General features: G+C 38.1%; 3 protein-coding genes and 1 pseudogene across 3 annotated transcripts; all 4 read left to right on the plus strand.

The window, feature by feature from the left end:
- The first annotated feature begins 7,662 nt into the window (after positions 1-7,662).
- Positions 7,663-14,858, plus strand: LOC137708804 (7-deoxyloganetin glucosyltransferase-like). The gene is made up of 2 exons (XM_068447957.1): positions 7,663-8,265; positions 13,877-14,858. The coding sequence occupies exons 1-2, from the start codon at positions 7,743-7,745 to the stop codon at positions 14,812-14,814; spliced, it is 1,461 nt and encodes a 486-aa protein (XP_068304058.1). The 5' UTR covers positions 7,663-7,742; the 3' UTR covers positions 14,815-14,858.
- Positions 14,859-18,874: 4,016 nt separating this feature from the next.
- LOC137708296 (uncharacterized) lies at positions 18,875-20,532 on the plus strand. Its single transcript, XM_068447342.1, has 3 exons — positions 18,875-19,498; positions 19,614-19,835; positions 20,009-20,532. Exons 1-3 carry the CDS (start codon positions 18,959-18,961, stop codon positions 20,306-20,308), a joined length of 1,062 nt encoding a protein of 353 aa, XP_068303443.1. The 5' UTR covers positions 18,875-18,958; the 3' UTR covers positions 20,309-20,532.
- A 665-nt stretch (positions 20,533-21,197) lies between these two features.
- LOC137708295 (7-deoxyloganetin glucosyltransferase-like) lies at positions 21,198-22,791 on the plus strand. Its single transcript, XM_068447341.1, has 2 exons — positions 21,198-21,726; positions 21,809-22,791. The coding sequence occupies exons 1-2, from the start codon at positions 21,198-21,200 to the stop codon at positions 22,738-22,740; spliced, it is 1,461 nt and encodes a 486-aa protein (XP_068303442.1). The 3' UTR covers positions 22,741-22,791.
- Positions 22,792-28,521: 5,730 nt separating this feature from the next.
- Positions 28,522-30,250, plus strand: LOC137709443 (7-deoxyloganetin glucosyltransferase-like; annotated as a pseudogene).
- Positions 30,251-72,089: the final 41,839 nt, after the last annotated feature.

The following is a 72,089-nucleotide window of genomic DNA, read 5'->3' on the forward strand; positions in this document are numbered from 1 at the left end:
ATCCTTGAGTAAAACCAAGAAAAAACCTATTGAATGGATCTTGGTTATAAGTTATGTGAATTGAAATGTTTGAGTAAAGGATACACTGTAGTCCCAAATATCTTCAGAACATGAATCTCAAGATTTTGTCAAAACATGAATTGATATAGGGATTTCATGTCTAGAAGTATACATTGCATTGTATTTATTAAGAATGCAGCATGTGAATAAGAATGATACCAAAATGACATAGAAACTTGTGCTTCATTCATCAAAGTTAGTGATGTCTCAACCAAGTGAATGTGCTTCCTCTCATCAATGCCATTTTGTTGAGGGGTATGAGGGCATGTCACTTGATGTACGATCCCTTTACTGTCTAAAAACCTTTTAACTAATTTACTCACATATTCACCACTACCATCAGATTACAAACACTTAATAACCACATTGAACTTATTGAGAACAAAAGCGTAGAACTTGACAACGATTGAAAAACATCTGATTTATTGATCATGAAAATAATCCATATAAACCTAGAATACTGATCTATAAAGTTGATATAATATCTACAACCCTCTATACACTTCTAAGGCGAAAGACCCAAACATCTGAATGTATCTTGTCAAAGACAAATTTTGGCCTTTCTTGTTTTACATGAAAATGCAATTTAATTACTCATCTTGCCTTTAATACAAGTAGAACATAGAGAAGAGCAATAGTTATACTAACTCGTAGTTGTGCACACCGTAACATTAAATTCAACGCTTAAGTAATAATCTCATCATCAACTTCCATATCATTTAGTTTACTAAATTTTGTCTCCCTAGCCTTACCCAATAAAAAAAAAAGTTCAACATCAAAATGCTTTATAGCATTAGTACAACCTACTTGAAAAAGTTAAGTTTACCACACTAAAATTCAAGTTAAAACAAAGTCATACGTCAAAATACCTTATAACCTGAAAGAATAAATTGTTCATGCAATCCAATATAAAAGTTTTGGTGTTTCAAGTCACTACTTTGAATCGTTGAACCCTTTCCATTTTCCATTTTTTTGGACACTTACTCTTCAAAGGTTTAGGAGCCCTTGAGTTTGTCAATGGGCTTGAGAAGGCGATAATTGGGAAAACCTTGAACCTTGTGAAAGTGAAATCGAGAATGAGAAGCCATTGAACCATGTGAACTAAAAGTTTGAGATTGCCTTGGAGCTTGTTGTTGTGGTCGAGTCCATTACACTCCAACCAATAACCAATTACACCCCAACACTTAATTGGCTATTAAACAGTTTAATTTTTATTTTTATTTTTTTGGTATTTTGTATTTTGTATTTTGCGGTGTGTTTCGGTTCCAGATATTAGGAACCAAAACCAAACTATTTTTACTCATTTCAAACTGAAACTATTTCAAAACTGCAAAAAATCGAACCATTCGGTGTGATTCAGTTTGGTTCGTGTTTCGGTTCCAAGTGCCCACCCCTATGATAGGTTGTCGTCTTTGAATTTTATTGTAAATAAAAGATCAATTTGAAGTTTATTCTAAATAAAAGATCAAAGCGCACCGTATTACTCCTTGCGACGCAAAATCACGTCGGATTGTGTCTTGATCTGGGCTAAAATCTAAAATATATTCCATGTTTTTGAAAAACTCGTATGGACTATAGCCCAGTAGCCCAAAACGTAGGTCAGTCCCAATATGGAACCTAAAGTTCCTTGAGACTTCCAAAAACCCATGTTCAAACATAATGTATAGGTGGTTAATTGATCCTTTTTTTCCCTTGATTGAGCTCGTATTCCATATCCTGCCTTTCATTCAAGAATTAAGCATCTAGATGCATAGTCCGGTCTTTCTTACCGTTTTGTTTTGAAAATGTGCAGAAGTTGATCAGTTCAATACATTCCAATATATGAACAGAGAGCTAAATATTTATGTTTGACTAAAGGTATGCATAGTCCGGTCTTTCTTAAACACTGCTCTAACATCAAGTTTGGATATCCAAGATGAGGTTGAGGAGGAATAATAGCAGGTGTCAAAAATGCATTGGATGAATTCTAAGATTGCCAGAATCAATTAAAAAGTTGGTTAGGTTTACCAGTGTAGGTTAATTAGAGCTTAAGTAATTATGTTTTAGTTATTCTTGATCCACATCAGTATAATTCTGTGTTCAATTCATTCAAGAGCAATCAAATTATTGTTAGTGTAAGAAGAAATTGAGCTATGTGAGATGTGACTCACAGATTTTAATAGAGAATGGAAGAATTAACAGTACAAAAATGGAGAAGATGATGCAATAGAGAAAGTGTGAGTAGAAAAAATGACTCTGCAAAATTCTTCACACACTTTCATTCATCACCAAGTGAGAGAGGAATATCTCTCTCCTCTTAACCGTTTACATTTCTGTTTTGGCAGTATTCAAAATTACATCCAAACAATCCTAGCCATCCATCTTACACCCTATGAGATGAAGACACATGTACATTTACTTATTTAAGACCTATGAGACTTAGATAAGAAAACAAACACACAATTTAGCTAATCATCCTAGCAATATGAGCTAGAAATACAACTGCCACATCAGATCACAATTTACTCACTAACAGCTCCCTTTAAATTATGAACCGATTTAACTCCAATAAGTTCCCTAAGATAGGTGAATTGCTCCCTTGCCAATGCTTTTGTAAAAATATCAGCAACTTGCTCCTTTGTAGAACAATCAACCAGGTCAATCACTCCTTGCTGCAATGCTTCCTTTATGAAATGATATCTTCTATTTATAGGCTTGGTTTTCTGATGAAAAATAAGATTCTTAGTGATAGCTATGGCTGAAGTATTGTCACAATTCATTGGTGTTGTGACTGTTTGCATTTCACCAAAGTCTTCCAAGACAAATCTTAACCAAGTAGCCTGTGCTGTTGCTTCAGATGCATTGATATACTTTGCTTTAGCTGTGGATAATGCAACACATTGTTGCTTGACTGAAGAAAAAGAGAAAACCCCACTGCCAAAGGTAAAAGCATACCCGGATGTGCTTTTCATATCATCCTCTGAACCACTCCAGTCACTGTCACTTAATCCCACTGGGATTGCTCCTTCACCTTTCTTGTATTCCAAGCCAAAATCAAGAGTTCCTTGAACATATCTTAGTACTCTTTTTGTTGTCCCATAATGCTTGTTAGTAGGGCAATGCATAAACCGTGATAATAGACATGCATCATACATTATGTCAGGTCTAGTTGTTGTAAGATACAGCAAACTGCCTACAATTTGTCTATACTGAGCTTTATCTGCAGCTCCACTTCCATCTTATTTTCTCAGTTTATCACCTAGAACCAATGAAGTACTCACAGATTTACAATCCTGGAGTCCAAATTTCTTCAGTAGAGATGAAGCATACTTTCTCTGGTGAATGAAAATACACTCCTCAGTTTGCATTACTCTCATACCGAGAAAATGATGTAAGAGTCCCAGATCAATCATCTCATATTTGTGCATTATATCAGATTTAAAATCATTCATAAACTTTTAACAACTTCCAGTATATATTATATCATCAACATAAATTGATACTATAATTATTTCTGAGTCTCCCTTACACTTGGTATACAGAGTTACCTCACTGATGTTTTTCTTAAACCTACATAGTGTAAGATATGAGTCTATCTCACCATACCAGGCCCTAGGTGCCTGTTTTGGACCATACAATGCTTTATGCAATTTGTAAACCTTATCTTCCTCTCTTTGCACAATAAACCCTTCTGGCTGATCAACATACACTTCCTCTTCTAACACACCATTCAGGAATGCTGATTTCACATCCAATTGAAATAGTTTCCATTTGTTCTTTGCAGCCAGTGCAATCAGTGTTCTAATTGTGTCTAACCTTGCAACAGGTGCAAAGGTTTCATTATAGTCTATTCCGGGCTTTTGTGCATAGCCTTTTGCAATAAGTCTAGCCTTGTTCTTTTGAGCTGACCCATCCAAGTTCAATTTAGTTTTGTACACCCATTTCACTCCAATCACAGGTTTATCAGATGGTCTTTTCATTAGTTCCCAAGTTTGATTTTTCTCAATCATGCCAATTTTATCTTCCATTGCTTTCTTCCATGCTTTATCCTGTGCAGCTTCATTATAGCACTCTGGTTCAATGATACACACATGACATCTTTCATAAATTTCACTCAGATTTCTATATCTCAAAGGAGTATTATCAAACTGAGGTGTAGAAATTGAGCTGCTTGATTCACCATAGTCAGTAGGTGGACAGTCTGCAATTTGAATCTAAGAACCTCCAAAAATAGTTGGTTCCATGGAATCTGAACGTTCATCAACTTTATTCATTTCCAGAGATTCATTTGCAGAAAATGGAATGCACACTTCCTTGACCTTATGTTTTTCCCAATCCCATTTGCCATTTTCATCAAAAATCACATCCTTTGAGAGTATCACCTTCTGTGTTTCAGGATTCAACAATCTGTATCCTTTCTCACAAGTGCTATATCCGATAAAGATACCAATAACACTAGTTTCTTCAAGCTTATGTCTCATATTTCCTGGAATAAGAGAATAACCCATTGAATTAAACACTCTCAGATTCACAGAACTTTTCGAACTCATTTGAGGCGAATTCGTCTCCTCTATCTATTCTCAATTTCTTCATAGAATAGCCACTTTGAAGTTCCAGCCTTGAATTTCTTAAATACATGGAAAACATCTGATTTGTGTCTCAAAAGATATATCCAGCACATCCTCGAGTAGTCATCAATGAATGTAACAAAGTATCTATTTCCATTTATTATTGGTGTTTGCATAAGACTACACACATCTGAATGTATGAGCTCCAATGGCAGACTTGCTCTCCAAACTGATTCCCTTGGAAAAGATTCTCTGTGATTCTATCCAAATGCACATCCCTGACACACATCTTCACTGTCATGCATTTTAGGTAATCCAAGAACCATGTCATGCTCCTGCAATTGTTTCAGACTCCTATAATTCAGATAACCAAACCTTTTATGCCACATTGTACTAAATTGATGCATATTAGTTTTCAGTGCTAATTGATCATTTGATTTGAACACAAGTGGAAAGCATCTGTTCCCCTTTTGCTTCATACTAACCACTAAATTTGTCAGAGTTCTGTCATAAAAAATATCCACCTTATAATCACCAAACACTAAGAAATACCCATGTTTAGTCATCTGTCGAACACTAAGAAGGTTCTCTGCTAGTCCAGGTACTAACATAACTTTTCTTTTGTACCTCTTTCCCTTGTCAGTATCAATAACCAAGGTTCGTTTGCCTTTCACATCAGCCAGATCCTTTGTGCCAACTTGCACTTTTGCCTGAACACTTCTATCAATGTCCACAAGTAACTCTTCTCTCAAGGTCATATGGTTATTGCACGCACTGTCTATATACCAGGCATCACTAGCAGCTTTCACTTCATTTGATTGCTTCACCATGAAAAGATTTCCAGGTTCTCCCACCTTGTTTGCAAAGTTTCTTTGCTCTCCCACTTTGTTTGCAAAATTCCCTTGCTGAACATTCTTGTTAAGATTGCAAACTCTGGCAATATGACCAAGTTTTCCACACTTGTGACATTAATCTTCCCTTTCAACCAACATTCTCCATAGTGAAGTTTATCAAAGTATTTACAAGCACCTCCGTGTTATTAGCTTCATTCCTTACATCTAGAGTAAACCTGTTAGTCCACTGTTTACCTTTGAACTTGAAGTTCTTCTGAGATTTTGATCCACCAGTATTGGTATGTTGATTATCAAATTTACTGCTCTTAGATGAAATATCTAAGCTAGCAAATGCACGTTCAGTGCTACTCTCTTCATGTATGGTTAATCTTAGTTCATACCCTTTCAATGTAGCAACCACATCTTGTGCATCAATTTCATCAATATTTTAGTGTTTGCTGTAACAGAAGCAATACTGTTATATGTTCTGGGTAAACTAATCAACAACTTTTTCACAATTCTTTGATTACTAAGGCCTTCTCCATAATTTCGCATCTGTTTTATCAAATCAAACAACCTAGCTAAATATGCAGCTAGAGATTCACTTTCACTCATACGGGTATACTCAAAATCATGACACAGACCTTGTAATTTCATAGATGGTACCTGTTTGTCCCCTACATACTCTTGCTTTAGAATATCCCAAGCTGCTTTCGCAGTTTCCAAAGTTGCAATGCGTGGAAAAATTTGATCCGATTCCACTCCCTGAATAATTCCAAGAGCCCTTGCATCCTTGACTAGATTTTCACTATGCAACTTCTTCTCCGCCTCAGTGAGCTCTCCTTCCTCCTTTGCTGAAGTAGGAAACCCTCGCTCAACAATGTTCCATAACTCGTGAGATCAGAAAATTGTTTTCATTCGAATCTGCTAGAAATCGAAACTTTCTCCATTGAATACCGGAGCTCGAAGCTCCCTTCCACCAGATCCAGCCATGTTAGACTTAGATCACACCTCTCTCTACTATTTCTTTGCAATGATGTGTTGCAAACACTCGCTCACTATCTCTCACAAAATCAACGCCCAGAGATTTTAGACCCAACCTGGCTCTAAGGCCATGTTAGTGTAAGAAGAAATTGAGCTTTGTGAGATGTGACTCACAGATTCTAACAGAGAATGGAAGAATTAACAGTACAAAAATGGAGAAGATGATGCAATAGAGAGAGACTGAGTAGAAAAAATGACTTTGCAAAATTCTTCACACACTTTCATTCATCACCAAGTGAGAGAGGAATATCTCTCTCTTCTTAATTGTTTACATTTCTGTTTTGGCAGTATTCAAAATTACATCCAAGCAATCCTAGCCATCCATCTTACACCCTATGAGATGAAGACACATGTACATTTACTTATTTAAGACCTATGAGACTTAGATAAGAAAACATACACACAATTTAGCTAATCATCCTAGCAATATGAGCTAGAAATACAACAGCCACATCATATCACAATTTACTCACTAACAATTATTATGAGCTTTATTTCTTCTTCTCTCTCTACAGTTTCTCTCTCTAAGTTGATTCTTCTTCATGCTTCAATTCCGCTGAGTTAATAAGGCCCATGGCCACAGATGAAAGTAAAACCTGCCAGCTTATCAACAAACTCAAATTGATTCATGACCATTGATCCAATATCACATTTTGAGATAAGCTAAATACACCATGCATGCTGCTGTCAAGTTCCACTATATTAAGAATAATGCTATTCATACCATGTTTTTGTACCACATTTCTATACCACTTTAGGTGATGAAGGAGAAAGACTCCTCATATACCATAATCATCATTTAATTAACTAGTTTTTCTTAATTATTAGTTTATTAAATAATGAACTAAATTTAAAAATCTGATTAATTCAAATGATGTGGCTGTCCACATCAAATGCTATCTAAGCTAGTATGAAAATGTGGTACAAAAATATGGTATGAATAGCATTACTCATAATTAATATGCGGACCCATGACTTAGTTATGAAGAACCAGGACCCCACTGACCCAATCACCAATTATGATTTCCAACAAATTCAAACAATTTAAGATTCTACAGAAAAGTAGGTCGACCTACATGTGGAGAAAATTTTATGTGTACCCACAATGTCATTTTTAAGGACGGGACTCTTCTGGAAAAGAAGATAAGCACGGTGATAGTAGCTAGCACACTGATCGTCCCATTCCTATAAAGTAATCTCCATTTGTGTAAAACTACAACACATTTGTGACTTTGGAGTAATCAGAAAATACAGAAGTATGTGTTCCACTGTAGAATCTGCCAATAAGCCTCATGCGGTTTGTATTCCGGCTCCTGCGCAGAGCCATATAAAGGCAATGCTAAAACTAGCCAAGCTCCTTCACACTAGAGGCTTTCACATAACCTTTGTCAACACAGAGTTCAATCACAAGCGCTTTCTTAAGTCTCAAGGCCCCAAGTCTCTTGATGGCTTGCCGGATTTTCGGTTTGAAGCGATCCCAGATGGCCTTCCGGATTTGGATGAGGATGCTACCCAAGATTTCACTTTGCTTGCTGAGGCCGTCATGAAAGATAGATTCTTGGCTCCGTTCCGCGACCTCCTTGTAAGACTCAATGAAAAGGCAAGCTGTGTTCCTCCAGTGACTTGTATTGTTTCAGATGGATTCATGTCCCCATTCGCCATCACAGCTGCTGAAGAATTTGGACTCCCTATTGCCTTGTTCTTCACTATTGCTGCATGCAGCTTCATGGGGTTTAAACACTACCGCGCTTTGATCGAAAAGGGACTTGTACCACTCAAAGGTGAGACTGATATCAATTAATTAATGACTCTTAATTAGAAAATTAGCGTAGTCTTACGTTTATTCCTCAATTCCAGTCAAGATAGCACACACATATAAATAGTTTGTTATTTTTCGTGTCTAGGGTTAAGTTAGTGAGCAGGCAATTGTAAATCAAATATAGGAATACTACAAGATGCTTTCCTCCTTAATTTGTTTTTCCTTTTATGTGTAATGTCCAACTTGTTTTCCTTGAAGCTTTCAAATTAGGTGCATTATTCTGTCCTTTTAATTAGTTGCATGAATTTGAATAGATATAAGTAGGTACATTGGTTACTACAGCTATTACTTTTTATAATTTTGTAGGACACAATAATACATACATACATACATACATACATACATACATACATATATGTATGTATATATTCCTTGGCAAAAGTAATACACCTCATCAAAAATGTTATTCTTATCTTTAATAAAAAACACACTTAATGAAATTTTAGTAATAAGAAATACAAAAATGTTATTCTTACCATCAATTTGTACAATCCCTTTAATAGAGATGAAATCTACATTTGTTGGTGAGCCTACCTCTATTAAAGAGATGGTATAAATAAATGTTAATTGTCACACTACTCTAAGAAACATTGTTTCTTAAAAACAATTAATTTCTAGAAACAGTGGTAACTATTTCAAAAACATGTGACACTGTTTCTAGAAAATATACTTTTTATAAATTAAAAAAAAAATTGAGTGTTTTCCATGAATAAAATTTCATGAAAATAATTTAAGATATATATATATATATATATATATATATATATATATATATATATATAAGAGAGAGAGGGGGGCAAGGTGAAAGTGGAGAGAGGAAGAGAACCGGGAGAGAGAAGAGGGGAAGAGAGAAGACGGAGAAAGATAGGTAACAAAAAAAGAGACATAAGTCTGGTGGGAAAGAGAAAAAAAGCCACGTGAAAGATGAGAGCTAGAGAAAGAAAGTGTGCATGGTAGTGTGTCGAGTTTGCACGTCAGCATGCGTAAAGTTATTAATATTTTTGGTTGAAATTTAAAATTTTGAAGCTCTTTTTATCTATTTATCTGTCAAAATAATCTACTAATTAGAGCTTATCTTTGGGCTTAATTTTCTGATATTATTCTTCTTACTAAGGAGGAAAATATATATTGTATAAGATTGATTTACAAGGAAGGAAACACCAAATAATATCTATCCTAATTACATCCTGATTACAAGGACCCAAAAAGGTAACTAAGCTAATTACAAAGGTCAACTCTCCAACACTTCCCCTCAAGTTGGTTAAAATGTCCGCAATTGATCATCTGACTTTACGAACGGGAATTGAATAATATTCCCATCCAACTTCTCCTTAATGAAGTGTCTGTCAACTTCCACATGTTTCGTGCAATCATGCTGGATTGGATTGGGTGAGATATCAATGGCTGCTTTATTATCACAAAACAAATTCGAAGCCGACATTGAAGGACACTTGAGTTCTGCGAGTAACCTTCGAAGCCATAATAATTCACATACTCCTTTTGCCATACCCCTGTATTCCGCCTCTGCACTTGATAAAGCAAACACTTTCTGTTTCTTACTTCGCCAAGTCACTAAATTTCCCCCCACTAATGTAAAGTATCCAGATGTGGACTGTCCATCAGTAATATTCTCTGCCCAATCTGCATCGGTATAACCTTCTATCCGGCAATGACCATTCTTGGAAAACATGATGCCTTTACCCGGGGAGGACTTTAGGTACCATAGAATGCGTTCAACCGCACCCATATGAGTGTCACTCGAGAAATGCATAAATTGACTAACAACACTTACTGCATATGCAATATCAGGATTGGTATGAGATAAATAAATTAACCTCCCAACTAACCTTTGATAACGATGTCGGTTAGTGCGAACTTGATCAGGGTGTACGGCAAGATGGTGATTTTGGATTATAGGGGTGTCAACCGATTTACAATCAAGCATTCCGGTTTCGGCTAACAAGTCAAGAACATATTTTTTTTGAGATAGAAATATACCCTGTTTAGATTGAGCTACTTCTACACCCAAGAAATATTTCAATCCACCAAGATCTTTCATCTCGAACTCACTTGCTAAATAATCTTTCAGCTTTGAGATTTCCTCTTTATCATCACCCGTAACAATCATATCATCCACATAAATAATAAGTGCTGTCAATTTACCCATTTGACGTTTCAAGAAAAGTGTATGATCGGAATTGCTCTGCGTGAACCCATACTTCCTTATAGTCGTCCGGAACCTACCAAACCATGCCCAAGGTGATTGTTTCAATCCATTCAATGCCTTATTTAACTTACACTCCATTCCGGGTTGTGAAACCGATGCATAATCAGGTGGAATATCCATATACACTTCTTCTTTAAGATTACCATGTAATAAAGCATTTTCACATCAAATTGTTGTAATAACCAATCCAAGTTAGCCGCCAACGAAAGTAACACTCTTACCTTATTAATCTTTGCTACCGGAGCAAATGTTTCTATATAATCAACACCATACGTCTGAGTGTATCCCTTGGCCACTAATCGTGCTTTGTATCGTTCAATCGACCCATCAACTTTGTACTTGATGGTGTACACCCATCGACATCCCACTCTTTTCTTTCCTCGAGGTAGCAGAACTAAATCCCATGTTTGATTTTTCTGAAGTGCATCCACTTCTTCCTCCATTGCCTTGGTCCATTGATCATCAGATAGTGCCTCCTTCAATGAACTTGGTGTGCTATCATTGGATATTTGTTGTACAAAAGCTTTGCTGGGTTCTGATAATTTATGTGATGAAATATAGTTGGCAATGAAATATTTAGAGGCTTTCGTTGTTTCCGGTGAATATCAATTGGGTGGCTTTCTCTGGTTGTGCCTGAAAGGTAATTGATAATTCGGAACATCGGATACATCAATAGGGATAGTAGATCTTACCTCAGGAATATTCTCAGGAGTATGATCATCTGGTGGTACTATATTTTGAGATGATGGGGAGTAGTATCAGTAGAAGTTTCAAGATCGGCAAGTGGTAGCATTGGTACCATGGGTGAGGACGGCACTGCCGTGCCCGCTGGTTCTGTGGGCAGTGATGTTGCCTCTATTGGCTGGGTTGGCAGTGTAGCCACTACAGGCTTGGCTAATTGTGGCAGCGGAAGATCAGTGCTAGCAACCAGGGTCCAAACCTGCTCGCCATGTAGTGTTTCCCCTTGAAGAGAAGGGTTGGAAGAAGCCGAAGAGTAATACATCTCAGACTCAGAAAAAGTAACATCCATGGTAGTATACATCTGACATGAAGGATGGTGGTAGCAACGATACCCTTTCTGATGTAGTCCATAACCTATAAAAACGCAACGGATACCACATGGGTCAAGTTTTGTCCGTTAATTTTTATGTAGATGAACAAAGGAAACACATCTAAAAACTCACGGTGAGAGCACTAAAACGGACGGTAAAGGCACGAATGTAGCAAGAACTTGCAAAGGTATAAGAAAGTTAAATACTTTAGATGACATGCGGTTGATAAGGTAAGTGGCAGTCTGAAGAGCAACATCCCAAGAGGAGCGGGGACCATTCACCCCAATCAATAGCGATTGAGCCGTTTCTAATAGATGGCGATTTTTGCGCTCAGCCACCCCATTCTGTTAAGGAGTCTAAGGACAAGTAGTCTCGTGGAGGATTCCGTGATTAGTTAAATAATGTGTAAAATCATAATTAACATTTTCACCGCCATTATTAGAACGCAAAATCTAGATTGTAGTTGAATACTGTGTTTGAACCATGGTGTGAAATGTCTTAAATGCCAGAAACACATCACTTTAATGCTTAAGGAAGTATAACCATGCCATCCGTGTGCAATCATCTATGAAAGTTACAAACCACCTAATACCAGATGAAGTAGTAATCGGAGATGGTCCCCAAACATCCGAATGAACAAGACCAAAAGGAATAACACTTTTATTAGAATTCAATGGATAAGAAATATGGTGACTTTTGGCAAGTATGCAAGCGTCACATTTAAAGTCTGAAATCGAACAACCAACAAATAGATCCGGAAACATATGCTGTAAATAACTAAAAGACGGATGTCCCTAACGGTAATACCATAACCATATCTGATGTCGCTTGTGATCAACGACTCCTTGGGTGAGATTGTCCCGTCCTGTATTGACATCATCCACAAAATAAAGATCCCTCCTCTTAGTACCATGACCAATTATCTCCTTCATGAGAATATCCTGAATAAGACAAAACTTTGAATACAATAGTACACAATAGTTCAATTGCTCAGTAGCTTGGCCAGAAGACATTAATTTATGCTTTAGTGAAGGTACAAGTAGTGTATGCAGCAAAGAGAGGGTAATTGTGAGGCGTACAGTGCCAGCGCCAGTTACCGGTGAGGTGACACCATTAGCATTAGTAATATTTCGTCGAAGTGAAACAGTATCACAAGCTAAATTAGTGGGGTCATAGGTCATATGGTCTGTGGCACCGGAGTCAATGATCCAACTAGATTGAGTATCACCATTATTCATATTAAAAGCATAACCACAGTTACCTAAGGACCCCAGAGGCATGTCGGAAGAACTCAAACAGGAAGAGGATTCATGGTAGGGTCGATTAGGGTAGTAGTGTTTAGGGTTCTAATGTTTAGTAGGATTGGTTAGGATAAGGTTGTTTTCATTGTTGAGTGGTGGTAGGTTCTCCATGGGAAGGCCGAGTTTGCTTGAGGGAATGGGTAGAGCAGAAATCCTAGGATCTCTGCTCTAATACCATGCTAATTAGAGCTTATCTTTGGGGCTTAATTTTCTAATATCATTTTTTTCACTAAGGAGGAAAATATATATTGTACAAGATTGATTTAAAAGGAAAGAAACACTAAATAATATCTATCCTAATTACATTCTGATTACAAGGACCCAAATAGGTAACTAAGCTAATTACAAAGGTCAACTCTCCAACATAATCTACATTATGCCTATGAATATAAATATGATTATTTATCCCTGTAAATATAATTAGATATTTGATTAAGTAAATTATTTTGGTATACCTATAATTTTCTAGCTATGTTATATTCAAACTAATGTACCTAATCAAATTATTAAAGTCTTCTTTTCCAACCTATTGCGTCTCATGTTCAAACCCATCATACTTCCTTTACAGTAAATTAGTGTAGAATATTGTTGTATTAAAAAAAAAACTAATATTACTAATCAGATGACTAAAATCAAGATTTTTCTAACACTTGGTTCTAATGAAAATCTGAATAATTAATGGCACTCTGTTTAGACATGATAAAAAAGGTGCAGGAAGAAAATTTGACGTTCTGCCATTCCCAATTTTTCTTTTGCTACTTTATAACATTGCCAAGTTTTACGACTTTGTTTAGGGAGATGTTATTTTATGGAGATGTTATTGATACTCTAAAAACGTTATTTTGCACTATTTTGCTACTTATGAAATGTTTGGAGTGCAAAATGATTTTTTTAGCTTGCCAATAACAACACCATTTGCTAATTAACTGCTTGTTTATAAACATACATGCAAATGTAATTCTTGTTAAATTAATTAATTGGTTTTTAATGTAGATAAGAGCTATTTGAGAAATGGATTTTTGGACAAGGTCATCAATTGGATTCCAGGAATGAAGGACATTCGTTTGAGGGATCTCCCAACTTTATTCCAAACCACAAATCTCGATGACACCATGCTTAACTTGTGCATGAACGTAACTGATGAAGTTCACAAAGCTTCAGCAGTTATTCTTCTTACTTTTAATGCGTTGGAGCAAGATGTTTTGCGTGCTCTTTCATCTATGCGTAATATTCCACCTGTTTATACCATCGGCCCGATCGAATTACTTCTCAATCAGATACCGAAAGACCCTTCGAAGTTTGGTGGGTACAGTCTATGGAAAGAAGAAACTGAGTGCCTCCCATGGCTCGATTCCAAGGCACCAAACTCAGTTGTTTATGTGAATTTCGGCAGTATAACGGTCATGACACCGGAACAACTTGTGGAGTTTGGTTGGGGACTTGCAAATAGCAAGCTTCCATTCTTTTGGGTAATTAGGCCTGATTTGGTTATCGGTGAATCAGGGATTTTATCACCTGATTTTTTTGCCGAAACAAAAGAAAAAGGCCTAATAGCAAGTTGGTGCCCACAAGAGCAAGTTCTAAACCATCCATCAGTTGGAGCGTTTTTAACACACAGTGGTTGGAATTCAACCATGGAGAGTTTGACTGCTGGCGTGCCTATGCTTTGTTGGCCATTTTTTGCTGACCAGCAAACTAACTGTTACTATACTTGCAATAAATGGGGGATTGGCATGGAGATTGATAACGATGTCAAGAGAGATGGAGTACGGAAGCTTATTAAAGAGTTGATGGAGGGAGAGAAGGGTAAGAAAATGAAAAATAAGGCCATGGAGTGGAAGAAACTAGCAGAAGAGGCTACTGGTCCACTTGGTTCTTCATCCACAAACTTTGACAACCTAGTGAATAATGTTCTATTAAGGAACACTTAGATGTTATACATCAGAATAATTATCTAATTTTTCTGTGATTTAGTTTGTTGCTATGGTGTAAAAAAAAATGTTGCTTTGGTTGGTCTTAAGGCTGTTTGGTATTGCTATGCTTTCTAAAAAAACTAATTCTGTTGTACTGTGAGAATAAACAGTTGTAAAATAAAGTTGTTGAGTGTTTGGTAAACTTTTTTTTATTTGAAAAAGTACTTTTAACAACAACAAAAATGTGTCTAATTGTGTTGTGAGAACAAACGCTAATCTTTTCGAAAGCTCAACTAAAACACCTGAAGCCCCAAGAGAGCAATTTCCTTAGAAATATCACTTTTAAATCTTGTCTGCATAGAATGGAGATTGATTGGAGGAATAGAGAGAACAACTTGTAGTTGCTCATGATGGAATTCATGTACCACATATGCAGATTCATCATTATTTGTTAAGCCTGTTGGCAATTTTGTAGTAATTCTACTATACTATATGTTGATGCCATTATCATCACAAGGTGTGCATCACAAGCTATCAATGAGGTTATTCACTCTCTCACTCAAGAATTTGATATTAAAGATTTGGGACCACTTCATTATTTTCTGGGAATACAAACCTTGCATAAAAAGGATGGTTTGTTTTTGTCTCAGGATAAGTATGTCATATATTTACTTAACAAATCTGAGATGTTGATGTCTAAAACCTGCGCTACTCCATTTTTACCATACAATAGACTATTGAAGGATGACAGAAAGCCCTACAATAATCCTGCATTGTATAGAAGCTTGGTTGGTGCACTACGATACCCGACATTCACTAGACTAGACATTGCTTTTGCAGTGCATCAGGTCTGTTAATTTATACAGTGCCCTATGGAATCTCACTTTATGGCAGTAAAGAGAATTTTAAGATACTTAAAGGCTACTCAGGGTTGTGGCATTCATTATGTCAAAGGATCATTGGATGTCATTGTATACAGTGATGCAGATTGGGCAGGTGACCTTAATGACAGGAGGTCAATTACTGGCTTGGTTGTTTTCCTTGGTTCCAATCCAATTTCTTGGTCCTCAAAGAAACCAAACACTATCTCTTGCTCATCTACTGAAGTTGAATATAGAGCTCTGTCAACTACAGCTGCTGAAATCGACTAGATTAAACAACTATTGGTTTTCCTGCAAGTTCCTTTTTTTGGTAAACCTCTTCTATTTTATGACAACTTATCAACTATAGCTCTCACTTGCAATCCAATTCAGCATCAAAGAGAAAAACATATTGAGATCAATGTGCATTTTGTTTGAGAGGGAGTTGCCAAACAGCAACTGTAGGTCCATTTTTTCTCTTCAAATAAGCAGTTTGTTGATATACTCATTAAAAGATTGTCTTCACCATTGTTTCAAACACACTATGCCAATCTCAAGCTCAGTTTCTCTACCCCTGAACTTGAGGAAGGATGTTAAGAGCATTAAGATACAATGGTTATAGATTTGATAAGTGTCAAGAGATTAAGAAAGTAGTTCAGTTTGTTAGAAGTGTAGCTTAGAGTGTAAACCATTATAGCTATGATATATATAGCTTGTAACGTACTATTGTAATTCATTAAGAAGATATCAATACATGCAGAAGATTTCTTCCTTTCTAAGCTTTCTCAATCCTTTCTTTCTCTTTATCTTTGCTCTTACTGTAAGTTCTTCAATGGTTAATATCATGAAGAAAGTTGAGTTTTCACCATAAAACCAATTGACAATAAGGGGAATAGCCAACTTACTTGTAAGCACATGTAAGGTCCCTCCTCTCATCAATGTAGGATTCATTCTCAACACGCCCCCTCACGTGTGGTAAATTTTCAAGCCTAACGCGTGGACAACACAACAGGGTGAGACATGGAGCGCGTGTGACTCTTTGGCTTCACACGTGGGATAACCTGACTCTGATACCATGAAGATAGTTGAGGTTCCACCATATTAACATCAATTGGCAATATGGGAAGTAGCCCATCTTACTTATAAGCCCATGCAAAGTCTCTCATCTCATCAATATGTGATTCATTCTCAATGCCACCAAATTTGTTGTTTTTCTTGCAATTCTTTTTTCTTTTTTTCTTTTCTTTCTTTTCTTTGTTTTCTTCCTCAAACTCATAACTAAACTAAATTAAGAAGAAAAATCAAATAAAGCATATAAGGCTCCATGATAAAAGTTACACCACAAACATTTTCAATTCCACTCGAACTGAAGGACGAAGTATATAGACAGATAAAAGTTCACCACATGATCAACAATTTCAACAAGAGAAGATAGCACGATATCACCATCTAAAAGAGTAGTAATTTTGGAAGAAAATGCCTACCACGAGCATAAACATTGAAAAAAGCAGCAAACCATTTAATATGAGCACGATTGCGCCAGAAAGCTTCTTACATACGAAGAGCATTAAATATAGCCGTCTTGCCTCAATTTCTTCATTAAACCTCTCTTGAGAGTTCTCAGTAGAATAATTAATATTTTGAATATTATGTGGTTTTTCCTTAACCATGGTGACGTTTTTATGGACATCACCACAAACACTATAATTCCAATCTCGAAGACAGCACTGAAGGGCCGTAAGCTTTAACAAAATAGCAAACAAATATAAGACACGCATAAGGACTCGTTGATTGTCAGCACTTAGTTACCACATCAATAAAACTAGAATATAATGTCCACACATGGACTAAAACCGAAAAGGTCGAGGTCCCGAAAGCAGAGTAGCGGAAGCCGAAACAAGAAGACAGTTGTGATCAGATACAACTCTCGGCAAAGCAGAACAACTTTTGTGTTCAGTAAAATTAAAAAAGCACGAATACATATTTATGTTCGATGAAACTGAACAGGGCACACATCAATTGTGTTGTTAGACCACTACTGTTGCAGTGAGCATTGTCTCAGATGGTTTCATGAGCTTCTCAATCACAGCGGCTGAAGAGCTTGAACTTCCTATTGTGTTGTTCTTTCCTGCAGCTGCTTGTGGCTTCAAGAGATTCAAGCATTATCAGGCTTTCCCCGGAAAAGGATTTACAACACTAAAAGGTGGAGGGGAAGTGCAAGAAAATGAATAACTCATTAGTGTATCTGATTTTTTATTTTTTAATTTAACTATACTCACTGTTTTTAATGCTGCAGATGAGAGTTATCTGTCAAATGGCTACTTAGACACTGTCATAGATTGAATACCAGGAAGGCGGGAATGAAAGATATCCGTCTAAGGGACCTTCCAGCCTTTCTACGAACAACAAATCTGAATGACAGTGCGTTTTTCTTAACATGTGAAGCAACTAAGAGAGCACATAAAGCTTCTGCGGTTGTAATTCATATTATCGAAGCCTTGCAACTAGATATTTTGGATGCTATCTCATCCATGATTTCACATCTTTACCCCATTGGCCCTCTCCAGTTGCTTATCAATCAAATAGAAGAAGACCTTTTGAAGTCTGTGGGATACAGCCTATGGAAAAAGGAAGCCTGATTGACTTCCATGGCTCGACATCAAGGTGCCAATTTCCTAAAAATGGGTGGTATGGCATGTATTTGACAGTTGTTTTGGCACCTTCACATGGCAAAAGGGGTTGGTGAAAGTGCTCTAAAAAGATTTAAACTCAAGTATTATTTCTTGAGCTGATCAAAATTAATATCGGCAACATTTCGATTAAATTTTCATTACACAATGAAAGATTAGCAACATATTAAAAACTATTTATATCAGTAACCATGACTGAAAATATATCATTTTAAGCAAGAACACTTTGTTGTGCACATTTGAGTTTAGCCAAGTTAACTAGAGTACCGTATCTAGCCTCTACACTTAAATTTCAATTCCCTCTAACTTAGTGTAATTACCCTGTCGTTTGCTTTAAAACAAATCACTTTTGTGTAAAGTTTGTTAATTATTCTTTTATCACTTAGTAGGGTCTTAAATTAAAATCCCTATTTTGAATTGGAAAATTTTGTAAATATCACTTAAATACGGGACTTGGTCAAGAAAAAAAAAGCCGGGAAAATTAGCGAGAGAGGGAAAAGGAGAGCCAAAATCAAAATTTAACGAAAACCAAATACGAAATCGAAGTGCCTCCTCGATTCCCAATACTACCTCACTGCTGCTGTGAGCGGAGTAATTCAGAGAGAGAGAGAGATGAAGACTGAAGCAAAACGCTTCGCCATCGAGATCGAAGACGACGACGAGTTCCTTTCTCAGGTAGCGGCGGCCGAGGCCGAAGCGCTCGCCTACAAGCGCCGTCGCATCAGCACCGTGCCCGCACAAAACGCCGCCGTTTCCTTCAGTTCCCACGCGAATAAAAAATTAGGCGCGGACCACGACGACGGCGGCCTCTACACCGCTGCTCTCAAGGGAAGTAATCGAGCACTCCCTGACACTCCCCGCGGCGGATTATCCAGAGGGAGGGTCAATGTCGGGGCGGCCGGGAACGACGGCGTCTCCGCTGGTGGTGATACGTGCTTCAAGTGCGGGAAGCCGGGGCATTGGGCCCGCGATTGTGATGCCCCCAGCGGAGGAGGAGGCGGTGGTGGGTATTATGATAATTTTGGCGGCGGCGACTCTTCGATTTCTGTTCCGGAGAAAAATTGCCCTTGTGGGTATGGAGCCTGCCTGGTCCTCACTGCAAATACTGAGAAGAATCCGGGTCGAAGGTTTTACAAATGCCCTCTGAGACAGGTTCAAAAACCCATATCCATTTCTTCTTTTATTTTTAATATTTTTTTTCTTGGATTTAAGAGAACAATGGAGGATATGGTTACTGATTTTGTATAATGTTACAAAATTTTGACAGGAAAATGGAGGCTGTAGTTTCTTTGAGTGGTGTGACAATGCTGCTTCCGGGCCAAATGCCACGGCTACTACTGGTAGCGCTACTAGAAGCCATAGCTATGCTGCATCTGATTCTTCGTTTCCAGCTCTAGAATGTCCCTGCGGTGGCGGTGTCTGCTTAATCTTAACTGCCAAAACTGGGAAAAATATTGGCAGCCAATTCTACCGTTGTCCTGCGAAGGAGGTACCTTTTAATTTGTTGAGCCTAATTCATTGATATGGGTACAGTTAGATAAAATTATGTTGCAAATTTGCAATCTGTATCGTGTATGGTATGTCTTTGAGTTAATGTCGAAAGCAGAGTTTGTTTGAATTGAAATGAAGTAGGTTAATGGCTTCATTGTTTTCCTGGTTTAGGGAAGCTCTTGTGGGTTCTTCAAGTGGTGCAATGAGCATACTGCGGCAGCTGCTGGTGTTCCAGGTCGTGGTGTAAAGGTGCAATATGGTTTGAGCGAGGCAAACAACAAGGGGTATGTTGTAACTACTGGTTCTTCCTGCTTTAAGTGTGGAAAGGAAGGGCATTGGGCAAGAGATTGCCCAACAGTTCCTTCGTATAATGCTGCTCCAGCCGAAATGGGAGGACGGTCTGCTTCAGGGGGCTCTTGCTATAAGTGCGGCAAGCCAGGGCACTGGGCGCGGGACTGCCCTTCGGGTTAAGGTGCAATGTACTTCTGAAACACCACCATTTGCTGGAGTTTACTGTTTGTGTTGAAAGTTTGCAGGACTGGTTGTTTCTTGATGTGATAATTTAAGAAAGGATTAATCCAATCATGGTAAGCCTGTGTATAGTTTTGAGAAGTTTGTGGACGAGTGTTTAGAACTTGAGGACATATGTTGTTTGCCCATCGTTTCGTTTCGCAATTGAAATTACTTAGTTTTGATTTCCCGCATTGAAGAGTTTATAGTTTATGCCAGTAATGTGATGTGATGAATGCTGGCAATTGAATGGTAGTTGAGGTCCTATTTTTTAATTTGACTGGGAAACTTGTGGAACATGTGAATAGAAGTTGAGGATATACTGTTCGGCCATCGTTTCATTTCTCAATATAAATTACACATTTCAATTCAGAGTTGGGTGGAAAAAGCTCTGTTCTTGGCTCTCCTGTAGCTAGATCCTCAGAAACCACGAGAATCCTTTGTTAGAATGGGATTCCATATAAGTGAATCCTCCAGTGAGCTGAAAATTTTCTGGTTTTTAGTCCATTGAGCTGAAGATCCTTGGTAAGACTGATTGGTTTGATATGTTCAACGACAGTAAATTCACACCCATGCCTTTAGTTAGAGATGTAGTTTTGGAGTAATTGTCTCTCCACATTTTCTTTACTCTTTCCGCGTGTTTCTTCCACAAGCGCCGCCTTAGTAATGAAAATGTTTTCAGCCTGTGCATGTAATCTCTAACCCCAGTATGGCCTTTCAAATAAAAGTACAGAAGAAAGATCAACCTCGCCGTCCATTATTTATTGGACTCGCTGACATTTAACGCCGCAAAATGGTCGATTGCCTATAAAGCTCGGACTGCTTGCATTTGTGAGAATGCAAATCGAAGATGAGTTCCATAGCAGTAGGTGATAAGCCTCACGCCGTATGTATTCCGGTTCCATTTCAAAGCCATATCAAGGCAATGCTGAAATTAGCAAAACTCCTCCACCATAGAGGCTTTCACATAACCTTTGTCAACACAGAGTTCAATCACAAGCGCTTTCTTAAATCTCTCGGACCCAACTCTCTTGATGGCTTGCCTGATTTTCGGTTTGAAACAATTCCTGATAGCCTTCCAGATTCAGAGGAAGACTCCGCCCAAGACCCCTATTTGCTTTGTGATTCTATCAGAACAAATTTTTTGGCTCCATTTCGTAGCCTTATAATAAAACTCAATGACATGGTAGCTTCCAACAATGTTAGTCCTCCAGTGTCTTGCATTGTTTCAGACGGCCTCATGGCGTTTACTATCACGGCTGCTGAAGAATTTAGACTCCCTATCACGCTGTTTTTTACTTTAGCTGCATCTGCATGCAGCTTAATGGGATCTGAACACTATTCTGCTTTGGTAGAAAGAGGATTTGCACCACTAAAAGGTGAAAATATTTAAGAATTTATTTTATTTTAATGATTTATTGCTTGTTTCTTAAATATGACATGATTGATTGGGTGTTGTAGATGAAAGCCGTTTGACAGATGACATTCTGGACAAGGTAATAGACTGGATTCCGGGAATGAATGGTGTACGCTTAAGGGCTCTCCCCTACTGGGATAGTGACATCTTCCTTAACTTCACCGTTGAAGCAGTGGACAGAGCTCATAAAGCTTCAGCTGTTGTTTTTCACACTTTTGATGCGTTGGAGCAAGATGTTATGGATGCTCTCTCATCTATGCTTCCGCTTGTTTACGCCATTGGCCCTCTCCAACTGCTTCTCAATCAGATACCAGAAAACCCTTTGAAGCCTGTGGGATACAGTCTATGGAAAGAAGAAACCGAGTGTCTCCAATGGTTAAACGCCAAGGCACCAAACTCTGTCATTTATGTGAATTTCGGCAGTCTAGCAGTGATGACACCTGAACATGTTATCGAGTTTGGTTGGGGACTTGCAAATAGCAAGCATCCCTTCCTGTGGATAATTAGGCCTGATCTTGTTGCCGGGGAAACAGCAATTTTGCCACCCGACTTTGTGGCCGACACCAAGGAAAGAGGTATGATAGTAAGTTGGTGCCCGCAAGAGAAAGTCCTTAACCACCCATCAGTTGGAGGGTTTTTAACACACAGCGGCTGGAACTCAACCATTGAGAGCTTGTCTGCCGGAGTGCCTATGCTCTGTTGGCCACTCTTCGGCGACCAGCAGACAAACTGTTACTTCACTTGCAACGAATGGGGCAGTGGCATGGAAATCGATAGTAAAGTGAAGAGAGATGAAGTGGAGAAGCTTGTTAGAGAATTAATGGAGGGGGAGAAGGGCAAGAAAATGAAAAATAAGGCCATAGAGTGGAAGAAGCTTGCGGAGGAAGCCACCGGTCCGCATGGTTCTTCATCCAAAAACTTAGACAACTTGGTGAAGCAAGTGCTATTAAACAATAGCTATGTACTGCGCGACTAGATGCGCTTCGCTGAGACTCCTGTACTCGGTTAGCAGCATCCTTATGAATAAACTGAAACATTATGCTTTTTTCTGTTTGTTCCCCGCTTAATTTGTCGGTGAAAGTACTTGGATTTCCTGTGTTGGAGTTAATTGTTTAGAAGCTAGCACAAATTGGAGAAAATATACAGCGATACAGTACCACCAGCTGGCTTTGCTGAGTGGTAGTACCTGTCCACTAAAATTTTGCCATGTGTACAACAAATACACATAAGCTTAAGCTGTTTAAACCCACGTTATATAAAACCAAGATGCCATTTACTCCGACGTTAAAAACCGAAACGGAGGTTACACTGATCCTCTGCCATGGCAACGCCACCCAAAAGCTTGCTGGACCGGCGACGGCGAGTCTACTGACCATATACTTTATTTTTTGATCTGCCATCTTTGTGCAGTTATATCTTCTAACATTGGATGACATGTCCCAATCCCAATATACTAGGATGGGCACGTGATGGCTGACACCTTAGGGTGACGAAGCCATACTAACCAGTATGGAAGTGCTATCGGTATAGAACATTCATAGTCACATCAATGATGTACTCAATTAGGGGTATTATAGTCGCTCGAAGGCATAACCATCACCTGAAGGTGAAGCTGTACGACATTGGGTTACAACAGTGAAGAAACATGGTAGGCCCCATCACTCAAAGGTGAAGCTGTACGACTTTGGGTTACACCAGAGAAGAAATATATACATAACATAACATACCGACACTAGCCATGGCTAGTGAAGCTGTCCGACATTGGTTTCGCCAGTGAAGCTAGGAGTATGTCATAAATATCCTTAAATGTGTCATATAGCCATAAACATATACATACTCAGGTTGTGTGTGTGTGATGTATGAATACCCACTAATTAAGCACAAAAAACATAAATCACATTTCTCGTATCAAATCATCAGGGCTCAAAAGGTCAAAGCATCATCTCATAAACCATAATAAATCAATCATGTGAAATCATAAATTCATATTCGTGAATCCATCATATATTGTAAAGCGTAAAAAGCCATGCTTCGTAAATCTTTCGTAACCATATATTCAATAAATCATAAATAAATCATAAATAATGCATAAAACGTAATATCATGAAAACATGCTTTTCGTGAATGCAAGCCTAGCATTTAATAAAATAATGCAATTTAAGAAGGTGTCCACTCATAGGTACTCTGTCGCCGAGGAGTTGTTCGAACTAGGGAGGACGGGATTGCCACAACAACCCACCTAAGCACATAAAGGGACCAATTAGTAAAACCTTACTAAAATGATTGAATTTGAGAAAACAGATGTCGGATTCGGATTCGGAACGTCGAAAATCTAAGGAGGGACCTCGGGTTCCCCCGCGCGTCACCATGAGCCAATTTGGGTCGCTAGAAAATTGGCCAGAAAAGTCACCAGTGCCGCCATGGACGGCGGTAGAGCACAATACCTTCGGTGGAGGCACGTGTGCTCTATGCACCAGGTACTACAACACCATGCGTAACCCATGTGCCCGCGAGTATGTTGTACTCGAGAGGCCTTAAACTGGCCGAATTCTAGGCTATTTTTCTAGAGTTCCGTTCGAGCTCATTTCTCCATCAAAAACAATGTTCTATATGTGGAAATGAAGCTGGGAATGAGGAGAATAGATTCGTACCAAACAGAGATCGAGTGGTGGCTGAAGTTGGCCTGAAAATGCCTGCAAAAGTAGGTTCATTCATTGAAAAATTGGGGAAGGTTCCCCCAAGCTATTTTTGCTTCCAACATGAGAGTATAACTTAAAAACTACCCTAATCTAACCTTAAAACACAATCTAAAGGGTTCTAGGCACTTAGTCAGGGATGGTGAGAACTTGTTGTGGGTTCGTCAAGGAAGACAATGAACAATAATCTCTGCCACTATCGGAGATCTGGGACCTTGGCCTGGGGTTGAGACGGCGAGATTTAGATGGTGGTGATGGTGGTTCACCGATGTGAATTGTGGTGGAGTTATTGCTGTCATTGTTTGTTTGTGTGCGTGCATCTGTGCCTCGAAGAGGAGAGAAGAATGTAGAGATGAGAGGGAGAAAGACCAGGAGATGGAGAGTTCACTAGGGAGAGAAATGAGAGGAAAGAGAGGGAAAAAGAGAGAAAAACAAGGAGAGAACCAGGGGACCAAAAATCAAGGCACTACTATGAAACCATTTATTAGTATCACTATAATAACCGACAAGAAATGTATATTACTGTCGGATTTTAAGCAAAATTCGACATAAAATGGATGTAGTGGCGGATATAATAAGCAACAGAATTGCCAGCATCAGGAAATGAATTTTTAGACAGAAAATACTCTAAAACCGACAGAAATTGTGTCAGATATAACCGACAGAGAATTTATTAATAATGAATAAATAAAAGTATTATCTGTCGGATAAAACCAACAAAAAAAATATTAATAATAAAAAAATATAAACCACTTTATGAATCATTTCTTTCCCTTTCAAGTTGGCCTCCCCTGCATTCATTGCATTTTCCAGCGAACGGATCTCGAGTATTCCTGCAACAAGACAACCAACGAACAGATCCGTGAGCACCCTACAAAACTACCCCCAAACTTTATCATTCTTGCAAATCAACAGATTTTTGACATGCAAAACCAACACAGTCAACTGAGGGCATGAATCTTTAATTTGGATTTTGATCCGTGTTTTGTCTCTCTTGCGTAATGTCATATCCAAGCTTTGGAGTCTGCTCTTGTGCATACATTAGAACATGGATGGGTGTAAAAATCACAGCACAAAAAAACTTTGAAAATAACATCAAAACCGAAGTTTGGGCGTGATTACGTTTTTACCTAAAGATAGGGGAGTCTTGGACAATTCGCCGTGGATCTGGAACTTTTGGGTGTTGGTGCGCCTCTCTTATTGTAGATCCTTGTACTTTCGCAAAAAAAAAAAAAAATGTTGTATGGATGTGTTAGTTCTTTGATTTTTCCATGACAATAAACTCAATGGAACTCCATGGCAGCAAAATGAGATTTTTACCTTTGATTTAGGGGTTTCGCTACTAAGATCCAGTGCAGATGATGGCTTCCATGAACGGGACCAAGATCCATGGCGGCATGGATTACAGTTTCAGATCGAGAGAAATGAAGGCGAAGGGTTTGTGTTGAACAACAATGAAGACTAGATTTTGTGTAGGTCGAGAGCCATGAAGACATTTCTCATGGTTGATAGAGAAGCGGCTATGGCTTCTACCTAGGGTTTGTGTTGATTTGAGAAAGGGCTGAGAGAAATGAGAATACCTCTTTTGGTTTCTAGAGAGAGAAGGACCTAGGGTTTCTAATTATACTCAGAAATGAAAGCAATGAGAGACACCTATGGCTTTTCGTTTGGAATCCTAGGGAGATCCTTTTCCTGAAGCACGACATGTGTGCGCATCCTAAGCTTCTGGGCTTACCGAGGACACTGTGGACATTCGCGGAATGAGAGTGCCGTGTGGGCTCTGGGCTCGAGATCATCAAAAGCTGAAATGAGAATGGGTGTAGTTGTTAGGGTTTTGCTTTGTTCGTGCCGGTTATATTCGACAGGGCCATGAGTGAAAAAAAAAAATTTAAACCATGTGTTTATTTATTTATTTTTAATCAATATAACATTTTAAAATAATAAAATAATCAATTTATGTCGGTTATAACCGTTACCATTAACTTAAAAACCGCTGGAATATGTTAAAAATATTTAAAAAAAAAAGAATTCAAAAATACCGGCGGTTATAATAATTTTATAGCAGTTGCATCTAACACTAAATATCCGTCAGGAATTTATGTCGGATATAACTGATAGGATTTCATTGTTATCCGACACTAATGATGTGTCAGTTATCTTTTATCTGATATAATGGCTTATCAAACCGTCACCATCATCCGACACCTAAAGCTAATATTGTAGTTGTGGGGGTAGGCCTCACAGGCTCACCAATCAAGGGGAAAAAATCAAACACAAAAATATTTCGCGGATGCAAAATTACTAAAATACCCCTAACACATCAGATTCCGTAAAATTCACGTTCTAGCTCCAAATTCAATTTCGAGCACTACAAGGATACACCAAGGAAAAGTGCCCTACGCGACACGATAATATGGTCAACAAAAATCAACACTTTTCACCTCAGAAGACATTTTCGTAAATTCATGTTTAAAATTATAAAAACCATAAAATTTAGGATGGGTCGTTACATTGGATAATTGGGATTTGGGAAAGACCTGTAGGCTTCAAGAAGATGGGAGAAAATCCCAAATTAATTTTCTTGGAAACGATGGCGAAGGTTGTTGGAAGCCAAGCCACCGCCCATGGATTTTCTGAATCTGATTTCTCATTCAATCAAACAGCCTTTGATTGTGCCTCCATCGTTCTTGTTTCCTCTTCCTCACTTTTACATAAAATTCCTCTTCAAATTTTATTCGAGAAATTCTTAATCTTGAGCGGTGAATCAATGATTCTATCAACCATTTGGAATTTCATTTTTATCCACCGGTATACCACCGCAGGCGGTGGTCAAATCCAGTGACGTTTCTTGTGTCAAGTTGTTGCTGACATGTATTAAATTCTACAGATGGCAAAATTCTAGTGGAACGTTTTACCTAGGTCAGCAATGCCAGCTGGTGGTACTGTACTACCGTGTAATTCTCCCACAAGTTGATGTTGCAAAGATTTGAAAAATCCTTGTGGATTATAATCTGATTAGGTCATAGAAAAGACACATGGATGAGCAAGAGGACAAACTTTTATCACATGTGTTGAGAAAGTCAACAATCATACAAGATATTTGCCAAGGTTAGCATCCAATCAACGTTGATTTGAGATGTTGGACTGATTACCTTCCTACTTAGTGTTGATTGTATTAATTAGCTTTGTATAAATTGTAATAGGGATCGGTCATATGATTCTTCCTATATTATTTATATATTGTAACCTTGGAAATTATGGATCAAGGAAATATTCAGAAGTACTCAAACTATCAAGGGCCGGTCACCCTATTTTGTGATAACCAAGCAGCTCTCCATAGTGCTGCCAATCCCGCGTTTCACGAACGAAAAAGACACATTGAGTTTTTTTTTTTTTTTTTTTTTAACAAACAATATTATCTACACTAAGGTCGTGGGAGAGTGTCCTCACAAGGGCTAGCAATAATGTGGCTCCAATTCGCCTTTGGTAAGAGTTGAAACTGAAACCTCTCACAAGTGAAGAGGAATACCACTAGACCGTAGTACTAAGTGACAATAAGACACACTGAGTTTGATTGCCATTTTGTTCGAGATAAGATTATGGAAGGAAAGATCGTCACCGGCTTTGTTCCATCCACATCACAGTTTGATGACATTTTTACCAAGGCCTTAGGCAAGGAATACTTTTGTTCTTTATTAGGAAAATTGGCGTTCATGATATTCGCTCTAGAACTTGAGGAGGAGTGTTGAGAAAGTCAACAATCATCCAACATATTTACCTTGGTTAGCATCCAATCAACGTTGATTTAGGAAAATATGCTGGAATGAATACCTCCTTACTTAGTATGCTGGAATGAATACCAAGCAGCCCTCCACTCCATAGGACGAAGAGAAACTGTCACCACGTGCCACATAGGTCAAAAATGAAAAGAGCAAACTCAAACGTCCATTGTTTATCTGGACCACCATCATACAAATTTGAAGTATATACAAAATGTATATGACATATATACATACAATACAGATATATAGTAGTCCGGTCTTAGACTAGAGATATATGAGATGACTAGTTCCATAGAAGTAGTAGGCAATAAGCCTCATGCTGTATGTACACCGCTTCCACTTCCAAGCCATGTAACGGCAATGCTAAAACTTGCAAAGCTCCTCCACCACAAAGGCTTTCACATAACTTTTGTTAACACAGAGTACAACCACAAGCGCTTTCTTAAATATCTTGGCCCCAGCTTCCTCGATGGCTTGCCTGACTTCCGGTATGAAACAATCCCAGATGGCCTTTCAGATACCAATCCCCGCCAATAGTTCCCTTTGCTTCAAGAGTCCGTCAGAAAGAACTTCTTGGCTCCGTTGTGTAACCTCCTCAAGAAACTGAATGGCAGTAATCCTTCAGTGACTTGTATGGTTTCAGATGGTCTTATGACATCGACCATCACAGCTGCTAAAGAGCTTGGAATTCCTATCGTAGTCTTCTTTCCTTTTGCCGCAGCCGGCTTCATGGGCTCTAAACAATATCCTATTTTAGTGGAAGAAGGACTTGCACCTTTGAAAGGTGAGAAGCTGAAGCACTTCTTCTTGTAAGATTTTTTGCTTAAGTGCTTTTATTATAAATTTGTACTAAATTTATCAGAAATCCAAGTGGTTTTATTCATGAATCCAAAACACCCTTCTACAGAATCATAAGCACTTTTTAAGTTTTTCTTCGAAATATAGTCGGAAGTGCTTTTGGTTGTTAGAAAGTGCATTTAGCTTTGTCAAAAGCATTACCATAGAGGCCCTAAATACTCCTTTTGCCAATTTATCATTAAACAAACTATTGATGAGATTAATTTTCCTTTACTTGGATGTTGTGTTGTAGATGAGAGCTGCTTGACAAATGGATTTTTGGAGATGGTAATAGATTGGGTTCCAGGAATGAAGGGTATCCGTTTGAGGGATCTCCCGACTTGCTTTCGAGTTACAGATCTGAATGACCTTGTGTTTAAATTCTCCTTGGAAGCAGTTGAAAGAGTTCATGAAGCTTCAGCAGTTGTTGTTCATACTTTTGATGCATTGGAGCCAGATGTTTTGAGTGCTCTGTCATCTCTACCTCCGCCTGTGTATTCCATTGGCCCTCTCAAATTGCTTCTCAATCAATTTCCAAAAGACCTTTTGAAGCCTATGGGATATAGTATGTGGAAAGAAGAAACTGAGTGCCTCGAATGGTTTAACGCCAAGGCGCGAAATTCAGTTGTTTATGTGAATTTTGGCAGCCTAATATCCCTGACAACACAACAGCTTTTGGAGTTTGGTTGGGGACTAGCAAATAGTAAGCTTCCCTTCTTGTGGGCAATTAGGCCTGATTTGGTTATTGGTAAATCAGCGATTTTTCCACCAGAGTTTGAGTTTGAACCAAAGAAAGAGTTGATGCCCCCAAGAGCAAGTCCTGAACCATCCATCAGTTAGCTGGTTTTTGACGCACAGCGGTTGGAATTCAACCATTGAGAGCTTGTCTGCAGGAGCGCCTATGCTCTGTTGGCCCTTCTTTGCCGACCAGACGACCAACTGTTACTATACTTGCAATGAATGGGGGATCGGCGTGGAGATTGATAATGACGTGAAGAGAGATGAAGTGGAGAAGCTTGTTAGAGAATTAATGGAAGGGGAGAAGGGCAAGAAAATGAAAAACAAGGTCATGGACTGGAAGAAGCTTGCGGAAGAAGCTACCGGTCCACAAGGTTCTTCGACTAGAAATTTAGACAATTTGGTGAATCAAGTGCTATTAGGAAAAAGGTAGACCATGTATCCATAAAATTCTCTACTGTTACAACGGGAAGAACAATGCTTTGAAATTACATAGCATGCGTGATTAAAATAAGGTCTTTTGTACGTGCAGGAGTGTGCGAATGTAGAGGCTAGTGTTATTAATGTTGTGGTCATCCACAAATTTGGCAACAGGCATGTAGTGTGTAGGCTAGCTATCTATAGGCTAGGCTCTGCCGTATTGAAATCTCAATACAGCTAAGCCTAGCCTATAGAATACAATAACAAACTTGAACAAAACAGATGATAATGAACTTAGCAAGTCGACTCTCTCGAATTCAACACAACCACAAACTGAGAACATGGAGTATCACAACATATAAAATCTCATTGTCAAATGGTGTTGAAATCAAAATACGACCACAAGGGCTTTTCTTAAAACCCACATTGATAATGAAATTTATATTTTGGTTATTAATGTCCTTTTTCAGACCGTCGATGTTTTAAAACATCATTTATATATCATATTTGCAAAAAATAGACAAATCCAAATCATTAAGACATTCATTTATAGTGAAGAAAATACATGAATACGGTTCTACAAAAAAAAAAACCGTAAATCCTTAATCCAACGGTCATATGGGTTAAGATTTAAGTGATTTTTGGTAGACATGATTTCTTATGGAATACATAAAAATAGATAATTCGGATAGTTGGAATATATTATGAAGTGGGCCTTAAAAAAGCGCTATAAATTTGACAAGACAAAAGGACGCAACGAGTTTACAAATTTGGCGTCTGAGCTCCGTTTTATCACTAATGTGCACAACACATTGTTATTTTCCTTCCGCTTTTTCTCTTATGTTAGTTCACTCTGTACACTTTTTGTTTGAATTTTAGTGTTTAGTAGGGAAATTAAATTTTAGAGGGAAAGTGACCAATTGCAAAAGTTTAGCAGGTAATCAATTGAAATAAAAGTCCACGTAAAAATTAGCAGCTCTGTATAAGTTCGGAGAAAAATGGCCAATACCTCTTTTTCCTTTTAGTGTATTGGATATAAAAATGAGGGATGCTATCATCGTTGGTCTACAAGAGCTTGCTTGGGTTTCATAATGTGTAAATAGCTCATAGAAATGTACAATGATTTCACAGTTGCTTATGAAATAAAAAAAACTCATGATTTAGAACACGAAGAACAATAAGAAAACGTCCGAAAACCTGAAACAATCGAAACCCAGAACATTCGAAATTTCGAAAAAAAAAAAAAAAAAAAACGAAAGATCGAAAGAAACCCACAAACCTTGAAGACAAATCAAGGGACTCGATCAAAGTAAGGCAAATAACAAAGCTTTGAATCTTCAAAATCTCTCTCTCTCTCTCTGTCTCTACTCTGTGCGTCTGTGTTTCTTGTTGGGTTTAAAAGGGTTTTTATTTATTAATCAGATTCAAATTGGGAGAGAAGGGCATGTGCTCATCTCGTTTTGAATATAACGGCTACTAATTCCTGACCGTCGGATCTTCATACTACCGAAAAGTCTCGATGGTCTGCCTCTAACGGCTATCGCCCTTTTGTGCTCCGTGCCCTATTTATTATTTCAAATGTTTTTTTTATGGTTTTTTATTTTATTAGTTGGGCCTGGGCCTTGACCTTTTTGTATCCATTGGTTTCCAACTTTATCCATAAAAATCCAACAAAGAAAAGTATGTTGTAATTCACAGGTCATTCATTGTGGATAGCCACATATCCCACTACCAATTCACTGTTTTATCTCACCACAACTTTGTCTAAAACCTTGTCTATAAAATGGATGAGAAGAAGGACAACAAATATACATAGATAGACAAACGGCAGGTAGAGGAAGAAAGAAGAGAGGAAGAAGAAAGGAGATAATAGAAAGATTTATCTTTGTAATCTTGTTATTCCAGATTATAATGAAAGCATCACTGCTGCCCCGATGACGTACTCTAGTCACACTAACTGTAGAGGAACCTCATAAAATGACTTCGAACTGTGAAATACTAATAAAAGTAGAAGGGTTGAAATAAAAGAAAATAGTAGACCAAGAAAAAGCAAAAAGATAAGGACTTAATTATTGCATTTTCTGTTTTGGCATATTTATGTGCATTGTGTTGGTTTAAAGCCCTATCACAAGTTCTATTTATTTAAAGCAATTTATTTACCATGGTTAGAATTACCGCCTATTGCTTTAATTTATTTATTGTACTTCTATTTTTTTTTTTACGATGAGTACATACTGGACCCGAAGTTCCTTGATTAGATAAGAACCTAAAGTTTCTTGATCCTCATCACATAAAATGATTAGACCCGAAGTTCCATCATGAAAAAAGATCAGGAATAAAGTCCCCAGATCCCCAAGATCGAACATGAAGTTTCTTGATAAGTACCTTAAGTTTGAAGAGCCGAAGTGTCACAACTTAATTGTAATAAATGCCATGAGAGTCCCAATTCATAGGCTATTAAATAAGGACCAAAAGTTCCTTGATGTATGATACATTTTGCTAGAGAGTTTACATCTCGAAGTTTTGATGATTATTGCATGTCATTGGGCATTGATGTTGAACACCATGTTCCTCATGTTCATACTAAAAAATGATTTAGCAGAAGCATTTATTAAGCGGATGAAATTGTTTACCCATGCTCTGCTCATGAAAACGAGATTGCAAGTTTTTCTACATGTGGACATACCATTATACATAATTCACTATTAACTTTGGTTGAGACCAGTTACCAACCATCAATATTTCTCAATACAACTCGTGTTTAGGCACCAGCCAAACATTACACATTTACGAGTTTTTTGATTATGCTATGTATGTGCCTATTGCACTACCACAATGTACTAAAAATGAGCCATGAAGGCAAACTGGAAATTTATGTTGAATTTGATTCACCGTCTATCATTCAACATTTGAAACCCTTGACTGGGGATATGTTTACCGCATGGCTTGCAGACTAGGATTTTGATAAGACAGTTTTCCCTCCGTTAGGGGGGAAAATAACATCGTTCCAGAAGAATGATGAGAAAAGACTGTTCTAGAAGAACGAAGAGAATTTGTCTTATTTTGATTCATGAAGCTATCAATATAAAAACGAAGTGAGAATAATTGAATGATGCAACGATATGCAAATCAAATGCCAGATGCATTTAATGATACAACAAAAGTAATAAAATCACATATACTTATTGCAAATGTGCCTACATGAATTGATGTTCCTGTTGGACAAAATAATGTGTTAACAAATCTATTACACGCCTGAAGCATGGCAGACCCTTAGATTTAAAACGTTCAGTACTTCAAAAGAAGAAGAATATGACACTATTGAACTATTGCATTCCCAAAGCATAACTATTGCATGAATAAGCATGACAGTTGCCGCATAGATACATGTCCCAAAAAGGACAATTCGCGGACATGGGAATGTTGATGTCTCACGCATGAAGCATGATAGACATATAGGTTTCAATGACTCAACTCCTGGAAGTGGAGATTAAAATCTCAGCTCTATAACGCTCTAGAGGAGGTTATGATCCGTATTCTCTAAATTATGACTATCCTGGAAGAAATAGTGTAATGCCCTTGAAGCAGCAATGGGTATACAAAGAAATGAAAAGCTTTTATGCATGTGCATGCACATGAGAATATTGGATCAATGATTGATGAATTGATGAATTGATGACAACCAAAGGTAATTTTGGTTTTTACAAGTAGCTACTAAATTCATCAATGAGCTGTATTGATATTGAGTCACGTTCTTTCGTTTGTCGACGAAAGGAAATATTATTTGCCAAAAATGGAGAAAGGTAATTCCATTACAATCTTGTAAGAACGTAGAAAAATGGACCTATATATATGTGTGTGTGTGTGTGTGTAATACATATAGCCAAAAGATGTTGAACCAAATGAGGTTACATATGGGCATTTGTAATACAGTGAATTACACTCACATGATATGACACAAGGTTACTAATTGAAACTTGAAATTTTGCTCTTATAAACAAGTTCATATGAATGGAGAATTATATACGAAGGGTTATGAGTCGTCCACATCATATCTCCATAAGTAAATCTCTCAAACATACATGGAAGCAAGTTGCTCTGTATAAATTCCAAAGGAAAATGTGTCATGAAGTGTAGAAAATCCCTAAAGAATTTAGATTGCTTGAAGAAAACCTTGGGAGGGTAAAGCATAAAATATGTACTTAAATACCAATGGATGGTATAAATTACCTTAGTGAGTACTATCATTATGATATTGTTGTAACATACTAAAATCTCTTACAAGAGTTGATAATATTAGATTTAGACTCCTGAAGAGTCTAGAATGTTTATAAAGTGTTGAGAGAGATATTGTCTCGAACTGCAGAATCGAACAATATGCTAACACGAATCTTATCCATGATGTTTATAAATAATCATATGGATTGAAGATTATGAGTTGAATACTCAAATTATTTATACACTAAGAATGATCATTTATCTTCGTGAAGGTAAGGATAAATTGATATTTGGTCCAGAAGTACCACATCTTAGTGAAGTTTATGCTTTATTGTATTTGGCACAATACATTGAGTGAAATAAAGCTTATCTATTAATATCTCCGAGAAATTACATACACATGAGTTAAAACAAACAAACAGGAGGGAAACTTTCACAGAGGTTGCTCATGTGAAGCTTCAGTACTAGGAAGTATCCCAGAAAGGGAAGGCACCAAAGGTTGATTATTTGGAGCCTCAGTGCTTGGTGAAACTCTAGACGGCTGAGACAATGGGTGTCTTTGGAATAAAGACTCGAACCCTTGATTGTCATTTTGAGTCCGAACTTCGGATTCCAGTAGTTGGTCAAGCTTTCTTTTCATGCTCGTCGAGTAATTATTTGCAAGCATGTGTAACACTCTATTCTCATGCTTGAGCCCTCTAATCTCTTGTGTAAGACTTGCCACCTTAGCCATCAATGATTCAACTTGGTGAGTTCGAGCAAGTAGGCATTGGCCTATATTAGAAACAAAGCCCGCACACTGAATACTGAAAGCCAATGAGTCTTGAACGACTAACTCATCAGACATGTTTGAAAGGATTCTGTTATCCTTGGGAGTGAGAAGATTCCTAGCTACCACTGTAGCAGTTAGGTCATTCTTCATCACAAAGTTCCCAATTGTAAGAGGACCATTAGAAGATAAGAAGGATGAGTGCCATATATTATCCTGACGCGGCTCATCTGTACCACTCTTAAGACTCAAATCTAAGCAAATGTTAGATGGGCAAACCATTTTTCAGAAATGATGAAGGAAAAAGGAGGTCAAATAAAATCTCAAAAGTGCAAGAAAGGCAACATTCTACATGTAGTAGTTTTTTCAAGCATACATTTTGAGCACAATTAATGCTTCTATAAAAGAAGAAGCAACAGGGCCACTTGTTCAAAAATCGAAGAGACACCACTCTTCGAATTTCAAAAGCCAGATTTTCAGGATAAAATTTGTCAACATTTCTCATACACAATCTCAGCTTTTGAATATCATGTGCAACTTTGTCAAAGATCTCTAATAAAGTTGAAAACGCGTGAATCTTAGTGTTCTAATTACACCATAGTTGCTGACAAGAGTAAAGGCACAACACCATTACATGTTATTGTGAAGTCCCTATATATGTCAACCTCTATCTTCCATAATAAGGCAGACCTACAAAAATATCTAGCTCTTCTTCCTCTTCAAGAATGCATCTTCAACAAAGTATCTCGAAATACTCAGTTTTCTTCCTCTCCGAGACTACCTCTTCAAATAAGTCACACCAGAGCAAGAATATCTCATATCATCAGGGACAAGAGCAAAAATATCTCATATCATGCAATCTCCCTGTCATTTTCTTTGTCCTTATTCTCACCTAGAGGACTAAGGAGAAAGAAAGTAATCAGTTGGAACTTGAAATCAAATTTCCAGTCAGGAACTGACTGCTTGGAAACTTTCCTGATTGCTTACCTAGTATCGCTATCGAGTACTCATTTTCAAACTACTGATATGATGATTGGAGCTACTAAGCATGATGAGTCGCTGAGAAGTGATATGAGCATATTTAGGCGATTTACTTAGCTTGTTTTCGTGCATTTATATTGTTTATTCATAGTTGTTTTAGTAGTTTAAGCCATTTTCGTGTGTTTTTAGGTTCATATGGCTAAGGAAGCAAAAAGGTGCATTTTGGAGCATTTTGGAGCAAAATTGGGCTTGGAATGGATAGCTTATGCTTGGAGCCAAAGTGTTGGACGAAATTGAAGCCTTGTATGCACTCTAGGACATAAAACAAAGGGCCTAGCCCAATCAAACAAAGCCTTAGAACCAGCAAAACCATTTGCATCCCATTTGCATTTCCCAATCAAACAAAGCCTTGCCGTGCATCCCATTTGTATTTCCAGCTTCCCACTTCATCATTGCACCACATTCTCTTCCATATTCCCTCTTTAATCCACATGCATTCATCATCATTCACCCTAGCTTTAATTCACATGCAAACACATTCATTTCCAGCACCAAAAACAACCTTGCCGTGCATCCCATTCCATTTTCCAGCTTTTATCCTTCATTGCAGCCACACTTCCACATGCATTCCCTCTTTAATCATTCTTCCTAGCTGTTTTTCCATCATTATTTCAGCCACACATTCACCCACATGCACTCTCATTCTTTAATCCATTCAGCCACATGCACATTCAATCAAACACAAACCCTTGCCGTGAGTTCCCATCCCATTTCCAGCTTTCCACAACTTTTCCTAGCTGTTTTGCACATGCATTCACTTAACCTAGCTGTCCTTCACATGCTCTCCCATCCTTTCTCTCCCTATAAAACCATGCAATGCATTCACTCTTAAGAGGATTCCATTCACCACAGAAATTCATACACAACACACGAACACAAAACTGCCCATTCTTTGCCGTGCATCCCCTTCCAGTTTTCCAGCATTCTCTCCTCCATTGCAGCCACTCCAATCATTCCCCACTCCATTCCACATACACCTAAAGCCCTAAACACTTCCTTAGACCTTGTGCCGCAACGAAGAGGAAGAGAAGAGGGCCTAAACATTCATACAATTTAAGTTTGAGTTGTTGGAATGTTTAGGTGTTTCTTTGATTTCAATATTTAATTTCAATTCTCTTTGTCTTGTACGTATGAGGAACTAAACCCCCTTTAGCTAGGGGGTGATTCGAAACTATGTTTATGCTTGCAATATGAATTGATTATCTTTGGTTGGAATTTCATAAGTTGTGGATTCAATTTGTTTAACCGTTTGATTGATAACTTATTTATGTATGTTTATTGAGAGCGCACGCTTAATTTTCATGCATGAATACGACGCTAGAATATAAGTGAGTTTCACCTAATAGTTATGAACTTATATTCACAAGTAGTGGAGGTTGCTTATAAACAATCGCGTTAAATGAATTCTTGGCACTAGTTTCATGCTCATCATAGTAACGAATGCCTCTTCAACACTTATAGTTTTCATAATGCTTAATGATCTTTGATTGTATCTTTATTGTGCTTTTCACGTAAAGGACTTTTGGAGAATGTGGTGAATTGCGTTGCGCTAACCCATCCAATTCATTAACTTAAGGAGAACTTGACGGTTAATTTAAGCGGACCTAATTAACCCGGGGTGTTGAGTTTCATAACTTATCGAAAGACCAACTGAAAATCAATCTTGTATGCAAGTGTAACATGTGTGGAGAAGAACCCCTTGGCTATTCCATCATCCATATTTTCATCACATTCATATTTACATTTTGCCCTTAATTATATTCTGTCCATTTAATTTAATATCGTCCAAACACATTTCCCCCATATTTCGTTGAGTCTTAATCATTCGTATTTGTTTTATTTTTGTGTCTTTAAGCATTTGGAGTCATAAACACTTTCAAATTCGTCTAAATCAAGTTCTAGTTTCTGTTTGAGTCAATTTGATTGTTTTAGGCAGTTTGAGTATTTCAAAGCTATTCTGAGTCATAGTAGTCTTGTTAAGAGTCTTTACATTTAGTTTTTGTGTTTTCAAGTCAATTCAAAATAGATTAGCACCCCTAGTTAATCCCCGGTTAGAACAATCCCTACTTACATCATTACTACAATTGTCACAAATAGGGTTTAATTTGTGTGCGTATAAATCTCGCATCAAATTTTGGCGCCGTTGCCGGGGATTGGCAAATTTGCTAATCCTTTGTCTTGAGTCTTGTTTAATTTGTTTAGTTTCTGTTTTGTTTTAATTTTCTTTTGCACCGTGTGTGTGTGTTTTGTTTTTGTGCCGTGTGTGGCACCTTATTTCCTTACTTGTGCCGAGTCTATTAAGTTGGTTATTTATCTTGTTTGCTCTTGTGTGTAGATACTAGTTTATGGCCCGTGGCTCACAACCTGTTCGTGAGCATATCTCCGACTTTGACGGTGATTTCGAGAGGAATTTGAGAAGGAAAAAGAAATCACAAGCGTCTAATCCTCATAGTCCCGAACCTGAATTAAAGGAGCAAGAAGTTGAAATTGAGGTTGAAGAGGAAGTACCAACCATGGCAGTGGACAATCGAACCATCAAAGAGCTTTTTGCCTCGGGTTTGGCCAATGCAGCCCCTCTTTGCATCCAATACCCTAGGGCAGCCCCTGAGAAGACCAATGAATTTGAGTTGAAGTCCAGCTTGCTACATCATATACCCAAGTTCCATGGGTTATCAATGAAGGACCCCAATAAGCATTTAAAGGAGTTCGAAGTTGTATGCTCAAGTATGACACCAGTGAACGTGGATAGCAAGATATTGAAGATGAAGGCTTTTCCTTTTTCTTTGTTGGAGAAGGCCAAGGATTGGTTGTATGAGTTGGCTCCCGGCACTGTCACATCATGGGAGAGTATGAAGCGAGCCTTCTTAGAGAAGTTCTTTCCGACATCACGAGTCATTCTTCTTCGCAAGAAGATTAGTGGAATTCAGCAAAGCCAAGGTGAATCTTTTCCAACTTATTATGAACGTTTTAAAACTCTTGTTGCTTCATGTCCACAGCACCAAATGAAGGAGGAGCTACTTCTTCAATATTTTTACGAAGGTCTTCTACCACTTGAACGACAAATGTTGGATGCATCTGCGGGAGGAGCTCTACTGGACAAGACACCTAGGGATGCCAAAACTCTCATTGCTAATCGAGCACTCAATGCACAACAATATGAAGGTGTTGGGCAGAGAGACACCCCACGGCCACATCATGTAAATGAGGTAAGTTCTATTTCTGAGTTACAATCCCAAATGGCTAACCTTACATCTATGTTGTCGCAGTTTGTAGAGGGCCCCAAAGCGCAAGGAGCTACAATTTGTGGTGTATGCTCCATTCAAGGACACCAATCTGATCAATGCCCTCAATTAATTGAGAACGGAGGATGGGAATCTGCTAATGCCATGGGCTATGGGAATCAAAACCAACCGAGGAACGATCCATATTCTAACACATATAATCCAGGTTGGAGAGACCACCCAAATTTCAGATGGAGAGATGCACAACAACCTGCCCAACAAAGTGGATTCCGACAACCTCCGGGTTTCTTTCCAAGGCCAATGGCACCACAACCACCTCCTCAAGCACAATCATCCCAAACCAACTCAGGTACGTCTATGAATGACGATAAAACATATCAGTTACTAACCACAATGGTGCAAGGAATGCAGAACCAAGCAAAGGAGGTTAATGAGCTAAAGAAGCAAATGGCCGAAATGGCCGAATTTTTGGGACAATTCCGTGAAAATGGTAAGTTACCAAGCACTACGGTAGTCAATCCAAAGGGTGGTTTCGAAACCGCCAATGCAATCACCTTAAGAAGTGGCAAGGAAGTTGGAACCACCTCACAACCACCAAAATCCAGCCAAGAAAAGGATGAAAGGTTGCTGAAAGAGGAAGAGAGCAAGGGTAAAGCCACGGCAAAGGTAGGTCCAAACTCAATTGTTTCTAATGTGATTCCACCAAACATGCCTTTTCCTGGCAGGTTTATGCAAACAAAGAAGGAGGAGCAGGAGAAAGACATTCTGGAGACGTTTAGGAAGGTCCAAGTAAACATTCCTTTACTTGATGCCATTAAGCAAGTGCCCAGGTATGCAAAGTTTTTAAAAGAGTTATGCACAACTAGGAAAAGAATCTCAAACAAAGAAGTTGTGAAAGTAAGTGAAAATGTATCTGCGGTTTTGCAACGAAAGTTGCCTCCAAAATGTAAGGATCCAGGGAGCTTTACTATCCCATGCACAATTGGAAACACTAGATTTGAACAATGCATGTTAGATTTAGGTGCTTCTATTAATGTCATGCCATATTCCATTTATGCATCTATGAACCTTGGTGAGTTAAAACAAGATGGTGTTATAATTCAATTGGCCGATCGTTCTAATGTTTATCCCAAGGGATTCCTTGAGGATGTTTTAGTGCAGGTCAATCATCTCATCTTTCCTGCAGATTTTTATGTCTTAGAAATGGAGGATTCGAGCCATGCTCCATCATTGCCACTCTTGCTAGGCCGTCCGTTCATGAAAACAGCTCAAACAAAGATTGATGTGGCCAAGGGAGCACTCACAATGGAGTTTGGTGGTGATATAATTAAATTTAATGTTTATGACTCTATTAAGAATCCTAACGATAGTCATTCTTGTTTTGTCATAGATGTGCATAAGGACAAAGGGCCGAAAGGATCCACACTTATCACGAAGAATGTATCAAACACCACCATCCGGGAGGATCATTATCCCCTTCCATTCATTGAGCCATATTATGAAAGTGTTAAATGAGCATACCATCGTCCGGCTGCAAGACGATAAAGAAAACGCTACTTGGGAGGCAACCCAATACACTGAATAAAATAAAGCTGTCCATTGATCTCCGGGAAGTTACAAAAAAAAAATAAAAAAAAAATAAATAAATAATAAAAAATAAAAGAATGTAACTTTCACAAAGGTTGTTTGCTTGAAGCCCCACTACTTGGCAAAACTCTCGGAGCGGGAGGCATCGGAGCGGGAGGCATCAGAGCTAGATCATTCGAGGCCACAATACTTGGTGAAACGCTGGATGACCCAGGAAAAAGGTGCCTCTGGAGATAAGCCACAAGCCTTTGACGGTCACTTTGAATCCGACCTTCAGATTCTTGCAGCTCATCAAGCTTCCTCTTCATGCCCGTCGAATAATTGTTGGCAAACACGTGCAAACTTCTATTCTCGTGCTTAAGCTGTTTGATCTCCTACTTAAGACTTTCCACCTCTGCCATCAACGATTCAACCTGACGGGAGCGAGCAAGTAGGCGTTGGCCCATGTTGGACACAGAGCCTGCACACTGAACACTGAGAGCGAGGGACTCTTGAACGGCCAACTCATCGGACCGTCCTGAAAGCAGCCTACTATCCTTAGGAGTGAGGAGGTTCCTAGCTACTATCGTAGCTGTTGTTGCATCCGTCATCATGGAGTCTTCACCTGTAAGAGGACCGTTAGAAGATAAGAAAGAAGGGCGCCATACATTACCTTGACGGGGCACAACCGGATCGCTGCTAAGACTCAAATCTAAGCAAAGGTTCGATGGGTTAGTCATTTTTCAAAGGTGTTCAAAGAGAAGGGTTGGATAGAGTAAAATTTCAAAGGGCCGGAGATGATTTTCAGGAATGGGCAATCTTCAGAGTGTGTATGTTGGAGGTGATCGATACCTCTATAAAAAGCCAAGGCGACACGACCACCGATTCAAAGAGTCGGATTTTCCTGCGTAAAGTTCGGCGACGATCTCTCGGCTTTTTCAGAAAACGCGTTCAACTTTGTCAAAAGATCTCTGACAAAGTTGAAAACACGTGGAGGCCATCATCGCAACTACACACTTTTGCCGACAAGCGCAAAGTTCGGCGACGCTTTCTCTGCTTTTCAGAAAACGCGTGCAAACTTTGTCAAAAGATCTCTGACAGAGCCGCATCCGCACTACTACGTGTCGTTCAGAAAGCGAAGGGGCGTCATTCAGAAATTGAAGAGGCGTCGTTCAGAAATCGAAGAGGCGTCGTTCAGAAATCGAAGAGGCGCCTGCTTAGAAATCAAAGAGGCATATTCAAAGATCGAAGAGTCGTCACTATTTCAAAAAGCCGAATTTGCGGGATCAAAACGTTTGTCGACAAGGGTAAAAGAACAGTACCACCACTTGCTATTGGGAAATCCCTATATATGTCGACCTTCATCTTTTATGGCAAGGCAGGCCTGAAGAAAATGCCCAACTCTTCCTCACCTTTGAGGACGCACTCCCAGCAAAGCCTTTCGAAATACTTAATTTTTTCTTCTTCCCCAAAGATGATACCAGATGCCTGGAATACAGATGACCCAGGAGGAAACGGTAGATTGAAGCATGTGGAGACAAGCACAACAAATACATGTGCTGATTCATTCACCGCTTCTTCAAAAGCAAAGGTATCTCATATCATCAAGGTCAAAAGCAAAAGTATCTCATATCATGCTCTTTCCCTGTCTTTTTCTTTGTCCTTGTTCTTACTCGCATGGCAAAGTGAAAGAAGCAATCAGCCGTCACTTGGAGTCAGTCTTCCGATCTGGATCCAACTGCCTGGAATCTATTCCCTGGTTGCTTACCTAGCGTTGCTCTCGAGTAGTCATCTTCAACGGTTGATACACTTCCAGAGAAGGGACCACTTCTGCAAAGGGGAGCAAGTAAGGCAAGTGAAAATGATACATTGAAGCATGTGGAGACAAGCAACAACTGCATATGCTGAGCTATCCTCTAACCCTCTTCAATACGAATTGGAAAGATTGAACAAAGAAACAGATAAAAGGGGTAAGCTCAGACCTTCGGGGGAGACCAAAAGAATCCTGCAGCCCAGTTCAAGAGTAGCACAAAGGAATATCAACGATGGGAGAAAACCAGTTCAAGAGTAAGCCTGTGGAATCACCAAGATCAAGCCTCAATGCAATCACCAAGGAGAAGAGGGAATTTACACTCCATAATCAGATTTGCGTCCCTAAACTCTTCTCTTTGTTAGTTACATTCTGCCATGTTTAGTATGTTTAGTGCTGTTTGTGTGTTTACTTATGTTTTGTGTGAATCTATGCTTAAAACATTGAGGACAATGTTTGATTTAAGTTTGGGGGGGTAACTAAGTATGTTGATGCAAATTCGTTGGATTTTATCACCCATAACTTCAAATGTTGTTCCTTGCTGTTTTAAGGTGTTTTTAAGTTGTTTTAGAGTGTTTTAGTATGTTTTGTTTTTATAACTCCGAAAATCACATAAAAATTTGAAAAAAAAACATGTTTTGAAAAGCCTAAAAAGAGTGTTTTGAGTCGTTTTTGTGTGTTTGTGTCTTAGGGTACCTTCCAACACAATGATAAGGATTTGGTTTGTAATTGCATGACTGTTAAAAAGAGTTATAAACATAGAGAAAAGTTTGATTTACTCTTGGTATATGCTTGGTTATGGTTATAATGTATGACTTCACATGCAATCATAAAAGAAAAATTCGTTTTTGTAACATGCTTGAAGGAAGGAACTCAAACAAACGCTACAACCCTGTGAGACTCGAGCCATTACCTTCTTTGGAGAGTTATAATCTGTGATTCTTTGTTTTCTAAAGTTGTTGCATGATCTCATTATTCCTTGCTTGGTTGCTACTTAGAATGCAATTGTATCATGATAAAACTAAATGCTAGAACTTATATCCGTTTCATTCAAAGCATGACATTGAATTGCATAACATATATCAAGATGAAGTTGTGTAGTTGCCACCATAGCCAAATAGCCTTACTTCCCATATTTCATATATGTTGTAAGTTTTAACCTCGTTGAGCCTTGTTTAGCCCATGTTCTTTGTTAACCCATATCATCCTCACCTAGCCTAGATTAGGACCATCCGTATCCTTGTTCTTGAAGCATAGTAAGCATGATGGAAAATGAATTCCTTTTGATTAATATGTTGCAGAAAATAAGTGTGGGGGAAGGATTATTGATGAGAGTTGTTGTGCCATAGGCACGGCTAAAAAAAAAAAAAAAAAAAAGTCATGAAAAAGAAAAGAAAAATAAGAGTTGTTTGAATCTCCCCTATTTGTCTAAAAGTTGTTTTCCGCGCTCTAAAGGAAATTCTAAGTGCCTAATTCATTACTTTGCTCACTATTGCTTTAAGAATGATTGTTTCCTTTACCTTTCTTTGTTAGCCAATACCCCAAGCCCCGTTACAACCCTTGACTTCTATCTTGAGTGTTATGTGTTTCAATTTGTGGAGTTTGAACTTGGTATGAGCATATGGTGTCACTGGTTCTCGCATCTAAGTAGTAGCATTCCATTCATGAGATTATACCTAAACATGCTTATTAACTCCAGAAATTGCTCTCTTTATGACACATATATGTGAGTGTTCGTTTTCATGTTTACATCAATCTTCTCACATGTAACTAGATTAGGGTGTGTAGTTAGAAAATCTGAGTGAAAATTGAGTGCATATCTTGTAAGGAATTGAGCAAATTCTCTAAGGCATGTTACTACATTCAAAACATGGTTTTAAATGCTTAATTTTGAACTAGTATGTGGTGACCATGATTAAGTATGTACTTAAGTGTAAAGATAACCAAAATCTGTGGGAATGATGATTTTTAACATGTCATGTGCATTGGAAATCCTTGAGGCAACGTTGGAAGGTTTAAGATTGTCTTTGGTTTGTTTTGTTCGTTTCGTTGGTTTTATTTTTTTGTTTTGCTCGAGGACTAGCAAAAGCTAAGTGTGGGGGAATTTGATAGGAGCATATTTAGGCGACTTACTTAGCTTGTTTTCGTGCATTTATATTGTTTATTCATAGTTGTTTTAGTAGTTTAAGCCATTTTCGTGTGTTTTTAGGTTCATATGGCTAAGGAAGCAAAAAGGTGCATTTTGGAGCAAAATTGGGCTTAGAATGGATAGCTTATGCTTGGAGCCAAAGTGTTGGACGAAATTGAAGCCTTGTATGCACTCTAGGACATAAAACAAAGGGCCTAACCCAATCAAACAAAGCCTTAGAACCAGCAAAACCATTTGCATCCCATTTGCATTTCCCAATCAAACAAAGCCTTGCCGTGCATCCCATTTGTATTTCCAGCTTCCCACTTCATCATTGCACCACATTCTCTTCCATATTCCCTCTTTAATCCACATGCATTCATCATCATTCACCCTAGCTTTAATTCACATGCAAACACATTCATTTCCAGCACCAAAAACAACCTTGCCGTGCATCCCATTCCATTTTCCAGCTTTTATCCTTCATTGCAGCCACACTTCCACATGCATTCCCTCTTTAATCATTCTTCCTAGCTGTTTTTCCATCATTATTTCAGCCACACATTCACCCATATGCACTCCCATTCTTTAATCCATTCAGCCACATGCACATTCAATCAAACACAAACCCTTGCCGTGAGTTCCCATCCCATTTCCAGCTTTCCACAACTTTTCCTAGCTGTTTTGCACATGCATTCACTTAACCTAGCTGTCCTTCACATGCTCTCCCATCCTTTCTCTCCCTATAAAACCATGCAATGCATTCACTCTTAAGAGGATTCCATTCACCACAGAAATTCATACACAACACACCAACACAAAACTGCCCATTTTTGCCGTGCATCCCCTTCCAGTTTTCCAGCATTCTCTCCTCCATTGTAGCCACTCCAACCATTCCCCACTCCATTCCACATACACCTAAAGCCCTAAACACTTCCTTAGACCTTGTGCCGCAACGAAGAGGAAGAGAAGAGGGCCTAAACGTTCATACAATTCAAGTTTGAGTTGTTGGAATGTTTAGGTGTTTCTTTGATTTCAATGTTTAATTTCAATTCTCTTTGTCTTGTACGTATGAGGAACTAAACCCCCTTTAGCTAGGGGGTGATTCGAAACTATGTTTATGCTTGCAATATGAATTGATTATCTTTGGTTGGAATTTCATAAGTTGTGGATTCAATTTGTTTAACCGTTTGATTGATAACTTATTTATGTATGTTTATTGAGAGCGCACGCTTAATTTTCATGCATGAATACGACGCTAGAATATAAGTGAGTTTCACCTAATAGTTATGAACTTATATTCACAAGTAGTGGAGGTTGCTTATAAACAATCGCTTTAAATGAATTCTTGGCACTAGTTTCATGCTCATCATAGTAACGAATGCCTCGTCAACACTTATAGTTTTCATAATGCTTAATGATCTTTGATTGTATCTTTATTGTGCTTTTCACGTAAAGGACTTTTGGAGAATGTGGTGAATTGCGTTGCGCTAACCCATCCAATTCATTAACTTAAGGATAACTTGACGGTTAATTTAAGCGGACCTAATTAACCCGGGGTGTTGAGTTTCATAACTTATCGAAAGACCAACTGAAAATCAATCTTGTATGCAAGTGTAACATGTGTGGAGAAGAACCCCTTGGCTATTCCATCATCCATATTTTCATCACATTCATATTTACATTTTGCCCTTAATTATATTCTGTCCATTTAATTTAATATCGTCCAAACACATTTCCCCCATATTTCGTTGAGTCTTAATCATTCGTATTTGTTTTATTTTTGTGTCTTTAAGCATTTGGAGTCATAAACACTTTCAAATTCGTCGAAATCAAGTTCTAGTTTCTGTTTGAGTCAATTTGATTGTTTTAGGCAGTTTGAGTATTTCAAAGCTATTCTGAGTCATAGTAGTCTTGTTAAGAGTCTTCACATTTAGTTTTTGTGTTTTCAAGTCAATTCAAAATAGATTAGCACCCCTAGTTAATCCCCGGTTAGAACGATCCCTACTTACATCATTACTACAATTGTCACAAATAGGGTTTAATTTGTGTGCGTATAAATCTCGCATCAAGAAGTGATGTTCTGAAGGACCTATCAAATGCAAGGTTTGCATTCCACTCCTGCATCAGAGGACAAATACTGCAAAAGAAGATGTCAAACCTGCATAAGGAAAATACCACTTCTACAAGGGGGACCTATCAAATGTAAGGTTTGCATTCCACTCCTACATCAGTGGAAAAATAATGCGAAAGAAGATGCCAAACCTGTATAAGGAAAATACCACTTCTACAAGGGGAACAGATAAGGCAAGCGAAAATGATACATTGAAGCATGTAGAGACAAGCACAACAAAACACGAACTAATTCATCCTTGACGGAGTCAAAGATCACTTGTCATGTGGAGCTGCTCATGGTTCCATTTCATTCAAGGACAAGTCCCAAGGATCTTGAAGAAATCACAATTCCGATTCAATATCAAGTGTCCACCACCCTTGAATCAAATTCTGCTCCATATAAAAGGAGTAAATTTAGACCTTTGGTGCAAGTCTAGCAGAAAGTCCTACAACCCAATTCAAGAAAAAACATGTGGAAAGTTAAGAACAAGTAAAGCACCTCATTCGGCAACTCTCCCCGTAAGAGACTAAAGCAGAATGATCAATGATCAACCTAAAGAATTTGAAATCAGGGGGAGACACCCATCAGGGGGAACATCCAAAACATATCAAGATTTTAACAAGTCAATTGAAGACTTGTGGTCATCCAAGGGGGAGTGTTGTAATTCACAGGCCATTCATTGTGGATGGCCACCTATCCCACTACCAATCCATTGTTCATCCCACCACAACTTTGTCTAAAGCCTTGTCTATAAAATGGATGAGAAGAAGGAGAGCAAATATACATAAATAGACATACGACTGGTAAAGGAAGAAAGAAGAGAGGAAGAAGATAGGAGATAATAGAAAAAGTTATCTTTATAATCTTATTATTCCAAATTATAATGAAAGCACCATTGCTACCTCGATGACGTACTCCAGTCACACTCACTATAGAGGAACCTCGTAAATTTTGTGTCTTATTTATTTATTCCACTGCACACAACATCAGTTTTACAACAAAATAATAATTTTACCCAAAAAAAAAAAAAAACCATTATAAAAAAATTTCTTCCATAGTTTCAAACCTAGAATATCACGTGCAATAATAATTTTTTTAATCAATATAAATGATTTACTCATTTGAGCTACAAGCCTCTTTGTACTATTGTCCTTTACTTCTTTTGTGTAGCAATAAGTAAGGTGAAAATGAAAGGGGTAGTGCTCCACACACCTATTTTTACTTCTCAAACACCCCTCTTAATTTTCACTTGCTGGATTGAATGGGTTAAAGAAGATCAATAGCCAAAGATTAACAAGGCTGAACAACGGATGTGTTTGTTTCTTTTTTTTTTATTTTTTATTTATTATTATTATTATTATTTTTTTTTTTTGAAATGTGTGGAAATGTTTCTTTTGATACAAGTTATTGTGCGGGATGGATCAGTCACAAGCATTTGAATGCTTAAACAACTGTTTATCATTACATATGTTCAAAAACCTTTTTCATGGAAGCTAGACATTATGGTTTATTTGCCTTGATACGAAGATATTGTGTAGGCATTTGAACTAAGTCACATAACTAGAAGAAACGTTAAAAGAGATTAGTTAAAATAGTTTTTTTTAATACTATTCCCCTGTAAACTATTAAAAATTTAACAAAACTGTTGGAGATGCTCTAAATCCAAAATGTTCAAAGTTAAGAATTCTCACAACCTAAATTTGGCATAGTAAAAATCTAAGGTGCGCAAGCCCCAGTGCGTTGCTTGCATACTCAAACCCACATAGCTACATGATAAAAATTGAACGGTGTTGATTTAAATGACGTACTCGTACGTAGAGGATAATCTGTAACAATCCGTCGTGGAATTTACGGAACGGAAAGGTATTTTCATATTTTTCACTTTTGGTTGGGTTTTATTTGTTTTAAAATATTGCTTTTTGGTGTTAAATGGTGTGCCTAAGGGGCCCACCTCTGATTTTGGTTCCCCGGTCTCCCTCAACTCTTCTCTCCCCGTAAGCTCTCTCCTTCTCTCTTTCTCTTTTATCTCACAACTCCCTCATCTCTCTCCCTCTCTTCACTCTCGAACTCCCTTTCCTCGAGCTCTCACCACTTTACAAACCCACCTTCCTCCTCTCTGAGATCACACACACGCAAAACCACTTGCATATTATACTATTGAGTTTCCATCAAACTATGGGGATTAGTATATTGATAATTGATTCAGTATCTCTACTAATTAATAAAACACTCATTGTCAACCAAAATCCTATGAAATTACTAGATTAATCCTTTAATTAAAATAGAACATGAATAAGAAATATGGGGTAGAAATGTAATTTCACACAACCAAATTTTGCTGTTTTTTTCAAAGCCTTACCTACATATAATCCTAACATATCTCTAATTAAAAACAAAAACAAAAACACTTCCCTCTCCTACATTCTCTATCACTCTCTTCCTCTCTCCTTCTATTTCAAAAATAAAAATGAATTCTCACACTTTGTGTGTGCCCATATGCTAGTTATATATATATCAACTTGGTCCACTCATGTTTGTTTTGTGCCTCCTCAGGACATTAAAATTGGGGCATACATTCCCGGCGTCAAGGCACTTCCACATCGGCATCTTCGAGTCCCCTCAGTGTAGGACCCATTCCTTTGCTCATCCAATTTTATATTATTCCTTTTTAGTGTTCTAGATTAGTTGTATACTTTGAACATGTTCCTCATATGCATAATCATTGTATTTAAATTTCTACTATTTTTTTCATATTCATTGTTCTCATGCATGTTAGTATGGCTTCGTCACCTTCGGGTGTCAGCCAGCACTTACCTACCTTGGTGTTCAGGAGAATATCTGGGTCGGGCGTGTCATAATCTCATTTTACAATGGGTAGACCCAAAAGAAATTAAAATGTTGAATAAATTAAAAAATTTACACTAGAGAGTCGTGCTCTCATCAGTGACGGATCCAGAATTTCAACTTCGAGGATTTTTATTATGGTATAAAAGTTACTATAATATTAGGATATATAGAAGACATTGCTAACTTTCAAATCTATATAAGTAGAATCGACTCGTTTATCAAAATTTGAGTTGCACCAATATTCCAAGAAATTCGTAGAACTTACCCAAAATACAGGGTTCCTTTATTTTTGTTTCCGAGGAAAATTCGAGGCGAGTTGCCTTGAGTTCTTCCTTTGATTGTTTTCTAATGATGAACAGATGTGTGTTGTGTTTTATAGCATTAACTTTATGCGTTACAATTGAGCAAGACGATGGGTATTTTACACATTGGTTGTATTGATGTATTAACTTTATGCGAAATTGGAATGCTAGGTTTATGAAGCCAATTCATCTGTTACTACGTTTGCTTTGCGATATATATGTCGAACTTTAGTGACAACATTAATCAATAACTTTTTATAAGAAGTGATAGAGTGATTTCATTCATAAGAACTAAAGAGATACAATGGGTAACAAATGAGTACAACTTCTAAATACTGATCAATTTCTTAATCAGAAAAGCAATCGACATCACCATCTGAAGCACTAAGAGCAAACAGTACATATCTGGAAAACTATCACTAAATTAAAAACCTACATAAGCTGCAACTTCTTTACCTTTTGAACATGTTGTATCGTTTATTATTACCACTAGCCTACTACTGGCAAACTTTAAATATGTTCTTAAAAATATGGAAATGTTGTGACATGTTCTAATAAATATTGTGATTGTGTAAATCCTAAGTATAGATAGATTAGGAATTCTTTGGGATCTAGAAGATCTTTCCTAATAGACTTTGTATTACTTGGAGAGCAAGTTTCTCTCCTCCTTATTACTACAAATAATGGCACAAGGATTGGGGAATTAACTCATAATTTCTCAAGTCTATTCTTCACTCTCTTTCTCTCCATGGTACACCTCTCAGTTAAATATAGACCACAACACGTTATCAGCACGCTCCTACAACTACTCTTAAGGAATCTGACATAAGAGTTATTCATCTTCAATCAAGAGAATATTACGTTTCAATTATTCTTAATTGATTAAATTTTGATTTTTTTTTATTTTATTAACTCATATAGTTTTATTGATTCCATTTAAATTTTTTTGTGTGTGTGTTGAATGTGGTACAAGCTTTGGAGATGGAAAGCCGAAATTGAAGATAGAACCCGTTCACAATATTCATCATGCAATCCAGATTTCTTCCAAAATAACGATGTTTATCTCGATATTGTTTCAACTTTGATTGCATCCCATCAAAACCCTAACAGCATTTGTTCGGAAATCACCGCCACTTGCTGCGCCATGCCTTGTTTCGTCGACGGCAGCACACCCAGCCTTCGTTAGGGTGTCTTTAACTTGACCCGGGGCCTTGGGCTTCCCTGTTTGTGCTCAACCCACTACAACCCTATCTCACATCTTGGGCCTATGGCTTGATTCCCATTTTTTTTGGTCCTTCAGTTCTTTGAGCCAGGTTTTGACACCAAACCCCAAGGAAAAAAAAATGAAAATAGGTAGTAAGCCCAGTTTTTCTTTCATACCCGTTTTGTGCTTTTTCCAGCCCACTTGTTTTCTCCCAATGGACCTGTAGTCCAACCCACGTCTGAGAAAAACCTTTTTCTTTATGGGCCTATTTATTTTAGACCATATGAAACCTTAATTAAACCCTATTATCGGGATTTAGTTTTCACTTTTTCTTTCTTAACCCATACTTGGGTCTTGGTTCTATTAACCCCAATTTTCTCGCTGGCCCACAGCCCAGCAAATTAAAATAATATTTTGGACTTGAAGCTCCATACTATTAGGGCCGTTTCCCTGAACTTTCACATAAAGGGTCCCAAAGCTACCCACCATTAATATATTTGTTTTCTTTTGCTATACATATTATGTCTTATATATATTGTGTTTGTTTACAGGTATTATGAACCTGAAGTTCATACTTCCGAACCCGAAGTTTCGGAAAAGTGCCATAGAAACCTGAAGTTTCTCGCAACACTTATGTTGAGACCCGAAGTTCTCCATGCTTAAATCTGTTAAAGCCAAACCATGTCTTAGACCCTGAATGTTCTAACTTTGATGTTTATGGAAATTTTATTTCCTAAAACACCAATCACATTCTTGTTTCCACATTCAGCATATTGTAGAATAGTAACAAGTTTGATTTCACTGATTTGGTAGTTTCAAACAAGAAACTATTTTATGTGGATACAAGACGTGACACCCTGCTTGACTACGACTAGTTGCGAAATCATTGTAGCCAGTTATGGTGTGGACGAGTTGAATAAGCCTCCACCATAATCTTCATTCGAAAACTTATGCCTGAAGTGTATCAAATGGAAGTACCTTTCTGCCGAGGACTTTATGGCTCTTTGACTCGCTATGGACCGTTTCAAATCATGCAAAGATGAATTCTTTCCCGAAGTAAAACATAATTGAAATCTTTACGTCTATGAATATGTACAATTCTAAAGTTTATATTCGATCGAATTTTGACTGGAAGAAAATATTTCTCGTCCTTCTATATCTAAATTGCTCTTGAAGTAACAGTATAGAGTGCAGAAGTTTACCAAATTCTTAGATCTAATTACTATCACATTTGTGAGAGAAAGGTACCCCAACAATTCGGCTGGGAGGTACCAACCGATATAGACCAAGTTTTTGGCTGAAGTCTACTAAATAGTGGTACCCTGCTTCAACAAGGATGCACCGACATGCATGCTCTGCTTCGGCAGAGGTACACTGAAGGGCATGTTATACTTCAACAAAGGTACACCGAACGGTATTACTCTGCTTCATCAGAGTCCTACCGAACATACATCTCCAGCTTCAGCTAGAGCCTATCGAACCCAATTCTTGGTCTATCTCTCTCTCATAATCTAATTTCAAGTTTGTTTTACAACATATGGTAGGTCAGGGTTTGCCAAGAGGTGGTATCACGTTCGAAGCATTATCCTCGGAACCTAAGACCTAAAACTTCAAGAGTAAGGAATAGTATTCCCGAGCCTCAACCTTGTAGAATCTAATTCCGTTTTGATGGAATCAATCATTGGTCATGCACATTTCAGTACCTCTACCAATGTTATTAAGGAGAACCATTCCCGCAGTCAATCCGTGAGACTAATTTTGCTTCACCTAGCACATTTGGAAAAGCAAAATTTGACATAGAATGCCTATTGGCTGAACCCCCTTGTATATTTGGTTTACTTTGTGAACAATTTATTTTGTTCTCAGATTTAAGATTGGTGTTTGGATGTCACTATTACTCTCAAATAAGAGTTAATTAACAAAAATTACCACATGTGACTAATACAATTAACTCATGCTTATGTATGTTTTGTGGATAAGTTAGATGTCTGGTTCTATACTAACTTCATATCTAATCATCCCTTGACAACCTTTTTAGGCTTATCCAACTTGAGTATAGGGCATGGCATTGCCCTATGTTGTCCAATGGTAATAATTTTACCATAATGGGAAACCTTACACTCACTTCGTTCCTGAAGAACACTCTTTTGAGCTTTAAGGATATTCTAGAGAACTATTACCATATTGAAACAAATGTAGAAAATGGAGTAAAATTCCTTTGCACTTCCAACGAATACACCCAAAAGTGTAATCTAGAGAAGATGAAATGCTTAACAAGTGGATTACACCCATTCAGGCTCACTATGTGGCTGACCAGAAACTTGAGATTCCAAAAGAATTTTCGCTATGGATGTACAATTAGGATATCTAGGATGATTTATGATTTGGGTATCATCTTATTAGAAGTAAAGACATCATACCTAGAAGCGTACCATGCTTTAGCACCTTCCATCGTTTCTACAAAGGATTCAAGGGGACAATATTGGTGGACTGATTCAACCACCCTGCGGACCATTTAGACACTTTATGGTATTGGTTGATGCTTCTACACATTTGTCACACATGTGGCTGTTGTCCACAAGTTGCCTCTCCACACTGGTGGCTCAGATTAACAAGCTCAGGGCTCACCACCTTGATTATCTAATCAAATATATTCGATTGGTTAAGTTAAAGAATTTACATCGAAAACTTTCGATGGATATTGCATGTTGATTGGGTTTTGAAATTAAATATCATATACCCTATATTCATACCCGAAACGGCCTAGCAGAAGCATTCATTAAACACCTTCAAATGATTGCACAATTGTTGGTCATACGTACGAAGTTCCCAATCTCTGCTTGGGGCCATGCAATATTGCAAGCAACCATGTTGGTTTACTTGAGACCCATCTTGACCCAACCTTATAAATAACGCGTTAGTTGGTTACTAGATACGAACCCAACATATCGCATATGCGCATCTTTGGTTGTGCGATCTATGTGCCATTTATGTCGCCCTTACGTACAAAAATGGGTCCTTAAAGAAAGATGAAAATCTATGTCGTTTATGATTCTCCTTCTAATATTTTTTACTTAGAACCCTTGACATGCAATCTCTTTACCGTTCATTTTGCGAACGTCCTCACTATGTCTCATCTCGATCCCAATCTAGATCGTTATAGTATAACCAGACACTTCTTCTGATCTAGCAAAAGTGACGAGATCACATATACCGGCTGCAAATGTGCCTGCAAAGATGAATGTACCAAATGTACGATGGACATTCGTCTCCAAAAGTAAGAACGCCACTAATGTGGTCGACCCTCGTACATTAGCGGCTAGCTAATCAATCTGTCATGCGCCAAAATCATGGCAGATCACTCGGTTTGAATTATTCACCTCCCCGAAAGTGGAGGAACATGGCATGAATGAATCCGCCCCTCGATCACTGTCTCAATCCTTTCCAGCTCATGAGATTAAATTCGGATTAGTCTTGAGACCTGAAGTTCTTAGTCCAATGTAATAGTTTGGATGAGATATGAAATTAGAATGAGATTATCACATATGATGTTTTATTTATATGGTTACTACCAACATAAATGAAAAGCGAATGTAACGAACCGCGTTCCGTTGATTAGTGTTAACGTAGAACTGATTGGTCAACTAGAAGAATCAATCCATGACGAATGATATGAATGAAATAATGCGATATGACAACTTTTGGGATCTTAAAACGAAATTTATATGGAGTTTCCAAGGGACTTACATGTACTGATCAAATAGTTCTAGACCATAAGAACACCCTCTCGGTTCTAATGAGGTCTTCACTTTGAGGAAGCAGAATTATCCGGGCATATCTGATATACCCGTTTAAGTGAATATCTTATCAGTTAAGGATATATGCCATTGCGTGTACAAAATCTGAAATTGCTAGAGTCGAGAAAACTAACTCGAACCTGATATCGGACTTTAAGATGAGTGATTAGCGATAAAATTATCTTCCACGTTGTAGAGTTGCTTTCAACGAGGAAAATTTTGAGTTCTTGCAAAAAGTCATTTGGTCTCCGTACATCTCTAAAAAAACGAGAAAAAAAAAAATCGGCGAGAAAATTGTTTTGTTGATGTACATAATGCTAGTGAGGAAAAATTGTTCTTCTCACTCTAGGTTTAGTGGGAATTATATTCCCTTCCCACCAAAATATTAGTGAGGAAATTATTGTTTTTCTCGTTGAATAAAATTTTTAGCAAGGAAAATGGGTTCTCGTTGTAGCACTCCCACTGTAATTTTCTCGTTGAACCATGCATCACCGTGGCTGTGTTTCGTAATAGAGTAACACTACATTTATCATTTATTTGTATCATCATTTGTACTATTTCACTGATAGAGATAGGCCTGGCAATGCATGTGGGTCTCATCTTTATTAGAGAAATGGTACAAATTGGTGGTAAGAGTAGGATTTTTGTTCGTAATACCATGCATACAATAAGTTTTCTGATTTTCAATGAAAAGTACTCACGTACACGTCGGTTTCTTTGTTTATTACTTTGTAGTGATATGTAACTTGAATAGATTACGCAACTAAGTTAGTTAATTTGTATAGATTATGCATTAAGTCATGTTAATCTGTATAGATTATACAATTAAGTAACAAATACATGTTTAAACAATGCTAACAGGGGGTGCGTGGCGATATTCAATGATCTCATCATTGTGCTTTAGCTTTTGTCTGTTCTTTAAAATTGTCTTATGAGCTCTGCCACCTGTATGGTATGTGGTTCTTGAATTATTTTAGGCTTATCAAAATTATTTTGTTCCAATGAAGCTGAAGAATTATGTTATGATATTTTTCTGGAGAAGGGGATTTGAACTTGGTTACAAACGTGTTAGCAAAATAATCAAAATTAAAGTAGGGACTAGTCGACACCAATACATAGGCTGGTAGTCTAACAAAGAATAGCTAAACCTGTCGGAATATGGTAAAATCCTTCAAGATTCTAGTTTTTAGGGTTTAGACCTGCTGAACCAATTTTAAACTGGCGGCCATGCCAGAAACCACGAATTGTGGTGCTCTCTGAAACTTTTAGAATGGCCGGCCTGCAATTTAATTTCAATATTTTCCTATCTTTTCGGTTTTATGGTCATATCATTTTGATTCCAAGCTTTGGTACTTCATGTATCAGACTGAAATTACTTCATCGAGTTCTAGTGTTGAAGAATGCAATTATGCATCAAAAATTTGACGTAATATATGACTACTTATAAATAAATGGATTCACTACTAATAACACCGAGACTTTTGTGACAAGACCTAACACATGTCGCGTTGTGTAGGTGATTAAGTGGGGACAATATCAGTGTAATTAGTAGTGAGCAGCTAACGTGACTCTAAAATCTTGACATTTAGGACAATTAAGAGACATGATCAAGTATTGAGGACAACATAATTTTGTTGTTGATATGTTGGTCTTTGAGAGCAAATAAAATTGAGTTATTCAAGGCTATTGTGCAAAGGTTCTATTTCAACCTATAGGAAAGTAGAAAAAGGAACAAAACCCTGCCGAAGCCGTCCCATTACTTATTTCTATACCCTTGTCTCTTTCTACAACTCATTGTCAGATGGCAGCCGGATCTTGCACAAAAATGTTTTAGACCTATAAACTTGTGCTACATTAGTGTGAGTTCAAACCACAGAATCTAAGAAAATAGCGTGAGTATTACTTTTGTGATTGACTTGAGTATTGAGTGACTTGAGTATTCATTAGATAAATATTATTTTTATTTCTTTTGTGATGGACTTGAGTATTGAGTGAAGATCTTTATAGAAATTAAGAAGAAAATCAATCAAAGCGAATTTATACATTTTATACAATTTAGAAATAATTATAAAATGCACTACTAAAGTTTAGATATGCTAATAACCTTCTCACTTATTTTTTTCAGTTCAACTCTTTCATTTCTTTTAATGTCAAGTGTGCTCTAGTGGCATTCAAAGCTATATTTTAATTACGTTAAAATATTTGTCAATAAAAAAATAATTAACCCCTTAACTTGCATTTTAGAAGAATAAACTTGACATAAGTAAAAGTGAAAATGTTGAATACGAAAGTAAGTAAGAAGGTTGTTAACATTCTCTTGAAGTTCTAGAAATAATTTCCCTAAATGGATATGGCCTTTCAATCTTTATGTATTAATTGAAAAAGTGTTAAAAATATCGACCATTCAAACTACTAATGTGTATAATTTCATAGGCTTTCGTGAATTGTTTATGTAGCATGCGTGGAGCTTACGTTTTTTATTTGAGGATACTAATATTGTGAGAAAATTAGAACGTTTTATCGCCTTATTGGAAAGTAAAACAACACTACAAATTGTATATGCAATTGAGTAATATCAATTTTTTAGCCTAAATTTACAAATTATATAATGTGGGACCATTAAAAAATAAACACGTTAATCAATACATAAGTAATAACTTAATTATCAATAATCACGTCGTATGGTTACAAAAATTTAGTTTAAAAGTTGATCTTCCTAAACTACCCTTTGCAATTAGTTCTAGGGATGTGATATCCACACACCCCATTTTACTTCTTACACACCTTTTGAATTTTTGGCCGTCGGATCGGATGAATTGAAGAAGATAAACGAACAGAAATTATCAAAATGTGTGTGAGAAGTAAAATGAAATGTGTGGATAGCACATCCCTAGTTCTATTGGTCAACGATGTAAATGTTGCATCCTATTAAACGAACGACGTGAAATTAAGCGTCGCTTTGCGTTCTCACCGACCGGGCCAATTGGGCAATTTCGAAGCGGTCCACCGAGAAATTTTTTTTATAGCCGTTAGAAAGAAAGAGCTCCCTTACATTTAGACCGACGGCTCAGATTCACTCAATTCAAACTTCAATGCAATCAAAACACTATCCTCACAAATCCCTCCGGTCCTATAAACAAACGGTCTCCTCCCTCTCTTGCTCTCTGAGATCTTCGCCTAAAACTCACAACCTTCTCTCTCTCTCTAGAACTCGCATTCTTGCTGTGACTCGATTCCATGGAAGGTACTCTCCTGAGTGTCCTCTCTCTCTCTCCCCAATTATTTCTTGTTTTTGATTTAATTTCGTGTTAAATCGTTGAGCGAGCGGCGTAATAATAGCGAATTTTTCCGCTTTAATTCAGATCAAGCGGTGGAAATGTTCCCCAAAAACTGCAAAGACTTCGTTGCGAATCATGACTCCAAGCCCTCTTCGACCTCTGAAGCAGGTTCTTTTTGTTTTATTTTATTCAATTTGCCCACTTTTTAATTTTTTGAATTACGAGAAAGTGTTGAATTTGAGGTTCGGATTCGATTATTACTGCTTCTTCTAGTTTTAATTTTGTTTTCCCGTCCAAGAAAATGTAGAATCGGGAAATTTTCTGATTCAATTTCATCCCTCTTTTTCTTGAGTTAAAACTTAAAACCCGATTACAATACAGTTGGACAGTGACGTGAGCGACAAAGGTGGGTAATTTCTGAAATTCTTGGTTCTTTCATCTTTAATTTTCTGAAAGAAACTGGGAAACTTTTCAAGTATGCGTGTACTTGTTTGTTTTTGTTCACATTTCTCAGTTTGTTTTTGTTACATTTGTCGTTATATTTCAAGTATGCGTGTACTTGTTTATTTGACTATCCGGTTCGCATGAGATCATGTGGCGACTGGTAATGAAAACTTATATTCAGCTGAATGTCGATGTACAAGTTTGGTTATGGAATCCCTTTTGTAATTTTGCATGTTCAAAGTCGAACATGGGATTGAAGATAGATATTATTCTGTGAATATATAACTTTGAAATCGGACAAAAACCTTTTCTTGAGTCTTGATCTGCGCCATACCACTGCCTTGTTTACTAGTTTAACTCACAGTTTAGGTGTAAATAATTTGTTGCAACATCACCTAATGTCGTCTTCACCCCGGGGCCCATTTTTTTGTCCTCTAGGCTTCCACATCAGTAAGAATTTTGCTCTACGGTTATTCTAAGTGTAAGTAGTAAATATATCCGAAAATGCCGCACGCTTTAATGGTCTTGGACCAATCCATTTTTCTTAAGGAAGCAAAGCTGTAAGGCGCATGTTGGAGGGAAGGTTTCTTCATTAGATGGTGTTGAGGTCATTGTCTATTTATGGACGTACATTACACCCTGTTTTTGAGTGAAAAAGGTGACGTATTCATATACTTGCATGATACGTGTAAACAAAGAAAAAGAAATATGAGCTTGTCCACAATCTAACTTTGTATCATCTGATTTGACTATCAAAATTCAGGTAATTCTTTAATCCAGCGTTGTGTTTTGTTAACGTCGCTTTGAGGAAAAGCTCAGAATGGTGATTGGAAGCATTTGTATTTTCTTTCTGTTTTGAATATTTCGACAAATTCACTAAACGTTTTTGGTTTTGTTCTCATGCTTTAGGATTTGAAGAGAAGTCAAGCTCAGTACAAATTCCTTTCCGGACCCTGCAGTTCTAAACACCATTCAGCTGCTAAGTGAGCCTTTTGTTTTAATTACTCACAATTATTTTCTAACTTTCCTTCTCTTTTTAATTGTAATTTGTTGTTTCTGGATATACAAATGCAGAAGCTTCATCGGAATTGCCCTGGTATGCCTTCTGAAGACTCACTTTATAACTGCTGCTTGCTGTGACTGTGCTTAGAAACATGCATAGGAGTTAACTGCTAGATAAACATGATTATGAATGATCTTAGAGACTTAGCAATTCAATGATAGGCTAGGAACCCATAGCTGCTTGTCTGCTTTGACTGTCCTCTGCGTGAAATTTGATTGCATTGAACTGCTTAAATTTTTTGCAATATGATAGTCTTAGAACTCCTGTGGTTGATGTGAATGAATGAATTGCTGCTGGATGCAGGATCCAGTTTTTCCTTATTTTCCTTGCACATCTTAGATGAAATAGGGACACAGTTTTTCTTTATTTGCCTTGCACGTCTTAGATGAAAGAGGGCCGCCTTGTATGACCTGATTGCAACCTGCAAAAGGCCAAAGTTTTCCAATCAATAACTTGTTTTTATCAACTCAGTTTTTCACAACAGAAGTTTCTCCAAGCAAAAATTTGCTTTGAAAAGATAAAAATTTTATCCAACAAAACAAATGCTTTTTCGAATTAAAAACACACTTAGGCAGACAAGAATTTTATTGCAAGCAAGGATTTTCAACTAGTATTATTGAAAGAAAACAAAACTGAAAGCAAAATGTATTTTTGTTGGATTTTTTCAAGTTAGTGTTAGAAAATTGGGCTGCCTCCCGATAAACGCTTTAACTATGTCTATAGTTAGACGTAGTAGAAGTTTGATGGTCAACTTACTAGTTTCTTCAGAGTCATTGACTCGTGTGCAACATCGTATGATCACTCCAAATATGGTTTCAACATTGTATGATCATTCACTTTGAATGTGTTGCCACTTTACTCATTTATAATGTCGATAGCCCCATGAGGATAAACCTCTTAGTAACCCAGTGTTGCTTATTCCAGCTGGATTTCAACTTCTCTGAAAACAACTTAAACCTTGAATTAAACAACAACACTTTTTGCCCTGGTTGAAATGCTTTTATAAATTTGATTGTCATGAAACCCCTTAGTTTTCTCCTTGTAGATCGGTGCACTTTCAATATGCCTCATTACGAATTTTGTCTAGCTTGTTGAATTGCAATTTATGCTTATCACTAGCAGAATCATAGGCAAAATTTAGCTGTTTGATAGCCCAATAAACCTTATGCTCAAGCTCCATGTAGATGACAGGCTTTCCCACAAATGAACTAAAAGGGGAACATCTCAATCAGAGTTTTATACATTGTTCTGTAAGCTTATAGAGCATCGTTTAATTCAGATTCCAGTCCTTGCAAGTGAAGCTGACTATTTCTCTACGATGCCCTTTATCTCTTTGTTGGAATCTTTAACCTGCTTAGATAGAGAGATGATATGTAGTGGCTACACAATAGGTGATCCCATATTTCACAAGGAGTGCAACAGAAGGCTTATCCAAGAAAGCTCTTGGAATATCGAAATGCAAATAAATCATACCTTGGAGGAAGTTCAGGAACACTGACTTTGTTAGTAAGTGCTGCAATTGCCTCGAACCACTTAGAAACGTATCCCATAGCCACAAAAATGTATTGGTTCCCATGGGATGATGGGAATGGTCCCATGAAATCAATGCCCCAAACATCAAAGAATTCAATAACCAGAATACTCTGTTGCGACATCTCATTTTGCTTGGACTGATTGCCCACCTGTGGACAATGATCACAAGCTTGACACCAATTATTTGCATCCTTGAAAAGTGAAGTCCAAAACAACTCACTTTGCAAAATCTTAGTTGCTGTCCTCTTCGGCTCAAAGTGTCATCCAAACGCATAGTGATGGGCAAATTTCAAAATATGGTGTTAACGTTGTGCACTTTTAGACCCACATAATGGCGCATATTAAAGAAAAAACCTAAGGCTCAAGGCGTTCATAGAAGGCTGCCTCGAGCACTCGAGCCGACTAAGACAAAAAGGGAGTTTCCCTCAATTGCATAAAACACTGACAGCTTTATAGCAAAAGTCTCCAAAGGCATAACTACTCAAGTGCCATTTAGACTATGTGGTGGCTCGTAGTCAGCAAGATGCTTAGTATGAGACGTAAAGGTGGTCAAGATAATGCTCGACGAGATGGGGTAGAGTAACCAAGGTCCGAGTGAGACGCTTGGCTCTTTTAGTCCTAAAAAAACATGCCACCCTGACTGGGTAAACTTCATTCCACTAATGAGAGCTTACTCGAATAGGTGGAAAGGTGTCAGTGAGTTAGTACAAGTTGTTGGTGCATTAAATGCCAATTTGAGAGGCTCCAAGATTGAAAGGCCTATATGAAAAGATTAAAACCTCATTTAATATTTGGGTCGGACAAGAGAAGAGAAAAAAATGATTGTATGAGTTGAGTGCTATTTAGTCTTAAAGCCTATTATGAGAATACAATGGCCATAGCCTAGTTTTGAGTCTATTTTGTTTTAGTCCATATCCTAAGCCCACATCGAGGATTTAATTAAGTTTGTTAACCTTACAATTTTGAACGTTCAATATTTTGTCTGTCGATTCAGAATTCCACATACCATACTCACAGATAATGAGCAAACTGGTACAATTTTGAACGTTCACTATCTCTGAAGTCACAGACTGGTAAAAGGAACTCGACATTCGCCACCTCACTTCTACTCTGCAATACACACAAAGCAATGAGCAAACAGAACATTTGGCACCGTCTACGGGAAACACATATGCTTTGGTTGCATTTTCTACGCTGTTATCTTTGGGTTAGTTTGTAGTCCACCAAGCAAGATGACCCACAATCCCTAGCTGACACACCAAAGAAGAAGACGAGAAGAGACGACTAGGCTTATGAGGAAAAGATATGATATACTTGTTGGTGTCGGAGAAATGAACAAGGTGGGGAGTCTCCTCCATGCCTAAGACACCCTACTCCAGGAGAAGCATGACGACCTCCTAAAACAAATCAACCAAACAAACGAGAAGATCGACAACACATCTAAGAGAGGGGCTTGTTCTCCATTTCGGATGTCAGAAACCAAGGGGCAAAAATGCTTGTGAATTAACAAGAAACTTAGAGCAAAGGAAGACGCTGGATACTTGGGACGACGGAGCGAGAGTCGTCGAGCAAGTGCTGGAAGGCTCGATCGGAACCCTGGTCTGCCCTCCCAACCTGATAAGCATCATAAGTGGGGATCGGCTTTGAGACATTGATCGATTATATATCCAGATTCAATAACGAGTTCACTAGATGCATAGGATGTGATAAGGTAACGACATATAATGCCCTCATGGGGGGATTTGCTGAAGGTGATTATGATTTGGTAGATAGGAAGGTGATCTACACTTTGTTTGAAAGATCTTCAATATCGAGGAATTCTGACCGATCTAGGGAATAATTATCCCCGAGCATTATGAAAGGCAATTTCGCACACTTACTCGGTCGTAGATGATGTTAGTGATAAATTTACAGGGGCAGAAATGGTCAAAGGTGATTCAGCGTTGGCAAGAGTGTGATATACGTCATAAGTTTTCAAGATTGAGGTGGCAACCAAGCGGTTCGTACAAACGCTCAGAGGTCACCTATACCAGATCCCAATACTTGTTTAATGGTCATAATCTCTCTAAAGGGGTGCAAACGGCTTGTTGAATAAAAAGAAAAAATTATTGCAAAAGTTATGTTAAAAGGGCTGGTCTGATCTTGTAGACTGTAGCTGCGATTACTGGTTGACAACCAAAGAGTCTACGACTGGTCCGGCCTGGTCGATAGGACATCCGGCTCCATCTTTCTTATCCTCGCCCTTCTTAGAGTTGTCCGTATCATCCCCAACATCTAAAGCCAAGATGAGTTATCTTTACCTTCTTGTAAAAGCCTTGGAAGCGAGTTTGTTGGTAAGCTTTTGGCCGGCTGGCAATTGAAGATAGCTATATCCCGACTACCGATCTGGGAGGATTCATCCAAGTCCTCTATTGCTCGTTCTCTTCTTGAAGGCCTGAGTAGTATCTTCAGCCTTGCCCTAGATCCACAAGCTTGAAGTTTCTTTGTGGCAACTTTGTTCTATCTCTTTAGCTTCGAAGGCATCCTGAAGCTTCTTAGGTCTCACTCAAGTTGAACACTCAACTTATTTTCAGAGAAGCAAAGTTAAATCCTTTGGTATTGAGCAAAGAAAACCTGTACAGGAAAAAGACTATGGAAATTAACCAGGGAAAAGTCATTTCGTAAGCATATAAGGAAGTGAAATGGGAAGAAGAACTTCCTCCAGCCTGCAGATCAATGGCAAGGGCAACTTGTTTATGGGCGCTCCCCGAAGAATCCCCTTACAAATCTTCCTGAATGAGTTGATCTCTTGGGGTAAGGCATCACTCGAGCGAGATACCATTATGGTGGTCAAACTTGGCCAGTCTCTTAAGAACTAAGGTTTCTGGCTCATTTCCAATCGGCGCTTGATCGAGGATTTGCTCTTGCTAGTTCTTAGAATGGTTTTTACACAGAGACCAAAGAATGCCTTGAGCATAACGCCCGACCTATTCTTACCAACCTTTTTTTTTTTTCCTATAGCTCGACGGGCAATATGCTAGCAAAGTACAAATGAGTTATAAATGAATAATTAGAAGTGAGTCCATTCAGATCAGGGGCAAGTATTGAGAGACCATGCAATTTACCTCTTTGAAGAATGATCGGTCGGAAACCTAACGCTAGTGGAAATTTCTGTAGAAGAGAAATAAGTGATGACAATCAACTGAAGCTCTTACTCCTTAGAGCCTAGAACAGTCAACTTCAAAGAAAAAAAGGGGAAGTTGTATTTAAGTTAGAAAACTCATAACTTACTACATGACACTAAGATACGAATGAGGCTGACTCTGTCGCTTCTACCTTAGCCGAGCTTTTCTAGTTGCAACTTATAAGGAACTATCTATCCTTGTAGGGTCGTTGATTTGATGGGTTGTCGGCAAATAGTAGACAAGACCCGAGGACGTGGCAGAATCCAGCCAATACTGTTTTGTAGTTTATAATAGTTTCAGATGAGGGGCAAAGCGATGGTCAATTTTGAAAAATCGGTGTGGGTTATCACACGATGGAGGAATGAGTGCAAAGGAACCGAATGCCAGATTTGAAAAACTCATCAGAAAAGGCCATTAAGTCATGTAGCGGTTGGCTAGGTTTTTCCCCCGTAATCCAGGTTAGGAGGATGACATTAAACAGGATGTTATACCAATGCCTCAACTCTTCTAACTAAGCACTCATGATCGAAACTGGGACTTGTAATGCGCAGTGCTCGAATGCTTTAGGCGAGCCTACATCTCCCATTTTGCTGAGGTCTACCAGGTTAAAATAGTACTCCAAGTCTTATTCACAATAACTGAAGGTAGACCATTCCTCAAGAACAGACGCAGTAGGAGAATTCGTCAAGTCCATTATTGGCAGTTAGGTTTGTGGCCGGTGAGGAGGAATAAAGGATGGCCCAATTAGAGGCTCATCAAGCGTCTCAAAAGAACTAACAAAATTGGTGAAGTTGGCCGTGTCATTACCAACTAACTGACATTCAATTATGCCATTATGATATGCAACAGAACGATACGCCAATTGAAGGATAATCAATATCGAATTTGGTTCTCCTTGACCTTATCGCTGAAAACAGAATAAGGCATTAAATTAATAATACTAGCACTTAAAGCACTTTTAAAATCATAATTTCCAATATGCAAGAGATTGTGAAACTCCCTATATTTTTCTTTTTCAATGGCAGCTTGTGTAGTAAAACTGCAATGCATTGTTCCGTTAGAATCACTTTCTCGAAGTCCACAAGTTTCTTTGCATATGAAGGAATCATCTTTATATGCAACATGTTGATTTAAGCATTGATCAATGTTTGCATGAAGTTCTTTAATTGCTAATCTTATACCTTCAGTTTTAACCTCTCGAGGTATGGAATAGATGGTTCATAAACCCGCCAGGGGTATGAAATTTGCAAAAGTCCCTTCCCACGAACCCGAGTTTCTTTACATTCTTACCAGTGGTATCCATGCTCGGCTGCCAAGTTGTTAAGCTGGCAGAGTGCCGCAGAATCACTTGGAGAACAAATTAGTTAGCGCCCAACTTTTGAAGTACACTTAAGGGGTAAGCTGATAAGGGAGATTATGGAATGGATTGAAGCAGAATCGGAGCCCAAGGTATGTGTTCTAAAATGTAGCACAAATATCTTTTGATGAATGATTGCACAAATGGAGAACAAAACCAACAACCCTCATTTTCCTTTCTATTGGCCATTCTCTACTCTCACTTTGAAACCAAAAGGATGTTGCCTTAAACCCTAACGCCACTCACGTATGAAACAGAAAAGGCCAAACAAATAAGCTGCTAAGCTTATAATATTAAAAGGCTCAATAGGAATGAGTACCCAAACAAAAGTAGCAACAAACCAGTGCCTGAGTGTGTTTTTGATCCCCTGCTTCCATACCCCCAAAAGGTCAAATGAAGCTACCATTGTTGGATGCTATAAAAAGGATTCTTCATATGCAAAATTTTTTAAGGACACATGTCGAGAAAGTGATTTTAACTGCACAATGCCGTGCATATTTTCTGCACAAGTTACCACTGATTTTGTCAATTCTTTCAAGACGCTCGATGAGCCTTTGATCGGGTCGTCCTTTATTCTGCCTTATCAGTCATAAACCCATAGTGGACTTGACGAATTGTCTTATTGCTTCTATTTTTGGTGAAGGGTCTACCTCTGGTTGTCACGAAGAAAACTTAGAGCATTATGGCGACTCAGTAGCCCTTAACAAAAATGGGAGATGTAGGATTGCCCAACGCATCTGAGTGTTACGCATTACAAGTCCCCTAGGTTCGGCTGTAGGTGTCTAGTTAGAAGAGTTGAGACATTGGTATAGCTTACATTTTAATGTCATCCTCTAAGCCCCAATTGCAAAGGAAAAAACCTAGTTGACCGCCATACTGTTGGGTGGTCTTTTCTACTAAGTTTTTCAAATATGGTGTTTGGTTGCCTTTGTCGGTTTTTCAAAGTCAACCATCGCCTTGTTTAACACTACAATAAACTAAGAAACATTCCTAGCCAGATCAGATTCCACCACGTGCTCAACATTTGTCTAAGTAGAAGTGAGTGGCAATTGGGAGAGCTTGACTAGGTAGAAGTGATAGACGCTCAAGTTGCTAGGTGTTTTAGGAATAAAAGTTGTAACAACATAGTTTACCTCTTTCATATCCTAGTGTTTTGTAGTTTGTTATGAGTTTTCAAACTTAAATACAACTTCCCCCATTTTTTCTATGTAGTTGACTAATCTAGACATATCTCTTTCTCCAAAGAGGAAAAGCTTCAGTTGGCAGCCATCACTTCTTTGTCTTCTACAGAAATTTCCACTACCCTTATCCTAATCAACTTTTGTTTTTGAGCCTTCTAAAAGGTAAATTGAATAGACTCACTTTTGTTCATTTCTAACTCCTTTGTACTTTGCCAAGTAGATTGTATGTCGAACTATGGGGAAAAAGAGTAAGTCGCCAAGAATTGGTCAATGTAGAGCACCCTTTTAAGCGCTAGTAGAAGCAAATCCTCATCTCATTTGAGAATAGAAGGGTCGGGTTCTATCGCTATGATGGTAGCTTGCTCGCGAAACGCCCTCTCTAAGAAATCGAACTGCAAAGGGATCCTCCACGGATGATGTAGATGTGTGTCAAGGGGAACGCCTACGAGCAAGTAGCACTTGTCATTGCCTTTAATCTGCAAGCTAGAGTAAGTTCTTTTTCCCATTTCATTTCCGTGTGCTTAAGAATCGTTTTTTCCTTCATTAATTTTCATAGTCTTTTCCCTCACAGGCTCTTTTTGCTCAATACCGGAGGCTTTGACACATTTTCTCCGAAAAAAAGCTAAGTGTCCAACTTGAGCTAGACCCAAGAGGCTTCAAGATGCCTACGCAGCTAAGGAGATGGAGAGGCAAAGATCAGCTCCATAAAGTAACTCCACTTTAAATAAATCTCCATCAGTATAATCACATGATTAAAACTAGTAGCTAGAATCTGGAGCATCTTAGCAGACATTAGAGAAAAATACCCAGTTCTGTCGTTGCTCCAAAATCTTTTGGCAAACTCTGAAACATGATTTATAAAAAAAAGTTTTAAATAAGAGACATTTTTTTTTCTTTTCTCACCTCTCAATACATGCTACTAGATCAATTCTTTGGATCCTTTTTTTACTTCAAATGGAACAAACAAAGATAGAATCAGACTGATTCCCTAAATGCCTTTCTGGATATTCCTTAATGCTACAAGATCCATTCTTTCTTTTTTCTTTGACAGATGGTTAGAACTTCTTCAGATCTGAAAGTTCGCTTATGGAGACTAGCTTCTACAGCTAGCACTTGGACTTGATAACTTGGAGGACCGTCAAAACAGTAAAAAAAGAGTTCTTGGCTAGAGCAAAGGAACGAGCACTTGGGGAGGCAGTTGATCAAACTTCACTTCTAAGGCAATCGGGAAACAGAAAGCTATTCCAATCGTCGCTTGGCAAAAAGCTTACCATCAAACTTCGCTTCTAAGGCTATGTGGAGTTTTACAATAAGGTGGAGAAACCATCATTCTGACTAGTAGCTAGAATTTGGAGCATCTTAGCAGACATTAGAGAAAAATACCTAGTCCTATCGTTGCTCCAAAATCTTTTGGCAAACTCTAAAACATGATTTATAAAAAAAAATGTTTTAAATAAGAGACATATTTTTTTTTCTTTTCTCACCTCTCAATATATACTATTAGATCAATTCTTTGGATCCTTTTTTTTACTTCAAACAGAACAAACAAAGATAGAATCAGACTGATTCCCTAAATGCCTTTCTGGATATTCCTTAATGCTACAAGATCCATTCTTTCTTTTTTCTTTGACAGATGGTTAGAACTTCTTCAGGGTCCGAAAGTTCGCTTATGGAGACTAGCTTCTACAGCTAGCCCTTGGACTTGATAACTTGGAGGACCGTCAAAACAGTAAAAAAAAGAGTTATTGGCTAGAGCAAAGGAACGAGCACTTGGGGAGGCAGGTGATCAAACTTCGCTTCTAAGGCAATCGGGAAACAAAAAGCTATTTCCAATCGTCGTCTGGCAAAGAGCTTACCATCAAACTTCGCTTCTAAGGCTATGTGGAGTTTTACAATAAGGTGGAGAAACCATCATTCTGACTATGATCTGGATGTCTGGGATGAAGATGATAGCTCTGAGCAAGACGGGGAGGAAAAAAAATAGTGTTAAAGAAACCCTCATCGAGTTTGCCACTCCCAAAGCCTCGGAGCGTACCCAAATGAGTAGTTGAGCCCTCTAGTGATCCTCATACCGAGCGAAGTCTTATTCTTCGATCCCACCTGTTGGGAACATGCCAATCAATTCTTATTCTCCATACTTAGCAGTCACAGTTTCTTTCGCCGTTGACTCTGCAGCAGTAGTCAGTCAGTCCAGACTAGCCGTAGACTCTTTGGTTGTTTGCCTAACAATCACAACTGCAGTTGACTAGAGCAGACTAACCCCCTCAACATAATTTTTGTGCTTTTAATTTTTAAGTGTTTTGTGGCAAAACGAAAAACTTTAAGTTTGTAATAAATTTTTAAGGGTCATTTTAAATATTTATATGAAATGTGTTTTCCTTGATCCTTTAAGTGGTTTGGGTGTTTTATAGGACGTGGATTATTCTTAGTCATGACAGTGATGATTGGTTTAAATTTCTGAGAAATTAGTGGTTAGACAGATGTGTGTGTGCAAGCTTTTTAGTGTAAGGGGGGGAGCAATATGGAAAGTTTGTTTTTTCAACAAACTTCTTTCTCTTTTTATACTAAGTAGAAACAAACTCTCCATGTCGAACCATTTACACCCATAGAGAGTTCAAGTAAGGACTCTATTTACAATCAGCAGTTTTGATGTTCCTACCGCTTTGATATGGCTCGACCAACGTGATGCCTCTACACCATTTAACTAGCTTATGATAAAAATGCAACTTCTTTCAAGGCAATCATTCTTCCAAAAAAACTCACTCATTTTACTTTGGGTACCTTAACGACTGGTTGTGGGTCTCTGTACCATTTTTCGTTATGATATTCTACCATCTTTTCTCTGTTTTCTCAACCTGCTTACCTTTAGGTTCGAGTGCTTGCTGCCTCTGGATCCTCATCTTGTTTAGTTGTTTGGCTCATGATTAACTGGTTGTCTTACGAAGCAAATCCTTAAAGGTCTTGGGGGGGGGGGGGGAATTCCGAGTCAGATAAACGTAAAAATTACCTTCATCGCATGCTATGCATCTGGTATACTTTTTGTTGAATTTGGACATATAATTGCTCAGGGATTCATCCATATCCTGTTTCACTGAGGCAAGGTCAGTCTGTGTGTACTGCCTCTTAAGATGATCATATAGGTGTCCAGGTAAACTTATCTCAATCTTGAGAAATTTGTATGGACTATAAGGCTATTTGCTTAACCCAACTATGGCAGCAGCTCCCATGAGGATAGTAAAAAATAGCCTACATTTGGTACTGTTGTTTTCTCGACCCTTGGTAGCATATATGAACCCATTGAGATGGTCATATAGATCAGTAAGCCCTTCGTAGCTTCGCATCTTAAACACTCGAGTGTCCTTGCTCGTCGGCTTGTCAATAGGTCATTGGAGAATGGAAGTGACCCCTTTATCTTTAGAATAATCAAGGTTCTTTGGTTTGAATGATTGTTCAATATCTCCAAGCATCCCACACGCTTTTAATTCCTTACCCATAACTTCTATCAGGATGTTTCTTAGGTCGAGGGGGCCAATCGGAGTTCCCGTCGAGCCTCCCAGCTCTTGCTTGACGACTTTCACCCCTTTGTCCCAAGCATCCTCCTCTTCTCTAAGCTTCTTGTTGACATCCTAGGGAAAAGACGAGTTTTTCCCTTAAATGTGCTGTCGATTTTCTTGTTAGTTTTGTTGATTTGTTCTATAAGGTCGTCATGCTTCTACTAAAGTAAGGTGTTTTACGTGTGAAGGAGGTTCCCCACCTCATTTATCTCTCCAACACCAGCAAGCATGTCATTCATCTTTTCCTCACAGGTGGCGAGTCTGGTCATCTCTTCTCGTCTTCTGCTTCGGCGTTTCGGCTCGAGACTGCTAGTCATCTTGCTTGGTGGTCTACAAACTATGGAGCAAATATAGATGGGTAGAAAACACAACCAAATCGTATGTGTTTCCCAATGACAGTGACAAAGCTTCAGCTTGCTTGTTGCTTTGCTAATATTGCAAAGTAAAAGTGAGGTGGTGAATGCCGAATTCCTTGTACCAGTCCGTAACTTCAAAGCTGGTGAACTGCAGTCCATTATCTGTAAGTATGGTGGTATGTGAAATTTTGGATCGACAATTGTTCTTCTAAAGAAAGGATTGAACACTCAAAATTGTAAGGTTAATAAACTTAATTAAATCTCTCGTGGTGGGCTTAAGATATGGAATGAAACGAAATGGACTCGAAGATATAAGCGATTCTATCCTCAAAATTTGGTTACATCCATTGTATTGCACATAATGTCACTTTAAGACTAAATAGCGCTTGACTCTTACTCGTCTAACCCCGATATTGGATAAGGTCGTAATATCTTTATATAGGCCTCTTAATCTTGGAGCTTCTCAAATTGACATTTAAATGCGCCAACAAGTTGTACGAACTCACTGACGTCTTTCCACAGCTAAGCTCTCGTCAGTGAAATGACATTTTTGCAACCGGGGTAGCATGCCTTTTTAGGTCTAGGTAAGCCGAGCTTCCCACTTGGACCTTGGTTACACTACCCCTACATAGTCCAAATGGCACTTAAGTAGTTCTGCCCTTGGAGACTTTTGCCATAAAGCTGTTAGTTTTCTCACATGTTCCGTGCGATCGATGGCAACTTTTTTTTTGTATTAGGCGGCTCGAGTGTTCGGGGCGGCCTTCTATGAACCCCTTGAGTCTTGGGCTCTTAGGTCTTTCTAAGCCTGGGCCATTGGCCTAAACACGCCCAACGTTAATGCAATACTTATATCAAACCATTCGACGGTGTGTTCCAAAAAAG

Source organism: Pyrus communis, chromosome 11 (assembly GCF_963583255.1).
Source record: "Pyrus communis chromosome 11, drPyrComm1.1, whole genome shotgun sequence".
Classification (NCBI taxonomy): Eukaryota; Viridiplantae; Streptophyta; class Magnoliopsida; order Rosales; family Rosaceae; genus Pyrus; species Pyrus communis.

Excerpts from the sequence above, each read along its gene's own strand:
- LOC137708804 (XM_068447957.1), top strand. The coding sequence starts at position 7,743 with ATGTGTTCCACTGTAGAATCTGCCAATAAGCCTCATGCGGTTTGTATT. Across the intron at positions 8,266-13,876 it reads GGGACTTGTACCACTCAAAG|ATAAGAGCTATTTGAGAAAT; the intron begins GTGAGACTGATA and ends TTTTTAATGTAG.
- LOC137708295 (XM_068447341.1), top strand. The coding sequence starts at position 21,198 with ATGAGTTCCATAGCAGTAGGTGATAAGCCTCACGCCGTATGTATTCCG. Across the intron at positions 21,727-21,808 it reads AGGATTTGCACCACTAAAAG|ATGAAAGCCGTTTGACAGAT; the intron begins GTGAAAATATTT and ends TGGGTGTTGTAG.
- LOC137708296 (XM_068447342.1), top strand. The coding sequence starts at position 18,959 with ATGAAGACTGAAGCAAAACGCTTCGCCATCGAGATCGAAGACGACGAC. Across the intron at positions 19,499-19,613 it reads ACAAATGCCCTCTGAGACAG|GAAAATGGAGGCTGTAGTTT; the intron begins GTTCAAAAACCC and ends AAATTTTGACAG. Across the intron at positions 19,836-20,008 it reads ACCGTTGTCCTGCGAAGGAG|GGAAGCTCTTGTGGGTTCTT; the intron begins GTACCTTTTAAT and ends TTCCTGGTTTAG.